Source organism: Schistocerca serialis, chromosome 9 (genome assembly GCF_023864345.2).
Source record: "Schistocerca serialis cubense isolate TAMUIC-IGC-003099 chromosome 9, iqSchSeri2.2, whole genome shotgun sequence".
Lineage (NCBI taxonomy): Eukaryota > Metazoa > Arthropoda > Insecta > Orthoptera > Acrididae > Schistocerca > Schistocerca serialis.
Window position 1 is genome coordinate 499,026,124 of NC_064646.1, and position 52,735 is coordinate 499,078,858.

At 42.0% G+C, this 52,735-nt stretch overlaps 1 protein-coding gene across 1 annotated transcript; it reads left to right on the forward strand.

The window, feature by feature from the left end:
* Positions 1-7,061: 7,061 nt before the first annotated feature.
* Positions 7,062-48,342, forward strand: LOC126419739 (putative ankyrin-containing lipoprotein Lxx09580). Its single transcript, XM_050086917.1, has 3 exons — positions 7,062-7,627; positions 13,032-13,172; positions 47,748-48,342. The coding sequence occupies exons 1-3, from the start codon at positions 7,062-7,064 to the stop codon at positions 48,340-48,342; spliced, it is 1,302 nt and encodes a 433-aa protein (XP_049942874.1).
* The last annotated feature ends 4,393 nt before the right edge of the window (positions 48,343-52,735 follow it).

Consider the following 52,735-nt stretch of genomic DNA (forward strand, 5'->3'; position numbering starts at 1 on the left):
TCCAACTGATGATATCCGCTACATAAATCAATTGTTGCAAAGTATTTACTGCTACCCAAACTGTCAATGATATCTGTAATGTTTGGAAGAGGATAAACATCTGAGATAGTTTGTTTGTTAAGGTGTCTGTAGTCACAACAAAATCTATATCGTTTTGTACCGTCGGGAGACTTCTTTGGAATAATTACAATATTTGAATTATAAGGCTAATCAGAATATTCTATAATTCCATCTTCTAGATGCTGTTCTATAAATTCATTTAGTACTGGCTGTAAGTGATGCGGAACTCTATACGGCTTCCTATAAACTGTGGGGCTGTTTCCTGTTGGGATCCTATGCTGTGTGATATCTGTTGCTGGCAGTGGACCTTCTGCATTAAATAAATCTTGGAACTCAATAAAGCTGCTTCTATCATGTCTCTATCCTTTCCTTGCAAATGCTCAATCTTCTGGCGTAATGCGGTTTTATAGGCGTCTGGTTTCTGACCATCATCAATATCTGACCAAATGAAATCTTCTTCTTCAAAAGTACTGACTGTAGCTACTAATATTCCCTTATGCAACTCTTTGTTCTCCACTCCGAAATTGTCAATATGTACTGGAACTTTTTTCTCCCTCAACGTCTTGAACGCGTACAACACTTCTACGTACAAAACAATGTGATACATCTAATTCCTTATTTTCCTCTAATGGCTCTATGAGACACACTGTATCTGTAGATACCTCGGGGTCAACGGTCATCCAGAAAAGTTTTCCTGAGCCAAATGATATCTTATCCCACGAATCAACCTTCAAGGACATTGCACGCAGTATAGTTGATTTCGCCTTCCGGTTGGGGAAATCTTGCGGCAGCGGGCCCTTTGCAGCGGTGTCACCTAGCTGAAACACTATTCCGCTATGTTCTACAGTTTGCTGTCTGAGGTCGATTTTAGCGTGATGTTCATTCAGGAAATCCAGTCCTAGGATCGCGTCGTACCCGTCAGTTACCTTTGTTACCACTTCTACATCTTCTTGAAATTGTACACCATGAACATAGAAAATCAATTATGTACATCCTAACGACTTCACTGTACCTCCTCCTACCCCACTCAGTCTATACCTTGGAGGGTCATATTTCTTTTCTCCAATGCATTCATTACTCACGTTTGCGCCTGTATCCTCCAGTATCCTTGCCTTTTTATCCTGTATGGCAGCAGATAACCAGCATTCCGCCTTCACATTCGCCTTAATGGCATGAAATTTTATTGGGAACGCCTGGCGGCGGCTCCAGCATTCCCGTTTGAGTTTAATTGCATTATATTTCCAAAAACTTTCTTAGACCTGCATTCCTTGTATGTGTGACCTATTCTTTGACAATTAGTGCACTGAGGTTGTCTGCAGTTTTTTGCTATATGTCCCTGTCGATCGCACTTAAAACATCGTACTCCTGCTGAAAATACATTTTGCTTCTCCTTTTATCTGGTGGCAATGTCTATTTCTTCGAAAGCCGTCGCCACAGATACAGCTTCCGCTACGTTTTTTAGGAAACTCTGCCCTGACACGACGGGACGTTTCGGGAGGTAACCCACGTAAAAATGTATCCAGAGCTCTATCTCCTGCCTCTTGTAAAATAATATTATTTGCTTCATCGCTAGTTGTCAACTGATAGGTGTTAATATTAACTTTTCTAATCCTATCTACAAAGCTTTCTAACGACTCGTTTTGCCTCTGAGTGATAGTGATTAATTTTTCCCTATAAAATCTGCAGCTGTTCTATTTTTGAAAAGGTTTAAGTAATCCTTTCTTCAATTCCTCAAATGTTGGAGCATTCCGTAATTCTTCATGGTATAATACGTGTGCTTTAGCCTCTCCTATCAATGTTAACTTTTTCATTTGTAAGAGCTGTTCATCTGACCATGATTCTAACTTTGCAGCTGCTACTAAATCATCAAAAAAGGCTGTCATGTCTTCCCCAGGTTTACCTGAAAAAGGAGTTACCAAGGCTGCTGCTGAGGAACTAGGGTGGGAGGGATTGAACTGGTTTGCCTAACCTCACACAAGTGTTTAAATAATGTATTATTATCATTTTTAAGGTCCGCCCCAGTAGCTGAGTGGTCAGCGTGACGGATTGCCGTCCTCTGGGCCCGGGTTCGATTCCCGGCTGGGTCGGAGATTTTCTCCGCTCAGGGACTGGGTGTTGTGTTGTGTTCATCATCATTTCATCCCCATCCGGCGTGCAGGTCGCCCAATGTGGCGCCGAATGCAATAAGACCTGCGATATGGCGGCCGGACCTGCCCCGCGAGGGGCCTCCCGGCCAATGACGCCAAACGCTCATTTCCATTTCCATCATTTTTAAGCTGTGCTATCTGATTAACTAAGCTCTGAATAGCTTCCTCAGTAGAAACCGCTTGTGGTGCTGACTCTGACTTTGTACGATTTCGTGTCATCATTTTACAAACTATTAGTTACACAATCTTACTACACTGAATGAAAGAGATATTTAAATATTTTCGACAAACTCTTAAAATTATGAGAGAGAATACACTTCTAAATGAAGAAAATTTTACGACTGCTATCCACACCCCTATCCTTTCACACATTAAACGATACTACCTGTGGACCTTTAGTGACTGTCATTCACGCCTCATATTGAGCCAAGGGTTTTTTCTCTGACACCAAATGTACTCGTAATAGTTCTGACACTAAATGTAACTGGGTTTTCTCTTTTGATGCTAGTCAATTGTCAGGATGAGCATTACTGCAATAGGCATTTAATTCTAAAGCATCGTGTCAGGGTTAAAATACTAAAATTTTTCTCTCTTAACAACATGTGGGCAGGGTGGGTCCTTCCTTGGCTCGGGTATGAGATAGAATGAAACAGCATTTTTACATAACTTTTATTGAAGATTTGTACAACTGTTTCCTTACTCGGTGTTCTGGCTCGGAGAGCGGCAGCTGTGTCGTTTGCGAAGCCTTCTGCTGCGGCAGCGGCGGCGTCTGATTACGCGTGGCGGTGTGTATCTCGTGTCGCCGTCTCGCCCAGTTGACTGGAGACGCGCATCGTGCTGTGGCCCGTTTAATTATTGATAGCGAAGTCGTGCATCGGACGGTGACATCTTGGATGTGGCGTCCCAGTGTTTCTCTTCCCCAAGCGGCCGCGTGTGTTGTGCGTCGGCAAGCGGAGCGGCGCGGCGGGGGAGGGTCAGTGTCCCGGACTCGAACAATGAACTCCCGCTTGCCAGTCTTCGGCTGTCAGATCTTCATCTCAGCTCACAGGTGACTGCTGATGTGAGGCCATCTCCTTCCCGTCCTCACGAGTCACCCGGGTACGTAAAAAATCAGACTTCAAATACCTTTTAACTTCTGTCTTCTGGCGCCGAGGCTGCTGCTTGCTATTCCATTACAGCAGCGAACTTGGTGCGTCTGTGTATGATGTAGTCTCTTCTTGCATGGCGGTCTTCAGCACCGAAACTGACTGAAAACTACTGCTACTATCTTCTCTTCTTGTCGGGCCCACTGCGTCTCGCGTATTTATTCACTTCAGTTCACTGGAGGTGAACGACTTCACGGTCATTGCCTCTTCTGTTACGTTGGAAAGCTTCTCGAAGGATCTTCTTAACGTCGGTCATTGGCTCTTGGAATGTAGTCGAGGGCCTTTGATCACATGTGACAATTGAGAAACACGTGAGCCATTCGGGCGATGCCCTGACGGATGAATCGACAGTTTCCGCTTCTCCCCTGAACATGCTATGCCGACTTCCAAGCGCCGTCCGTTGCCACTGCTGTTTTGTCCGCTGTTTCCCAGTGTGTAATTCTTCTAAACTAAACTAAGTTCTTCATTTATTTTCTAATTTATTTACCTATCTGAAGTACTACTCAACACTTTATTAAGATACTCTTTGCTGTAAGGGTTGACAATGTAAGGTGCCTTACAATACCTGTTATGTTCTTTTGTTAACAATTGTCACACGTAACTGTGTCTAACTGGGACTTTATTTCCGTTCCTCCCACTTTCAGAAGTTTCGCAGGAATATCGTTTATTCACAGGTGTTTGTTGGTTCTTAGTTTTCTCAGAGATGATATTCTTGTAAAAAGAATTAAACATCTATCAGCGTTGAATCAAGCAATATAACTGCAGTAAATGAATAATTTGACGTTATATTTAAAGCCCCTCGATGACCATATAATTTAGACATTTTCGATGTTTAGTATGAACTAGTGTGTCAATGAAAACACTCCTTCCTTGGGTAGTTGATTCCCACACATTTCGCAGTCGAAAACGCCAGGTTACTGAGCGATAAGCAGCAAAATGACACTCTTGACAGCCTTTGACGCTCTGACGCCCCCAGGTGTTTCAACCCATTCCCAAGGACATCGTTATGCTGTATCCCCATTGTACTTGATCTGACCCCTTTGAAGAGCAACACGACCTCATTTTTTTCTCTCGTGCACAGGTTGGAAGCACTAGGAAACAATCAAAATTATTTGCGGAAATTTGAACGTGATATAGTGCAGCAAAGAGTGTTTATGCACTTTAAGCCCTCCTGTTCTAACGCCTCCCATGGCGTTATCTCAGAGACTGACACAAGTGTGAATTAAAAAGCAAAGGACTGCTCTAAGAACCCTTGAGTTTGGCAACATCTTCGGTGGCGCTTGCGCACCTTCATTGAGAATCTGAATAGTGTACCTCTACAAAGACAGCCTGTGAAGTTGCCCTATGCCCCTGCAGGCAGGTATCTGGAACAGGGCGGTGTCAAGACGTTGCCTGCCTATAGGCACCTAACACTAGGTACTTCTTCACACTGTCAAAATTCTGGCTATATGAGTCACCCAAACCACAGCCCATAATAGCGACTAAGGTTGCACTGTGATGTGATCTTTTTGCATTTAGAGGCAGTTGAAAGCTTCTTTGCCCATTTATTGCTATTATGTTGACGATATTAACGCCTCTCTGACACACGATTACTGGGCGTTCTCATCGATATTTATACCGAGATATGTTTATGATGATCCTCCCCTGTTCACTGGTTGGTCATTTATTCTGATTGTTGGCTTTTAAAGTCTTGCCAACATTCTCTAATATGTAAACTGTGTTGTGTGCTGCTGTTGGAAATTTGTTTCCTATCAACGAATTACTTGGTCTTGCAAAAACGTCCCTACTAATTATCTCTAATTTAGCTCCTACTGACAGATACTATACAAGTATTTACTGTATCGTGCGTAGGTGATGCAGCCTCTACTATTTGTTATGCTCTGGAACTGGCTCATTAGTGACAACAAGCAGAAACTTGTGGGTGGCTTTTGTTGACGTTTTCACAATTTCGAGGGATTCCAGTTTCGCTGCTTCTTAGGATGTTATAGACCTTTGGGACAGCCCATCTGCTTCAGTCTCTTTAATGTGTAGGCAACCATAAATTACAGATATCCCCAGCTTTATAAGTCATTATGAAAACAACGTAATTGTCTGAGGTATTCGTGATATTCATTGCACGATTTACCGAATCCTCGATGTATTTCCTTTTCCTGACCCTATAATGCAGGAGCTCATGCCTGTTATCTGTCTACGATGGCTAAGAAGGCGGCACTTAACGTTTCTGTGTACTTCGTCTGAGTATTTAGGAAACGAATTACACACTGTGATTTAAGCCTCACAACACCAAGGTGGGATGGTGGGGAGGGGGGGGCTTATCTAGTAGGTTTATTTTTTAGTTCTTAAATTTTAGAGGGGGTTTTTGTTGTTATTAATGAATTCTGTCAAATTCCATATATGTTTTAAATATTTAAGTTCAGTTAACACAAAAATTTAAGTCAAGAGTTGTAGATGTCAGTTTTCCCAATGAAAGTCGAAGTCAATATTTCCAAGTTCTGAGCGGTACTTACTTGTAAGTACCTCTTTGAAAATTACGTTTAGAGTAAAAGTCATCAACACTGAAAGAAATGTGCGATTCTTATATTTCTTGCATTGGTTTGAAAGTCAGAAATATACATTATCGAAGGTGCTTTGATATTGCTAAGAGTGTTTTATTAGGTATTGTCCAATTCTGGACCCTAATTACACATATTTACCTCTTCAAAAGAGTGTTGTTAATATAAATTTAATTTTTTATGATGGGCACGAACTACCTTCTTGCCCCTCCCACCACCCCCACCCACACACCTTGGAAAATCACGTTATATAAAATTTCTTGGTATTGTTAGGGATAGTTGTTTGTCATCTCGCAAATGATACTAGAGATTTTCCAGATTCTGGTTGCTTCTACCTGCAAAGGAAATTACATATGATGAAATCTGCTCCACTAGCAGATGCAACACTTGTGCCATAATTATACAACCTCTGTTGATTTCTCCTTTTTTAAATTTTATTCCTGTCCAGGCCTATGCGCTTCTGGGCAAATCTAATCAAAACATCATTATTCACACGCTGGTCTGCAGTCATAATACCTCTACATTGTCTCAAGGTCAATAACACAGTGGCTCTTGTTTGGTGTGGTAGTTCTTTATACTGTTGTTTGACTGTTCAATAGAAACTCAGCTTAGAATCTCGTCACCTGCCGTGTTGTCCATTTCTGTGAGGTGAAACATCAGGGAATTTTAAAAACCTTTGGCTATCTAACAAGTATTGGGATCGCCTTCTCGTGTGCCATCTGCAAAATTTGCACAAACTTATTGTCTGTGCCTTAAACATCTGACCCGAATCGTTGCAATGATTATATCTTACTTTATGTAAATTGCATACTCACTTGGGCTGCATGTTAGTGTCTAAGTCAGTACCTATATCTGTTATTGTAAACTAATTAAGATTACAGTCATTTGTAAGTCCATCACACACCTCCCACTCTCAATGTGGTCTCTGAACTTTTAGCTTGCAAGGCTCATATTTATATTTGGTTCTGCACAAGCCCCATTTCCTAAAGTCAGAAGATAGATTGGCCTATTCATGTCGTGAAGGCCCAGTGTCCAGATATCAAAGCCTTTACTAACTTTCGGTCGACACTGTTTTGCCTGTGGCTCATACAAGTATAGAGATTGCGGTGCAGGGAGAAAGGGCTGCTGAGTGTCGCCGTGTTCCAGAGTCATCCGTGATGGAACCCACCCAGGAGGTTATGGAGACCACAGCCGTGGACCTGGGCGCCCTTCTGGACGCAGGGGACGGCGCAGTCGTCATACTGGTGGCGGGCGGCACCCGTCTCGTGGCGCACAGGGCCGTGTTGGCCGATAGAAGTCCCGTGTTTGGCGGCATGTTTCGCCACGACACACTGGAAGCCAACACCGGTGAGGTCGCAGTCCCGGACGTGGAGGGCCCGGTGCTGCGCCAGCTGGTCGCCTACCTCTACACCCTCCAGGCCCCTCAGCTGCCCAGCCTGGCCCCCCAGCTGCTGGCAGCCGCTGATAAATACGGCGTGTCGGCCCCGAAGGCTCGGTGCGAGCAGCTCGTGGCCGCTCAGCTGTCCGTCGAGACTGCGGCGGCCACAGCTGTTCTGGCGATCAGGCACTCCTGCACCAGCCTCAGGCAGGCCGCCGTTAACTTTATAAAGGCCAACGTCGCCCAGATTATGACCACGCGGGGCTGGGCTGACGCAGTGCGCACTCAGCCAGAAGAAGTGGTCACACTGAGTCACCTGCTCGCGAGTTCTCCAGCAGAAGCCAGGTAAACATGTGACAGACCACTTGTCTGTGTTGAATATTTCTAAGTACTTTTGTATTTCCGAGTCAATAATTATACTTAGTGTGCAAATTTTCTAGAACAAAGAGGAAAACAATATCACAACACCAAAAGCAAATTAATGTAGAGCAATGAAATACTGGGAACACATTTGTCTAGGTAACATATGTAACTGATTAACATCACAGGTTAATGTAAGCTGCAGATTTCTCATTGCAAATGTGACATACTGGCACACTACTAAGCGGAGTAACCATCATGATGTTGAATGCAAGCATGCAAATGTTAATGGATTCTGTTGTACAGGTACCCGATGTCAATTTGCGTGATGGTGTTCCATGCCTGTTTCACTTGGTCGGCCAATGCTGTGACAGTTAATGCTGTTTGTGGATGATGCTGCAGTTATCATCCAGTGATGTCCCATATGTGCCCGAATGGAGACACGGTGATCGAGCAGATCAAGGCAACATGTTGACACTCAGTAGAGCATGTTGTATTACAACAGCTGTTGTGTATGCGAGTGTTATCCTGTTGAAAAAGACCTCCTGCATTGCTGTTCATGAGTGGCAGCACAACAGGTCAAATCAAAAGACTGACACATTTACAGTCAGGGTCCATGGGATAACAACGATGGCGCTCCTGTTCTCACAGAAAATTGCATCAAAGACCATAACTCCGGCTGTAGGTCCAATGCGTGTAGCATGCAGACAGGTTGGCTTCAGGACCTCAATTGGCCTTCTCCTGAACACCAAACCGCCATCACTGGTACAGAGGCAGAACCAGCTCCCATCAGAAAACATGACAGACCTCAATCCTGCCCACCAATGAGCTCTTGCTTGATCCCACTGTAGTCGCAAATGGCGGTGGTCTGGGGTGAGTGGAATCACGCTACAGGGCGCCTGGCTCGGAGCTATCCTTGTTGTAAACAACTTCTAACATTTCGTTGCCTCACTGTGGTGCCAACTGTGCTCAAATTGTTGCTGAAGATGCGGTACGTTAATGGCATCTTCGTCCCAATGAACTCGCCCGTCCAATCTCAAAGGTAACTAACGCTCACGATCGTTATAGTCCCCATATAAAGCAAACCTGATTTGCATCCTTATAGTGGCGCTACTGGCGCCACTCTTATGCGACAGGCATGAAATCTGAATGGAGTAATCTTTCAGGTGTAGAAACACGCCTACTAACTTTCGTTTATGTAGCTCAGCTTGGTACTGCAATTTCCTCTCCATTAGTGTAGATGATCACTGATATCCATTTTCTGGAGTCTCTTGATGTTTTTCTCAAGTTTATGTAACAGCTTCATCTAATACTTTGCCGGCCGGAGTGGCCGAGCGGTTCTAGGCGCTACAGTCTGGCGCCGCGCGGCCGCTATGGTCGCAGGTTCGAATCCTGCCTCGGGCATGGATGTGTGTCCTGTCCTTAGGTTAGTTAGGTTTAAGTAGTTCGAAGTTCTAGGGGACTGATGACCTCAGAAGTTAAGTCCCATAGTGGTCAGAGCCATTTGAACCATTTTAATACTTTAACTGAACTGCGGTCATTAACAGGTCAGGTAGCTAACGAAAATCAAGGAAAAGACAAAATTTTCACAGCTTTATAAATTTTGTTGACCTCACCTGCAACGATCAGTTGTATTAAATTCTATGTGTGGAACAAGCAGTCATTTAGATTCCAGTATCAAGCCTCTGAACAAAACGTACATTGACTATACACAGAACAGCAACCATTGTAGTGATGGACACAGCTACGTGCAGCTCAACCCAGAAACCGACACCAGGTCATGAAAGTGTGTGTCCTGTACGGGGTCACTATTAACCCATTGATGCAAAAGAATCCTTATTGTAGTTGACTGCATCTGCTGCTGCCGACAAGGAGGTACATATAAATGGTGTCATGTGGCATATAGGGGAGATGAGGAACAAGTCTGTCACCCAATACCAGGACTATGTGCTCTGTAGCAGACTCTAGTATGGCCCAAGGAGGCCAGCAACGTGTTTACAATGTCGGATTTCTGATGTTACCATACAGTAAGTGCCAACCTTCCGGGTAGGTGTAGTAAAGCAAATGGACAGAGTAATCACTGTTCCACATCAGTACTACACATTTCCATGTATCTCTCTTTTGGTTGCTTGCTAGATGTATGTTTGGAAACTGTAGTTGTGTTACAAAGTTCCCTTAATTTCCCCAATCGATGCAGTTACGTATAAGTTCCAAGAAGTGTGTGGTTCGCAGTCACAGCACGAAAAGATGACTCCAGTACAGACGTTTACACAAGCAGATGTGGTGCAGAGCATATCTACTTACTTCCTACACATTCTGGGTCCACCTCATGATACAAAAAGCCAGTCCTAAGACGAAAACAGCAGCATTGGGGCCCTTATCCACATTACCCTACTGTTTCCGTTTAGTTGTTGATCAGGATATATGCAATAGCTAAGTACACTCCCTTGCATAACACATACTGAGAGGGGGTTCTATTGATCAAAATATCTGCTTGCTTCTTTGAGTAGCAGCCATCAAATCTCTGCTTGATTGTCCCTGTGTTGCTTGAACTTCTCAGCTGAGTTATGAAAGGCTATATCAAGAATTCGGCTCTGTTTCCTCCTGGGTGGTTCATCTGTTGTTCTTACTGACCTATCCCCAAACAAATTCAACACTGATGAAATGTTCAGATCCAGATATCATTTGTTGCATACGGTCTCACTGTAGAAATACTACCTATTAGTCTAGGTCCCCGCAATTCTAAAAATTTATAAATATTTATGCCATAGTTAATGAGCTGCTTATAAACTGTAATTCTTGTCTTTGATATAAAGTTGCCTAAGCAGCCTGACTGGTTTACAAAACGCAACTGAGTGAGAAATATCTCAGTCCCAAACTCACGTGTTCATACAGCCTAACACGAAAATAAATTTTAAAAAGGAAATGCTTAACACCACAGCTGTCTTTTCCAGGTATTCTAACACTCATTAGCTTTAAATCTAACTCTATCTCTGTTATTCAGAAGTATAGTTTGGAAACACTGTTGATTACTGAAACAGCATTCATGTTGTAATTCCTAACCAGCATCTTTCTTATTGAATCAGGTGTCATACACTACTACATCGTATTAGTCCACTTGCTTATGATAATATCAATTTTTCACACAGATTCCTAGTTATAAAAACTTGAATGTCTCCAGTAGGCTTCACAATGTGTCAATGGTGAATTAATTTCTCAGTTAATGAGTAATTGCGAACATAAACTTTGCGTCATTCACAGACTATTTATCATAGCTATTAAGAGTAGTATGTTTTTAGATTGATTTGTACTCCAATGTACATTTGGCAAGAGCAAATCATTAGGGCTTTTTTTACTCTGGGCAGCAGCATATCAGGTGTGTATGTGTGGAGATGTGGCCACGAAACAGGCAGTCTAGACAGTCTACTGACAGGCATAGTCCACCTAGTGGTGTACTTACGACTGTGCAGGTGCACAGAAAAACAGGTCATAAGGTTTCCGACGTGTTTGTGCAAAGACTTTTCGAGCCGAAGCAGAGAAGAAACAACCAGTACACTGGTGTTTGTACTTAGTATGGTACAACATTATATATATATATATACTTCACCTGTGTGGATGGGGTTATGTTGCATTTTGAAACAGGTATCCCCCATTTTATTGCACATTCTGAATCTACGCCAAAAAATACGTATAGATAATCAAACCATTGTTTTCCACATATGGTAAATGGTGCTGTAATAGTCGGATATGAAATGTTCAAGTCCGAACAATTAATAAGCGACACGTTTAATTCTTCATTTCATTTACGATGTAAATACAAACCTTAGTGTCTTAAAGGTCGATCTTTATGTTCGAAATTCGTTGTAGAGCAGCATATTTCACTGTACAACACAATGTGGTTAGCAATTTCTATGTCTGGCTAGAAATTACGTGAAGCTTGATCCAGAGACAATGATGTGGATGTAATAGCTTTCTGTTCCCATCAGGATGCTTGATTTCAGTGAGTTTCCTAGCCTCTCATCACTGGGCTCCTTGATTTTGGTATCCATGGCATGTGCGCCTGCCACTATCACGTGTGGACATTAACATCAGTCGGTACAAAACAAGAATCAACGTGTTTTATTCTATGTTGGAGTGAAGAAGCAGGTACACTTGTTTGTCGCAGAATCCTAATATGCAGAGAAGATGGGGGATACCTATTAGAAAATACAAAGTTGGCCACACCAACGCAGGAAGCATGGTTCGGAGGTGGCCAGTTGTAGCACAGACATATACCCCATTTCCTAATATTGACATTCAGCTACAAATTTTTTTTTCATATGATCCATCATTTTCGACACATTTAGTTTTGTGAAGTTAAAATAAACGCCCTGTATACAAACACACGCCAGTATATGCCCCCTTCAGTGGTTATCTTTCAGGTACCAGACATTAACTTGTGTCTTCTGCTCTGTGACACCCGTCACAGCTGATTTCCATAACTTTTTTTCTGTATTCACGATTTCAAGAGTCTTTACGGAAACTGACTTTGTCCATTGCCATATGTAAACTCATGCTCATTACTTTCGTTCAGATTGATTGCTTCATTGCCAAGGAAATCTCCTAGTCACAATCTAGTAAATATGGTTACCCTTAATACAGTAGTGAAACGGAATTTTGTATTTCATTGGAGTCACAACGTCTGATCAGTTGTCATATACAGATCGTCTCTTGTGATGTTATACATTTTCCTGCCACAAACATTCGTCTTTAAAGTCAGATAGCATTTAACGTTCACCTGTTCAGCGAGAGGCCCCATCATGAATGTGAATTACATCTGTTCAGTGAGAAATTTTTCATGAAAACTAAAGTACTGCAGGTTTAAGAATTTTGTTGGAATAACTTCTTTGCATCACAAATTCTGTGAACGTTATTTACCTGAATTTCCTTCACGAGTCTGTTCCAAAGCTGCTGCCCGGCTCACTACCATGTGAGCCTCCTACAGCCTGGACCCTAACACATGAGGTACAAGGAACATTTGGTTAAACCATACCACAATAAATACATTCAAAGGTTATTGCTATTGCAATTTCCGTGTGATTATTGTTGTGTATTTGAACTGTTCTCCTATTACTGTAGCACAACTAATGGCGTTGCATCTACCTTTCATTTGTACTTTCTTTTGTTGGTTGTTATGGTAAGCTACTGGTCTGAGAAACTCCACCTCGATCTAATCAGTTTATACACTGCTTTTCCTGTTTTAATGATCTTAGCAGACCTACTATTGTCATTGGCAGCGTGTGTTCCATTGTTTGTGTGAAGACGATACCCTAGCAGCGATGCACGTGGTAAGCTGCCATGTGGTCTCCAAGTGGACAGAGTTTGCCACGCCTTGTGTGTCTCTGCACAGCACGTCGGCCTCTGCAGACAGCAGTCTGAGCCCCGGCAGTGGGCCGCAGCGAGACCGCAGCTGGACCCCTGACACTTCTGCACCGCCCACGACTGCCTGCACCACTCCTCCGCCAGATGACTCTGCCGTCTCTCGCCTGCGGTGAGTTGTGCCACTACACAGTGCGACTTGTGGATGCTTCAACCAAGTGTTGGGTGCAAGGAAATCGAATGGTGCAGTAGTGTATATTTGGTTTATTTAATTATATATTTACATGTCAAGATCCACAGGACCTAATAGAGGAGCAAATCTCCAAGGTCATGGAATGAGTCAGTAGGTTAAACTTTGGTAATGTAGTTAGGATTTGTGTATTAAGTTAATTTAAAATACATAAAAAATATTCTGAATGCCTGCTGTATTACATATGTAAGCCTGTCCTTAAATGTATTCTCAATATGCACAATGTTATGATTAGTTGATTCTACTTTCTCTACCTTATGATTTCATCAACTAAGAATTTTGTAGGTTATTTCGAGGTATCCCCTGGGTAAGTTCGTGACATTACTTGGGTAATTTCGTGATAATGCATTAATTAAATAATGAAAGCATTGTATTTCTATAAAAGATTTTATTTTGACATTTTACGACATTGAGGCTTATTTATGATAATAATGATAAAGTACTGACGAATTAATGAGCAAAAACATTGAATTGAATTTACAGATTAAATGAAATCCTCATTTTAGTCTTCATCAGAAAGGTTTTTGCTCTTGTTACACATAAAAATGTCCTCACTCTCTTCAAAAGTATGTTGACACATCAAATGGTACAACATTAAAAGAAAACTACACTGAACCCATAGCAACCCTGATTTTTTCCCTCACGTATTTTAAATAACTGTGGCCACAGTATCCACATCTATTGTCATCCTTCGTCCTCGTCACTCCAGAGGTGCTGGGTTGTGGATATAATGTATCTTCCTTTCGTGGCCTACCTAAAAATCAATATATTTCACTAAAATACATAAACAACAACTCGAAGCAACAACTGTCAACTCTGTTAATGAAGCACGTGAGATAATATTTTAGAAAATTCATAGGTCTACCTCTCGTTCGTTTGAGAGCTGCTTCTTGAATAGGAGTCAGACATTTTTCTTGCTATCTGTCTTCCTCCTCCGCTTGCATTTGTTCCCATCCTCTGTTAAGACAGGCAGAGCAAGAAGTTCATTTACCTCTGAATGACTTTCTGAATATTGTAATGCTGGTTACAGATTGTCTTTTGCAGGTTTGTCTGTCGGCTTTGATGTTTCTATTGCCTCATTAGTCACAGTGGCAGGATTAAATGGATATATCCCAGCCTTCCTAAAAGCTGATATGATGGTTTCAGGACTGAAAGCACTGTAGTAAGCAGGTTTCAACAATTTGTGGAAATCAGATCTGTTGGGTCTGAGACCTGGATTCTTGTAAAGATTTTTCCCGTGATCTATCAAGTTGTCAATATACCCCTACATCCAATGGTTGCAGAATGTGGGTAGTGTGAGAGAGAAATCTCAGAAGAAAGGTCTGGTTCTTCTTCACCTCTGAAATATGGGATCCATGGGAATCCATTAGTAAAATTATAGGTCTTGCAGGAGGTATACATTGTATGAAGTGATTGAACCACTCCAGAAAAAGTTCTCCATTTATTCATCTTTTTGGTGATAGCTTCACATTGGTGCCAGGAATTACGTCTCTCAGAAATTCTTCTGACATTCGAACATCCTTAACTATCACCATAGGTGGCATCCAGCGGCCACTAGCATTGACACAGGCAAGCAGTGTGTGATTTTCACCTCGATCAGCAAAAGTTCTGCTATATACATACTTTTTGCCAATTGCTATAACGATCTTGGATGCTTTCACCACATATGAAAGCCGTGTCTCATCGCAATTCCATACTAGATCTGGACGATCTTGAACTCCTAGATCTGTGACTAATGCTTCTAATTTTTGATAAAAATCAGTAATTATTGACCTATTTCCCATTGAAAACCTATAAGCAGCTATATTTTCAGGCACTCTTAAGGTAAGCCCATAATGTGTTTTAAAGTCTTTCCACCACCAGTCCTCTGCAGATTGTTCTTCTTCACTGGTGGGTGTTTCCTACCAGTTGCTGTAGCTAGCTTATATGCCAGTTTTCGAATCTGAATTACAGTCAATCCGAATCCTAATTCCGGAATGGAAAATATGTAATAGCGTATTCTTTGTTCCATTTATACAGCTAAAGCAAACGGTTTCCCTAATTTAGGTAGGCTTACACATTCACTTTCACTCCTGCTAAGAAAGTCTTTCAGAGTAGACCATAGCACTTCACATTGCTTTGATGCCTTGTAAATTGAGTACTTTTCTTTTACCGACCATGCTGCTGTAATAATATTTGGGTGGGAATATTTGCGATACTTTGGAGGCATCTATAATGCAGAAGAGAAAAAAAAACTGGTTGAGTTCGTGATAGCTTGCTTAATTCGTGATATGTAAATTTAATAAATTATCTGGTTCAAAATGAAGTGCTGTAACTATACCACGTGCATGCTACTACAAATAATTAAATATCCGCTTTTAAATAAGTTTATTAGCCAGTATTTGCGAAGACTGTCTAGGGTGGTGCAAGATGGCTGCTAAAATGCTAAGATTTCTACTAGCGCAGCTAAGGCTATTACGTCTAAACTAACTAACGCAAAAACACAAACCTTAATCAGAAAAAAAATTTTATATCACATGAACAACTGTGCAAAATCAAAAATGTTACCTTGTTGATATGAGGAGTAATCAGCACTTTGAAAACACGTGGGATTCTTCAGCGCAAAAGCGAAAGATAACTACCCCCATTGGAAGAAAACAACTCACTGTGCTGCCAAGGCCACTGGTAGGGCGGCGTGAAATGCTGCAGGTAGGGGACATGTGCTGCTATCTGTGGCACAGCGACTGCACTTCTAGCGTGGTTGATAAATCCGTGAAGAGGAATCATCAAAGTATCACGAAATAAGCGATGCCAAGGTTTAACCTATATGAAATTACAACATAAAAGTAATAACAGATAAATATAAAATGTTTATGAACCCGGAAAAAGTCATTCCATGAGTTTAAGTAAATGCAATCAACAATACATCAAGAATCAGCCTACTTTTTCAAGTAACTCCCCGACAGAATAGAAGGAGTGATCCATGAGGAAACTCTTCAGTTTCGTTTTGAAAGCACGTGGATTACTGCTAAGATTTTTGAATTCGAGTCGTAGCTTATTTAAAATGGATGCAACAGTATACTGTACACCTTTCTGCACAGTAGTTAAGGAAGTCCGATCCAAACTCAGGTTTGATTTCTGCTGAGTATTAACCAAGTGAAAGCTTCTTATTCTTGACAATAAACTAATGTTGGTAACAAGAAACGACAATAAGGAATATACATATTGAGAGGCCAATGTCAAAATACCCAGACTCATGAACAGAGATCGACAAGAGGTTCGTGAACTTTACACCACTTATTGCCCGAACTGCCTGTTTCTGAGCCAAAAATATCCTTGTAGAATGGGACGAGTTACCCCAAAATGTAATACCATACGACACAGGTGAATGAAAATAAGCAAATTAGACTAATTTTCGTGTCGAAGTATCACTCACTTTTGATACCGTTCGAATAGTAAAAATGGCAGTATTAAGTCTTTGAACAATATCCCGAATGTGGTCATTCCACGACAGCTTACTATCTATCCAAACACCTAGAAATTTGAACTGTTCAGTTTCACTAATCATGTGCCCATTCTGTAAAATTAAAACGTCAGGTTTTGTTGAATTGTGTGTTAGAAACTGTAAAAACTGAGTCTTACTGTGATTTAACGTTAGTTTATTTTCTACAAGCCATGAACTTAATTCATTTACTGCACTATTTGAAACAGAGTCAGTGTTGCACACAACATCCTTTACTACCAAGCTAGTGTCAGCAGCAAACAGAAATATTTTAGAGTTACTCATAATACTAGAGGGCATGTCATTTATATAAATAAGGAACAGGAGCGGCCCCAACACTGATCCCTGTGGCACACCACACTTGACAGTACCTCACTCAGATCCCACATCACAGCTGTTATCAACATTGTGAATAATGACCTTTTGCTGCCTGTTGCTAAGGTAAGAGGTGAACTGACTGTGAGCTACTCCCCATACACCGCAATGGTCCAACTTCTGGAGGAATATTTTGTGATCAACACAATCAAATGCCTTAGTTAAATCAAAAAATAAGCCAAGCGTTCGAAACTTCTTGTTCAGCCTATCCAGAGAAAAGAGAATATAGTATTTTCAATCGTTAAAAGACTTCATAAGCCAAACTGCTCATTTGATAGCAAATTGTATGATATAAAATGACTAATTATCCTTCCATACACAGCCTTTTCAATAACTTTTGCAACCACTGATGGCATAGAAATAGGTCTAAAAGTATCTACATTATCCCTTTCTTCCTTTTTATAAAGCGGCTTTACTACTGAGTACTTTAATCGCTCAGGAAACTGACCATTTCTAAAGGAAAAATTACAAATATATCTAAATACAGGGCTAACGTGTGCAGCACAGTACTTTAATAGTCTGCTAGGCACTCCATTATAGCCATGCCAGTCTTTAGTCTTCAGTGATTTAATTCTTGACTCAATCTCCCCCTTCTCAGTATTACACAGGAGTATTTCAGACATCGATTCGGGAAAGGCATTTTCCAAGGGAGTTATATGATTCCCTGCAGATATTAAGTTTTTATTTAATATATCAGTAATGCTTCGCAAGCGATTGTTACATATTTCTGTCTTACCAGTAACAGAAATATTTTTACTTTGAACCGACTTTATATCACTGAACTTGTGCTGTTGACCAGACACCTCCTTCACAACTGACCATATGGTTTTAATTTTATCCTGTGAATTAGCTATTCTATTTGTATACCACCTACTCTTTGCCTTCCTAATAACATTTTTAAGCACCTTACAATACTGTTTGTAATGGGCTACTGCAGCTTGATTGTGACTACTTCTAACATTTTGATATAATTCCCACTTTGTTCTGCATGATATCCTTATCCCACTAGTAAGTCACCCGGGCTGCCTATTACTGCTAGTACCCTGTTTAGAACGTTCTAATGGAAAGCAACTCTCAAAGAGCATGAGAAATATGTTAAGGAAAGCATTGTATTTATCATCTACATACAGCCACTCTTGTTCCTTGACAAGGTTTAAAAAACTCTCTATTGTTGTTGGATTAACTTTCCTACATAGTTTGTGATTACATGTGATATTTGTTTCAGTACAAAAGCCTTTTAGTGTCAAAATTTGTGCATCATGGTCTGAAAGTCATTCACCTTTTTACTAACACAATGCCCATCTAGTAATGAAGAATGAATAAAAATATTGTCTGTGGCTGTGCTGCTGTTCCCTCGCATCCTAGTTGGAAAAAACACAGTCTGCATCAGATCATTTTCTTGCACCACCATACACAAAATTTATATTGAAGTCTCCACATCTAATTTCTGGTACATCCTACAAAGTGAGTCAAGAGCCCTCTCTAGCTTGAACAGAAATGCTTTGAAGTCAGAGTTGGGGGACCTATAAACAACAACAATTAGAAATATAATTTCACTAAATTCAACTGCCCCTGCACAACATTCAAATATCTGTTCAGTACAGTGCTGTGATAGGTCTATGGGCTCAAATGGAATACTGTTTTTTACGTACATTGCCTCTCCTCCACCCCATAAGAAACTCCTTGAAAAGCAGCCAGCTAATCTGTAACCTGGTACAGGAAGGCTCTGAATTGTTAAATTATTTAAATGGTACTCCGATATACCAGTAATTTCAGAGTCAACATCTATAAGCATTTCACTATCTTTATCTCTAATACCTCTTATATTTTAATGAAATATGGTAATTCCTTCTCTACTTGGAAGCGTGACATCCTCTGAAGGTGAGTCCTTAGAGGGACTTCATTTAAGCAAGTATACCTATCAGCTGACTTCAGTCTAAAAAAGGTACAGCTCTGACACCAACTGCTGCATGAATTTTTCCATGAATGATCCCACCATCACCCATTACACTGTCACCTATAAGTTTTGCCAGCCTCCCCTTCCCTTACCTACTGAGGTGCAGGCCATGCCTGGACTCAACTGGCACCTTTGAAATGTGACCCATGCCCTCTCCCATCAGCGCCCTCCCCAGCCCCATGTTAACGAACCTAACAGCAGCTTTAAGATGAGGCCGAAATGCACATTTGTGCCACCAATTTGAGTAGCTATCTTTACCAGGTCACCACCTACATCACATATCTCGTCCCTATCAAGACTATTCCGTACTCCACCCACTATCACTACCTGATCCTACTTTGTTAAATTCTTACATAACTTCCCTATGCTATCAGTCACCCGAGCCAACCCTCCACTAGGCTTTACAATGCTGATGACCCGGGACTCACTCCCCAACACTTCCGGCAACTGCTGGCCCACACCTCTACTGTGCGAACCACCAAGCAGCAGAACCTTATTCTTTCTGTTTGAATTTACAAATAACCTACGCCTCCTAACTACAGTGGACTGCTGCATGTTCCCTACATCTACAGCTGCAAGAGGCTCCTCCCCACTTAACTCTGACAGTTAGTCAAATTTATTGTATATACACAAATTGTCTGAATACCTTCTTCTCCTAACTGCCTTCTTGCCAACTGCCAGTTCCCTATACACACCACCCTTCACCCTCATCAACGCATGTAGTTTGAGCGTTGTAACTGCACCTGAAGGGCACAGATCCTAGGCTCCTGCGCCTCTGTCAACTTGTTTCTACGGCAGATTCTGCATTCCCAGAAGAGCATCTCGCTAGAATGCCCACTGGCTTCCCCACTACATTCCCCCCAATGAAAATACGTTGAACAGATCCCACACCGTAATCCACTACTCACAAACCTACGACAGAGCCCAAACTTCGCACTCTTGGTAAAATTTTACAGTTACTGAAAAAACTATGTCGACGTTACCTACGTTCAGTTACACTCGTAGAACTGTTTATAGAACTAACAATAGCGATCTCGAAATTCTCTGTCTACTAAGAAAGCAACTACTTGTATTAACACTACCACACCACAGCTAATACCAATACCAACAAAACTTAAGAAAATTATTAGCTAAAACCAAAAATTTAAGTGGTCACTGGAACACTCAACGAATTTAAAACACTGAATGAAAATTTTACTGAAATATTTCACTAGAAACCATCTACATCTACATACATACTCCCCTAGCCACCAAGCGGTGTGTGGCGAAGGGTTCACCTCATGCCAAAGTCACTCTCCCCCCACCCCACCCTCTTCCACTCGCGGATCGCGCGAGGGAAAAACAACTCTCTGAACGCCTCAGTACGAGCTCTGATTTCCCTTATCTTTGAATGGTGATCATTGAGCGATTGGTGGTAATAATATGTGCTGTACTTCCTTGGTGAAGATCAGATTTTGGAATTTAGTGAGCAGTCCCTTCCGTTTAGCGCACCGTCTATCTGCAAGTGTGTCCCACTTCAAACGTTCTATGAGAATTGTAACGCTCTCGCGATGGCTAAATGTACCAGTCACGAATCTTGCCGCTCTTCTTTGGACCTCCTCAATCTCTTGATACAGACCCAACTGGTAAGGGTCTCATACAGACGAACAATAAGACTGGACGAACTAACGTATTGTAAACTATTTCCTTTGTTGACAGACAGCATCGCTTCAGGATTCTACCAATAAACAGCAATCTAGAGTTCGTCTTACTCGTTACTTGTGTAATCTGATCATTCCATTTGAGATCATTTCGAATAGTCACACCCAGATACTTGAGGGATTTTACTGCATCTGAAGACTGGGCATTTATTTTGTACTTGTACATTAATGGGGATTTTCGCCTTGTTATACACACTAGGATACACTTAGTAATATTGATAGATAACTGCCCGTCATCAAACCACGCATTTATTTTCTGCAAGTCCTCATTGATTTGTTCACAACTTTCGTGTAGACTACAGCATCGTCGGCAGACAAGTCTAATGCCGCTGTTAACACAATCAACCAGATCGTTTATGTAAATCGTAAAAAGCAGCGGACCTGTTACACTGCCCTGAGGCACACCTGAAGTTACGCTTATTTCTGTTTAATCACCCAATTCAGGACGACATACTGTTCCCTGTCTGTTAGAAAAGTTTCTATCCAACCGCATATGTCATCGGATAGATCGTAAGTACGCACTTTTTGGAGCAAGCGACAGTGCGCAACTGAGTCGAATGCCTTTCGAAAGTCGAGAAATATGGCATCCCGTGGAACTTTCCGCTGTTCCAATGATCTCAGATAGATGATGGATAAGAATGGTGCTATGTTTGTAGCATTATCAACATATAATCTTACGGAGATACCGTCTGGGCCAGATGCCTTCCTGGCGTCAAACGATAAGAAACATCAGCTGAAAACTAAAGCACTTCAACGCACAGAAAACTCTAAAAAACACAGTTTATTAAATTTTTATTTCGCCACAAACAGCGCGAAACATCGCTGAAAACTATTAAATTTAATAACTGTATGACAGGGCACAAATAACTTTGTCAGTACTTAACTTTATACCTGCTACAGGTGCAACTGCACGCCGCAAAAAGTAAAGACACTACTGAGGCGTGAGGATTGGGCGAACGATGTAAGCACACTCACGAATAACAGACCACTCGAGTCACGGGAAGAAAGACTGAGATTAATGAAAATTCCCTAATAAATTACTTTTACAACAAATGTTAACACAAATAAACTTTAAAATACCTAACTGAAGATTAAAACTTATAAAATATTGACGAGCAACTACATCAGCAGTCTAGCACACGTGACGTCACACCAAAGATACAACACACATGGTAACTCAGGGGTTATAGGTGTCGGGCAAACTTATTCCTTTTATAAATTCTCGTGGCGACTAGCCATGGATGAAAGTGATTCCTTACATCCCTCTCTGGGTTCAGCCTATGAGTTATATTCAGCTAGGACTCAAGATGTCATACAATGCAGTTATAAGGGAAAGATGTAATAAAACAAAATTGTTTCCCCTAGGTTCTGAATGTACTAATGTGCTGGATAAATTTCTTCTTTCCGTGATGGCTCTCTATCTGAGAATGAATCATTTAGCAAATAGGTGACACAGAACGTGCTGATACATTGAAACTCCTATAAACTTCGATTTCATGTGAATAAATAATATTGAATGCAAGTCTTTGGTGATCCGCAAACAGAAATGGTGAAGGAATCGCAGGAAGGAAAAAGCAAACAAAAATAATATGCAGTAGAATAAGGATATGACGTTCTGGGTGTGTCTTCAGATTTTGTGACTTTTCGGAGAACATTGAGCACTGAAAACATGCCCTACTGGGCTTGGAATGCGTGTCTTGCTGACCTCAACACACGACCACACCTGGCTCAAACTTCCATTCTCTCCTTTGTGGTGTTCGTAAGCGTTTCTCCGCACACCAAATTAAACACAACATAACAGAGGCTTTAGTCATCACTAACGTGTTCTCTTTCACTATGTACAGCAGTCTGCCGGAAGATTTTTCGTTAGAGAGCGCAGAAGATGTAAATCTCGGGGCCCAAGATCAGGTTCGTACGACAGTCTAGCAGAATGTAGGTAGGTGTTGTCATGGAGTAGCATCACTTGCACGCAGTCTTTCTGGTCGTTGTTCTCGGATTGAGTCTCCAAGACATCTCAGTTGTCGGCAATAAATGTCAATACTGGTGGTTACACCACGAGGAAGCAATTCCTAGTACACCATATTGTCGCTATTCCACCAATGGATAACATTACCTTTTGTGAAAGCGAGCAGGTATTTGTACGACGAGTTGCTGCTTTGTTTGGGCTCAACCATTCCTTTCTTTTTCTTATATTAGCATAAAGGCAGCATCTCTCGTCACCAGTAACGATGCGGAATAGGTATGGTCGATAGCACGAGACAATTGATAACGAACAAGTGCATGTATGTCCAGCCGCTGATTTTTGTAATTTTACCTTAGAACATGCAGAAATCATACACTTGATTTTTGAACCGTCCTCATTGCATACAAATGTCGCACATTTGTGTAACGATCACAGTTCGTCGTATTTGACAGTTCTGGAGTACATTAAAGTGGATAGTTGTGAATTAATGCGCGTAATGATTATCAGCAAAAACCGGAGATCTTCGTGAAAGTCGATAGTCATTAACATCAAAACGATCTCCGTTTAAAACCAGAAAACTATTTTCTTGCCGTTCTCTTGCCAGTGTTATTATCTCCACACACAGCGCAAATGTTTCTGTCGGATCCACCTGCTTCTCCTGCTCTCGACTTTCTTTTGAACACAAACAGAAGAATATGTCGGAAATGTCCCGATTTCTTCACTTGGCGCTCCATTTCTAGCGTCAAGATCTCCACTTACTATCTCCAAATGACAAAATCACAATGAACTAAAAGTAACAATGACAGTCGATGGATAAACGCATAGTAAGCGGAGTACCATTATGAAAAACAAAAACGCTATTAACTTATGCACCAACATGATAACTCCATATTTGCTTTCGAGACATTAGAATCAGAGGTTCACCACAGGATATGTGGCAGTAACACAACTGGGGGAAAGAAGTCTTTAGGCGATGGTGAGCTACCCTACTACGAGATATATGGGTAAGAAACTCTGGTGGTAGTGTTTTGGAACCAACTGCGGAAACATCATTCTCAATGAAGAGGAGTAACATACACATGTGTGCTCAGAAGGCGTAATGGATAAAGCGACTGCTGCAAATATTGAGGGGAGTCGTGTTGTAGATGTGGTTGAGTGGAGATACGTGCAACAGACACACCTCGCCAGTTGTAAAGAATACACGGCAGCCCTGGGAACACTGCAGGTATCTTCAGTACAGTTTTGTTTAGCCTTCCAGCAAGATAGCTGTCCGTGTCACAAGGACATACTCGTGGTACAGTGATTTGACGAGTAGGATAGTGAGCTGACGATGACGTCGTGGCCGCCATATTCTCCTGGTCTGGAGCTGGTGGAGCGCATCTGGTTCACTGTCGCAATTCCCGTTATCCAGAGGCTGGTGGTTTGTGGGGGTGAAAATGGGGTGCATGCAGGGGCGGTGGCAAGGGGGGGGGCTATGGGGGCTATAGCCCCCCCTCCATTAATGGAGTACCACTTTATACTGGATAAAATGACTTCAGAAATCAGCGATTATATTACTTCAACAGATTCAATAATTTTTTTAAATAATTATGTAGCAATATGGGTTGCAATGTATTTCAAACACATTTTAACAAAAGAATAAGAGTGGCAACAGCTTACTATCTAAACCAATAAATATCATTTAACTTAAAATGGGGGTCTTATTATTTATTAATATACACTGGTTGTATATTAATATACCACTTACAATAATCAAGAAAGCTAAATGTGCCGGGTATGCCTACCAACACTTAAATTGCTAACCCCAGACAAAAACTTAGAAATCGCCCGACATATGGGTCAAATCGTATTATTTTCCCGGACACATACATTCTGTAGACGCGTTGCAGTGCTGGCAACGCCAGCGGGCGCGTGTCACCTACCGACGAGAGTTGGGAATTTGTGAAAGCGCATTATAGAGACGTTCTTGTTCAAAGGTAGTGCGCGTTTGTGGTAAGGAATATGAATGTAAATTAAGTCCGTTTTAATACAGCTCAATGAGTAGAAGGCAAATGATATTTAAATTATTCAGTTGTCTGTCGAGCGGGGCGACGTCGCGGTGTATACGATCGCCGATTGGTAGCGGCTTCTCATTATCTCAATAAAGAAGTAAGGAAAACACAGGGTGTTACAAAAGGATCTTTACAAATTTCGGAAAAGTGTTAAAAGGTGATGGTTCATTTATACATACATAAACTTAAGGGGCAGCATCTGATATTAAATTTTAAAAACCAACCAAAAATTGATATGATAACCGAAAAGTCCGACAGAGAATGTAAATAAAATAACTCAAACCCCGAAACCGAGTGTAAAATTCATTTAACGGCTGCAACCGAGTGAAGAAACCGACTAGACGAAAAAACAATCGACTGGCCAATCGATTGTTAAAAACAGTCGGTTGTCCTTCCAACTCTTCCATGTGCTGTCAGCTACAGAATTGGAAGCGTCACAGGCTTGTGCATCTGGAGTCTACAATTTCGACAACACAAAACAATTGGTAAGGGTCATATTTTCTTAATTTTAAATAACCCTTCCTTCATGGTAAGAATAGATCTGGTTGAAAACATAAAAAGTGAGGTCAATTTTTAAATGTACCATTCGCCTATAAGGTGGTAAAATATTTTCTGCACAAATCAGCATTATTTAATTAATTTTTACTGAAAAATAACACTTTATTGTTGTTTCCAGAATGAGAATTTCACTCTGCAGAGGAGTGTGCGCTGATATGAAACTTGCTGGCAGATTAAAACTGTGTGCTGGACCGAGACTCAAACTCGGGTCCCGAGTTGGAGTCTCGGTACGACACTCAGTTTTAATCTGCCAGGAAGTTTCGCTTTATTGTTGTATTTTTTTTTTTTTACTAAAGCTGGCCATACGTATTTTTGATATTAATAATATCGACAAAATTTGTAAGATGTGAGATGGTGGTTGCTTATTCTATGAATGAGGACACAACTGCGCATGCTGTAATGACATTTTCTTAATGTTGCAAACTTTTCACAGATGTACACGCTTTTACACAGTTTACAATGTGACAATGTTAAAACAACTGTGAAAATGACGCATCTTGTCCTCTGAAATTTAACTAATCCTAAACACAACAATATTAAATTTTATTATAAGTTTATTTACAAAATTAATCTTACAATTACGTTATGATGTTGGTTAGTACTACGATAAATCATCAGATTCTGGTTCAAAGTTCGGTACTATTTAGGATGACAATAATGTCTATGGAGGATGGTTAGTTTTGTGAGCAGTTGAGCAAAAGATTGCCCAAGGTCGCTCGAGTTTACAGTGGGCACCAGCTGGTGAACCAACAAGTTTATACCTCTGCACGCGGTATTTACCTTAGCTGTGATAAGCTGTCATATGTGTGGCCGCTCTCTTCCTCCGAAATTCCTATAAAAACGTATTGAACTTTTGCTGAATTTTCCAGCAGAAACTCTCCCTATGTTTCTCATTATGTGAGAAAGAAGTACTCATCCCTAAACTTGAAATATGGTGATATACACACACATGGCTGGAGCAGCATGCATATTATAATGCCCTCTCAGTTCTCTCAAGAACAATTAACTAACTGGCTGGTTCATTTCCCCCCTGTTGAAGCTTAACGTCGCTACAGCTAATTTCTACCTGGATGTCAGCCGCTGTGAATGCAGTGTTCATACAAATTTCTCCTCTGCTTCGTACAGAGCATTATGCACCCCGTTCTGCACTTGACGCCTGTTCATACAAGAGTCTTCGAAAATTTCCGTCTTCTCTTTCTCGTAGCCGAACTGTCTCCCCACCTGGGTTCTTTCGTTCTCCATGTCGCGGCTTTTTCCGACCAATAGGGTCTGAGTCACCTGGTCGGTCGGTCGTCGACTCCCGCCTTGGGACGCGCCCTAAGTGCTTTCCGTGGTTCCCCCTATGGTGTGGCCTTCAACTCTCGTCGCAATTGCTTCCAAACCAAAACGTTTCCTCTCGCTGCTTGTCTCACCTTCTGCTCATAGACATGCATTATATGATCGGTGTGTTAATACCGTCGATTGAGTGTCATCCCTTTTGCCTTGCATACTTACAGGCAAAATTGCTCATTACTGCCGAATTAAGTTAGGTGTCATATTCACCTTCCCGTTACGATATATAAAACTCTTATGTAAGGTGCGAAATTGACCGTCATTTATTCCGTCACAAATTATTCAAAGCTGTCTTTCTCAACAATATCTACCAATTTTTAGTAATAGTCTATAAACATGTGAGAGCATTTCAGAAGTTTCTAAAAGCTTTTCAGACTACTAGAAGGAAGCTTATAGGCCTGCAGTAAGTAATGTGATGTGGAATCTTTCCTGGTTTTGCTGTGATTAATCTGACTGCGACCGACTGATGGCACAGAGTGGAACCAACCAACGACCTTCACTGACATAGATGGCTAATGTCATGTTAAGTTTTGAAGCGTTTCTGTGGGAACATTTGAAAACAAAACTTCCAGGCAGAGACCACTAAATTAAGAGTAACTTAGATTTTATGTACCTTTGGGCTCCTAAATACCGTTCACGGACTGATTTCACAAACAAATAAGAGTTGCAGTGTTTAAACTATATCTTGACAGTACTGAATTGGTAGAAGGCAGGTGACGGCAGTCACTTTTTCCGGGCTGCCGGTAACATTAGGTAGCTGAATCACTGTCTGCAGTAACCATTGTTGTCTGCTTTCTTACTCTTTACTGCTTCACTGTTCTGAGTGTTTTTTTCCTTGTAATTACTGTACGGAATTGCTGCAGTTAGGACCTTCATTAAGTATGTCAATACACAAGATCATTTCAATACTGTTTACTGAGGACACCCATACGAATGTTTGTAGGGGGAGGGGACAAGACCAAGGGATATGAGGTAATGTTAATGTTTTGGAAGACAAATGTTGCCTTTTTAGTGGTCAAAATAAATTAAAATCATTTATATTTGTCAATAACGCTATTTACTTTTGTGTTGAGACACTTGTACGTAATACTGACATTTAAAGCATATTTAACTCACAGGAAGAAAGACCAGAAACATACACTCCTGGAAATTGAAATAAGAACACCGTGAATTCATTGTCCCAGGAAGGGGAAACTTTATTGACACATTCCTGGGGTCAGATACATCACATGATCACACTGACAGAACCACAGGCACATAGACACAGGCAACAGACCATGCACAATGTCGGCACTAGTACAGTGTATATCCACCTTTCGCAGCAATGCAGGCTGCTATTCTCCCATGGAGACGATCGTAGAGATGCTGGATGTAGTCCTGTGGAACGGCTTGCCATGCCATTTCCACCTGGCGCCTCAGTTGGACCAGCGTTCGTGCTGGACGTGCAGACCGCGTGAGACGACGCTTCATCCAGTCCCAAACATGCTCAATGGGGGACAGATCCGGAGATCTTGCTGGCCAGGGTAGTTGACTTACACCTTCTAGAGCACGTTGGGTGGCACGGGATACATGCGGACGTGCATTGTCCTGTTGGAACAGCAAGTTCCCTTGCCGGTCTAGGAATGGTAGAACGATGGGTTCGATGACGGTTTGGATGTACCGTGCACTATTCAGTGTCCCCTCGACGATCACCAGTGGTGTACGGCCAGTGTAGGAGATCGCTCCCCACACCATGATGCCGGGTGTTGGCCCTGTGTGCCTCGGTCGTATGCAGTCCTGATTGTGGCGCTCACCTGCACGGCGCCAAACACGCATACGACCATCATTGGCACCAAGGCAGAAGCGACTCTCATCGCTGAAGACGACACGTCTCCATTCGTCCCTCCATTCACGCCTGTCGCGACACCACTGGAGGCGGGCTGCACGATGTTGGGGCGTGAGCGGAAGACGGCCTAACGGTGTGCGGAACCGTAGCCCAGCTTCATGAAGACGGTTGCGAATGGTCCTCGCCGATACCCCAGGAGCAACAGTGTCCCTAATTTGCTGGGAAGTGGCGGTGCGGTCCCCTACGGCACTGCGTAGGATCCTACGGTCTTGGCGTGCATCCGTGCGTCGCTGCGGTCCGGTCCCAGGTTGACGGGCACGTGCACCTTCCGCCGACCACTGGCGACAACATCGATGTACTGTGGAGACCTCACGCCCCACGTGTTGAGCAATTCGGCGGTACGTCCACCCGGCCTCCCGCATGCCCACTATACGCCCTCGCTCAAAGTCCGTCAACTGCACATACGGTTCACGTCCACGCTGTCGCGGCATGCTACCAGTGTTAAAGACTGCGATGGAGCTCCGTATGCCACGGCAAACTGGCTGACACTGACGGCGGTGGTGCACAAATGCTGCGCAGCTAGCGCCATTCGACGGCCAACACCGCGGTTCCTGGTGTGTCCGCTGTGCCGTGCGTGTGATCATTGCTTTTACAGCTCTCTCGCAGTGTCCGGAGCAAGTATGGTGGGTCTGACACACCGGTGTCAATGTGTTCTTTTTTCCATTTGCAGGATTGTATTATGACCTATATGATATAGGAAGAGCTGTTAATGTTGCCTTACATGATGATGAGAAGCTTAAGTTTTTAAAGAATACTTGGAAGCCTCCTGCAAAGTTTTCTTTTCCTACTCAATTATAAGGGAAGCAAAACCCAAGATTTAAGTATGAATGGATGAGGCAGTACAACTGGCTTTCATACAATGAAATGTTACTTGGTGGATGTTGTACTGCATGTGTTCTGTTTTCTCCTTCAGTTGCCAGAATCATCTCCCAGATACTTATTACAGCTTTCCATTATTCTAAATAATTGAAACCATTAACTGGCTTGGTAAAAAAACATAAATAACTTGTAGGTAACGTTTTTAATCGGAGACACTTCAGATACACAAACATAATTATTCAAATTAGTCAGTTAGATCGTCAGAGAGAGCGCATCGCTGGTTCCTGCTACTACTAAGGAGAGTACACCGTTTGCTTTTTACATATTTTTACGAGCTTCAAACAGGAGCGACTTATTTTCAGTTATCTGTGTAGTTACTAGTTTATTTTTGTAATTTCTTGCGTGTTCGAGTGCTTACTAGGTACAACCTTTTATTTCAATAACAGTGTAGTGTACAGTACCACCATTGCTATCGACCGTTGTATCGACTCTCGTATCGTGCAGGCTTGTATGTTTGGTTAGAGCAGCTCAGTCAGAGTCAGTTAGACCGTCAGCGAGAGCGCACCGCTAGTTCCCGCTACTACTAAGGCGTGTACACCTTTCGCTTGTTACGTATTTTTAAGAGCTTCAAACAGGAGGAGTGCAGTAATGGATAGGAACTGTGATTGTTCTGTACAGATGCGCACTGAGCTGGCGACCCTTCGCCCACAGCTTCACGCTGCGTTGGCTTCCATCATACAGCTTGAGGTTGCTGCCAAGGGGCGTCACAGTGGGGGATCGGAGGCGGGGATGCGAGGGACGTCGAGCACGTCCCACGTGTCCTCTGGTAGGTCCACTGCTGTGACCTCCCCGGGTACTGCCTGCACTGAGGTTGACCCCTCATCCGTGGTCGAGTGGGAGACCATTCCAAAGTCTCGCAGGCAGCGAAAAACTTTCCGTGGGGCCGATCGTAGGGCCTCCACGGTTCGTTTGACGAACAGGTTTCGGGCTTTTTCTGTGGCTGACGAAGTCTCTGAGCCGGATGCAGTCGTCCACCCTGTTCCAGAGGAAGCTTCTCGACGCGAAAGATCTGGGCATTCACAGAGGGTGGGTTTGCTGGTAGTTCGGAGCTCCAACGTTAGGCGCGTAATGAGGCCCCTTAGGAACATGGCAGCCAAGGAGGAGAAAGGAAGCCACTATGCACTTTGTGTGCATTCCGTGGGGAGTCATTCTGAGTGTGGAAAGGGTGCTTCCGGATGCCATGAAGAGTACAGGGTGCAGCCAACTGGAGGTGGGGTGGTGGGTTTTCCGGGTTCCGCTTAATAGGTCAGGAGTTCACTACACACAGGAGGCGGCTACATAGGTAGCGGGGGCTGTGTGGAAGGGGTGGGCGGTTTTTTTAGGTTAGAGGGTCTCAGGGAACCACAGAAGGGGCGTCCGTCAGAAAGTGGACAGGTAAAACACAGTAAGGTGCTTGTAGAAACGACTGGTATTGTAGTTGTAAATTGTCGTAGCTGTGTTGGGAAAGAACCAGAGCTCCAAGCCCCAACAGAAAGCACTGAAGCTCAAATAGTTGTAGGTACAGAGAGGTGACTAAAGCTGGAAATACGTTCAGTCGACATTTTTTCAAACGATCTAACAGTTTTCAGAAAGGAGAGATTAAATACAGTTGGTGGTGAAGTATTTGTTGTTGTTAGAGGTAGTTTGCATTGTAGCGAAATTGAAGTAGATAGTTCATGTGAAATAGTATGGGTAGAGGCTATACTTGACAATCGGACTAAACTATTAATTGGATCGTTTTACCGACTCCCTGACTCAGAAGACATAATTGCTGAACAGTTCAAAGAATACTTGAGTCTCATTTCAAATACGTACCCCGCTCATACAGTTATAGTCGGTGGAGACTTCAATCTACCCTCGATATGCTGGAAAAATTATACGTTTAAAGCCGGCGGCAGGCATAAAACATCATCCGAAATTGTACTGAGTGCTTTCTCAGAAAATTATTTTGAACAATTAGTTCATGAACCCACTCTAAGCGTAAATGGTTGCGAAAGCAAACTTGACCTTTTAGCAACAAATAATCCCGGACAAATAGTGAGTGTTGTGACGAATACAGGTATTAGCGACCACAAGACAGTTGCTGCTAAACTGAATACCGTAACACCTACAACCATCAAAAAGAAACGCAAAGTATATCTATTTAATAAAGCTGATAAAATGCTCTTAACGCCTTTCTAGGAGACAGTCTTCACTCCTTCCGATCTGATCATGTAAGTGTAGAAAAGTTGTGGAATGTTTTCAGAGAGATAGTATTAACACGAATTGAGAGATATATACAACATAAATTAATAAGTCATGGTGCTGATTCCCCATGGTACACAAAACAGGTCAGATCGTTGTTGCAGAAGCAACGAAAAAAGCATGCCTAATTTAAAAGAACGAAAAATCCCCAAGATTGGCAAAGTTTTACAGAAGTTAGAAATATGGCGCGTACTTCAATGCGAGTTGCTTTTAATAATTTCCACAACTAAATTCTGTCTCGAAATCTGGCAAAAACCCAAAGAGATTCTGGTCAAACATAAAGCACACCAGTGGCAAGAACAATCAATACCTTCACTGCGCGATAACAACGGTGAAGTCACTGATGACAGTGCCACTAAAGCAGAGTTATTAAACATGGTTTTCCGAAACTCCTTCACGAAAGAAGACGAAGTAAATATTCGTGAATTCCAATAAAGAGCAACTGCCAAGATGAGAAACATAGAAGTAGATATCCTAGGTGTAACAAAGCAGCTTAAATCACTTAACAAAGGCAAGGCCTCCGGTCCAGCTTGTATACCAGTTAGGTTCCTCTCACAGTATTCCTGATAAAAGAGTTCCATATTTAGCAATTATATACAACCACTCACTCACAGAAAGATACGTACCTAAAGACTGAAAAATTGCCCAAGTCACACCAATACCCAAAAAGGGAAGTAGGAGTAATCCGCTGAATTACAGGCCTATATCACTAACGTCGATTTGCAGTAGGGTTTTAGAACATATTCTGTATTCAAACATTATGAAGTACCTCGAAGAAAACGATTTATTCACATATAGTCAGCACGGATTCAGAAAGTATCGTTCTTGTGAAACACAACTAGCTCTTTATACTCATGAAGTAATAAGTGCTATCGACAGGGGATGTCTAATTGATTCCATATTTTTAGATTTCCAGAAGGCTTTCGACACCGTTCCTCACAAGCGTCTTCTAATCAAACTGCGTGCCTATCGAGTATCGCCACAGTTGTGCGACTGGATTCGTGATTTCCTATTAGAAATGTCACAGTTCGTAGTAATAGACGGAAAGTCATCGAGTAAAACAGAAGTAATATCCAGCGTTCCTGATCTATATTAACGACATAGGAGACAATCTGAGTAGCCGTCTTGTTTGCAGATTATACTGTCATTTACCGTCTTGTAAAGTCATCAGATGATCAAAACGACTTGCAAAATGATTTAGATAAGATATATGTATGGTGCTAAAAGTGGCAATTGACCCTGAATAAAGAAAAGTGCGAAGTCATTCACATGAGTACTAAAAGGAATCAGCTAAATTTCGATTACGCGATAAGTCACACAAATCTGAAGGCTGTAAATTCAACTAAATACTTAGGGATTACAATTACTAATAACCTAAATTGGAACGATGCCATAGATAATGTTGTGGGTAGAGCAAACCAAAGACTGCGATTCATTGGCAGAACACTTAGAAGGTGCAACAGGTCTACCAAAGAGACTGCTTACGCTACACTTGTCAGCCCAGTTCTCGAGTACTGCTGTGTGGTGTGGGATCCGCATCGGGTGGGACTGATGGATGACATCGAAAAAGTAAAAAAAAAAAAAGGGCAGCTCGTTTTGTATTATCGCGAAATAGGCGAGATAGTGTCACAGACATGATACGTGAATTGGAGTGGCAATCATTAAAACAATGGCATTTTTCGTTGCGGCGGGATCTTCTCATGAAATTTCAATCACCAGTTTTCTCCTCCGATTGAGAAAACATTCTGTTGACACCCACCTACATAGAGAGAAATGATCATCACGATACAGTAAGAGAAATCATGGCTCGCACGGAAAAATTTACGTGCTCGTTTTTGCCGCATGCCGTTCGAGAGTGGAACGATAGAGAGACAGCATGAAGGTGGTTCATTGAACCCTCTGCCAGGCATTTTATTGTGAATAGCAGAGTAATCACGTAGATGTAGATGTAGATGAAATAGTTTTCAGGCTTGGTTTTTCAGCAAAAATTTCTATGTTGCTAACATTTCGAGTGCTTACAAGATTTGGTGTTTGCACTAATTTTTATTCGCCTAATTCTTTACCTAAGACCTTTTTAATTTATTTTTGTAGGTATCGAAAACACTGGTAAAAGAACCATTGGTCAAATACAAAAAGGGTACAGAAGATCTTCATCATCATGCAAACACAAAATATCACAAATTTTCCATGTAGAAGGCCACAGAATTCACCAAGTCTATGGAATCAAGTAAAAATGTATTGCTGTTGTCCTTGATGCCAAGAAATCTTCAGTTATTGAAGAAAACCGGAAACGCTTGAGGCCTACTATAAAGACTATAGACCTGTGTGCAAGAAATAACCTACCTTTACGAGGACATCCTGATCATGGTTTAATTCCTCAGCTAAAGGAAGAAAAAACTGATGATCTTCTAGAGGGAAAAATTGAGTATTTCAGAGTCTTTTGGCTTTTCGTGTGGATACTGGAGATAAAGATTTAAGACATTTCAGTACATGTGGTCAAAACAGTTCTATGAGAAGTAACACAGTCCAAAACGTAGTCATACATTGCATTGGTGACGCTGTTCGCTCCTCAATATCGAGAGATGTGAAAAAGGCTAAATTTTTTAGCATTATATGAGATGAAACAACTGATGTCACCACTGAGGAACAGATGACATTTTGTGTTAGGTACATTGACATAGAGACCTTTGTTACGAGACTTTCTGTCTTTTACTGAGCTTTAATCAACTCCTGGCACTTCGATTGCAGAAACCATCGATGAAGAACTCAAGACACTGGGGCTGAGCTATCAATATATGGACAGGACTATGATGGCGGCTCAAACTTGGCTGGGAGATTTAAAGGAGTACAAGCTCTTATTTTAAGTAAGCAGCCGTTGGCTATTTACACTCACTGTTTTAGCCACTCTTTGAACTTGTGCATTTCTAAGTCTTGTGATACTCCAATAGTTAGAAATATGATGGGAATTGTAGGATCAGTTTGAGCATTCTTGTCTGCCTCTGCAAACAGAAAAAGTTCCCTAGAGGAAGCTATATCACGACTACCGTTCACAGGGTCAAAGAAAACAAAGTTGAAGGCAGTGTGTCCAACAAGATGGGTAGAAAGAAACGATAGCCTTATTAGTTTCAAGGAGCTATTTGTCCCGGAAGTGACCTTGCTTGACGAACTTTCAAGTAGTCGTGAAACCAATGCAGAAACGGTTAGTAACGCTTGCATGTTTAGTTCCGCTTTCCGAAGAGGAGACATCGTAGTAGCGTTAGCAACTGCAGCATATTGGTTCTCTTTAACTCTAAGATTAAGCGAACAGCTCCAAAGTCCTAAAATGGATTTAACAACTGCCTTAAATAATGCCAATGATGTGCTTGAGGTGTTCAACAATATAAGGATGGATTCTGAAACAGAATTCGGAAGTATTTTTGAAGACGCTGTTAAACTAGCAGAAGATATTGGAAGTGTAATAGCAATGGCAAGAACTATTTCATCACAAACCAAAAGAGACAACGTTCCTGCTTCAAACGCCGAGGAATACTTTAGGCGAACAGTATTTTTACCTGTTGTGGATCGTTTTATTGCCGAGCTAGAAACAAGATTTCCCCAAGATTTTCGCGCCATATTACAACATGAAGGTCTTATTCCTGCATACTGTTTAAAATATAGTGGGTATGAAGTGATCATGGCATCCGAGAAATATGAACAGTTTTTGGAGAGTTCTTCCCATTTAATGAAAGGAGAGTTGAAACTATGGAAGAAAAAGTGGGTTGATGAAAGTAAAAGACCTGAAACAGTAACTGAAGCATTAAAGAAATGCGACAATCAGTTTTTCCCAAATGTATATGTTTTACTCCAAATACTTGAGACTATTCTTGTCACCCCAGGCACTCCTGAACGAAGCTTCTCTACTTTGAGACGAATAAAGATTATTTGCGTAACGCAATGGGGCAGGTGAGGCTAAATGAATTAGCTCTTGCAAATATCCATAAAGAAAGAGATATGGAGACTGAAAATATCTTTGACATATTCAGTAAAAAGAAACAGAGGCGAAAGAGCACCCCGAACTCCAAAACAGTTACGAAAAACTACTTTAAGCAACACCAAATTTTACCAATTTGTCGGAGGAGGACCCCCAACTCTCCTTTTGTTAAGCGATATTCCACTCCGCCAACCACCCCCCCCCTCCCCCAATTAGCCCCCCCCCCCTAGACCGACTTCTAGAACCGCCCCTGGGTGCATCACGTATGCGTGATAGTCAGTGTCAAAACTGGACCGACGACCCACTACAAGAAAAGATACCATGGTAGAAAAGCCCATAACAATCAAACTAAAACAACTAAATTTTACAAGAGCGGCACGTACGTAATGGAAGGAACTACATTGGAGGTCAGACATCAATTTTACGCATTACACGGCAGGATCGACATGTACATGATTACTTTGCAAATCACAATTAAATGCCTGGCAGAGAGTTCACCGAACCACCTTCATGCTACTTCTCTAAAGTTTCACTCTCGAACAACATACAGGACGTGCGAACGCTTAAAATAAGAGAAATCAGAGCTCACGCGGATGATTTATTATGATGATCGTTTGTCCCTATTTAGGTGGGCGCCAATAAAATAGTTTCACAGTTTGAGGATAAAGGGGCAAATCAGGCACCGACAGAACAGATAATGGGCGAGGACAGACCAAAATGTCACACTGAGTAAACAACTACACAACACGTTTTCAGAAATTCAAATAAACACTCTAGAGTCAACTAGTGCATCTGGAGACCACCTGTAAAGACCAATTTACTGGGGACTGTGATGGCAGCATAGTATTCGCTATAACCAAACAATAAGTGTCTGAGATGGACGTCTTAAAAAGTAAAGCAGAGAGCGTCGAAGGAATGCCTGTGCGATTTTTTGAGTACCCATTGGCGACAAGTGGCAATTAGTTTACTTCTTATGTATTGTGAAAATTTAGTCGAACTAATACTTCCAAGAGATTTTATTGGCGGGCTAGCGGCATTAATCTCTAGGAAGAGAATGGTATCATCACAGTAAGACTGTAGACTGATAATATTATTCACTGCCGGTTTCCAGTATTAGCAGGCTTATTAAATAGCAGATTGAAATCACCTCAGGAGATAATCTACATCATACCACGTCAATGCAGCTACAATTGGAACCACATCCGATCTATTGGTCGACTAAACAGATATATTTTATCTCTCACCTCAATCTACAAATCTCAACTAACCATAATGTTCGTAGACTTTGACATCATGTTTTTGAGTCATGAGTTTATGACTAGTTTGATGCGACCCGTTCAAAAAATGGTTCAAATGGCTCTGAGCACTATGGGACTTAATATCTACGGTCATCAGTCCCCTAGAACTTAGAACTACTTAAACCTAACTAACCTAAGGACATCACACAACACCCAGTCTTCACGAGACAGAGAAAATCCCTGACCCCGCAGGGAATCGAACCCGGGAACCCTACCGCACGACCACGAGCTGCGGACGATGCGACCCGTCATGAATTACTCTTGTACCAATGTTATTACCTCACAGTAGCATTTGCTACCTACATCTTCAATTATATGCATTCCGATCTCTGTCTACCTCTGCAGTCTTCCCCTAGTTCCATGGAAGTTATTCTCTGATGTGTCTTAATAAATAATGTCCTATTAACCTGTCCCTTTTTCTTGTCAGTCCTTTCCATATATTACTTTCCTCTCCGAATCTGAACCTTTCATTCCTTACCTTAAGATAACATTATCAATTAAAAAAAAACCTGATTCGGTGGGGATGGCTGCTGACAGTAAAATTATACGCCACTGACTTGGAAACATTTCTATACGTAGATAATATCTAAGGAAGATACTCATGAAATCAGTTTGCTGATGAACAAGAATGGAGACCTGCAAAAAATCAAATTTTAACGTTAAAGTGACAAGGGTGAAAATTATCTTTAATAAAATTCCTGACTGATGGAACCATGCTAGACACGAACTTCTTAAACGTAGCTGAGAGAAGTGTGCCACTGGATCTTAAATACTTTCCCAGACTTGAAAGCGTGCTTTCAGTTAATTGGGGATGTACACTTGAGTGAATGCTTGAAACTATGTAGTCTTACAATACTAGAATTTGTGGTTATCTATTGGAGACATAAAGTCTGTAAAGGAATGTCATGTCTGGCCGGTTATTCATAAACGCCCGTGTTTCTCATGCATTGCAGTGCGATTCACAATGGCTAATTACATCTACTGCCATCATCAGACGAGTTACAAAATAGAAAAAATGTAACAGTGACAGGTTAAATTGGCTGAAAGATACATAAAAAGAATAACTCGGCAAACAACCACAACATACCGCTGGAAATTTTCTCATATGAATCCAGTCAGGCACAATTTTTTCACGAAGGTTTATGAGCAAGGCTTACGACAGCCTGAGGTCGCCCTATATTTGTACAAACAAAAGCTACAGCTGGTAGAGGGCCCTAGCACTGAAGTACGTTAAGAGACCAGCATCACAGATTCAGTACCTTAAAATAGAATATTCACAAACTTTAAAGAAAATGGTTTCCACTTGGCTAAAGTTAGTGTCTAACAGTAACAAAACCCAAAATTTAGGAGAAAAATCCACTCAAAAATGGAGGGAGGGAAAACGATTTTGTATACGCTTCCGTAAGGGCGCTTATTTCTCTTACATCATCTTTGCGATCCTTACGCGAAATGCACGTTGGCGTCACCAGCTTCGAATGCCGCTTCTATTAATTTTCTCAATAGTGTACCGCAAAAAGAACTTCGTCTTCTCTCCGTGGATTTCAACTTTAGATCAGTACACAAATAGGAAACATCTGTTAGCCGGCCGGTGTGACCGAGCGGTTATAGGCGCTTCAGCCTGAAACCGTGCGACCGCTACGGTCGCAGGTTCGAATCCTGCCTCGGGCGTGGATGTGTGTGACGTCCTTAGGTTAGTTAGGTTTAAGTAGTTCTAAGTTCTAGGGGACTGATGGCATCAGATTTTAAGTCCCATAGAGCTCAGAGCCATTTGAACCATTTTTTTGAACATCTGTTATAAAACTGTAGGGGAACTACACACTTCTGTGCCTTCTGTTGCTAGAAGGATCGTAATATTTGCAGGCAAAGCATCTCCAGAGGACATCAGATACTGTAATAGTTTCGCAAATTCTGGATACCTTCTGTGTCACCTGAAGACGATGTGCTTAACACCTTCTTCACTTCCGCATTCACATGAAGAAGATTTGATTATGTTCAGGTAGTAGAGATTTGGCGGAATGTCCCGTGATTGAAGCGAATTCGCGCCAATGTTATTATAAACTAAGGTGACAAAGGTCGCGGGATAGCGATATGCACATATACAGATGGCGATAGTATCGCGTACACGAGGTATAAAAGGGCAGTGCAATGGCGATGCTTTTATTTGTACTTAGTGATTCATGTGGAAAGGTTTCCGACGTGATTGTGGCCTCACGACGCGAATTAACAGACTTTGAATGCAGAAGGGTCTTTGGAGCTAGACGCATGGGACATTCCTTTTCGGAAATCTTTAGGGAATTCAGTATTCCGAGATCCATAGTGTCAAGAGTGTGCGGAGAATGCCACATTTCACACATTACCTCTCACCACGGACAACGCAGTGGCCGACGGACTTGGCTTAAAGACCGAGAGCAGCGTCATTTGCGTAGAGTTGTCAGTACTAACAGACAAGCAACACAGCGTAAAATAACCGCAGATGTGGGACGTACGACGAACGTATTCGTGGGACAGTGCATTTAATTTCGGCATTAGTGGATTATTGCAGCAGACAACTGGCGCAAGTGCCTCTGAAAACAGCACGACGCAGCCTGCAGCGCTTCTCCTAGAGTCATGACCATACCGATGAGATCCTAGACGACTGGAAACCATGGAATGGTCAGACGAGTCCCGACTGCACATGAGTCCCGATTTCAGCTGGTAACAGACAATGGTAGGATTTGAGTGTGGCGGAGGCCCAACGAAACCATGGACCCAAGTTGTCAACAAGACATTGTGCAAGCTGGTGAAGGCTCCATACCCGGCCACCGTGGCCGAGCGGTTCTAGGCGATTCAATCCGGATCCGCGCGACTGCTACGGGCGCGGGTTCGAATCCTGCCTCGGGCGTGGATGTGTGTGGTGTCCTTAGGGTAGTTAGGTTTAAGTAGTTCTAAGATCTAGGGCACTGATGACCTCAGATATTAAGCCCCATAGTGCCCAGAGCCATTTGAAGGCTCCATAATGGTGTGAGCTATGAAATGGAATAGGTCCTCTGATCCTACTGAACAGATCATTGACTGGAAATTATGTCCGGCTACTTGGCGCATCATCACCTATACAAATTCCATCGTTTCCTGGGAATATAAAGTCCATGAATGGCTGCAGATGCTCTCCATGTCACTGGGCCCCTGTTGTTGATAGGTTGGAGAATTCGAGCACCCGACATGAATAGTCGAAAATTTATGAGACATACTCAAGAGGTCAGTTCGTTCACAAAATCCTGCACTGGCAACACTCTCGCAGTTACGGACGGCTTTAGAGGTAGAATGCTACAGTATTTCTGCTGGCGTCTTCCAAATACTTGTTGAGTCCTCGCCACGCCGAGTCGCTGCACTGTGCAGGGCAAAAGGACATGGTATTAGGGGGCTCCCCACGACTTTCAACACCTCAGTGCAAAGTTTCCGCTGTACCTGCGATTTTGGTACTTGGGACGTGATGGGTCATTAGCTACCACTGGGGCATAGTGTCTCTCCTCAATGTCGCCAAACCGTTGTAGATTTTCATTCCTTCTGGCACTGAATATAATTTATACGATGTGAAGATTGTTGTGTGACACTTTATCGTATTTCGCTGCAGCGGTGTAAAGAGCTTCCTTGGCCAGCTTGTCTACATTTTCATTTCCTTTCATTCCATTGTGCATCTTGAGCCGTAATATGATAGTCGTACTCTTTATGCGGGAAATCTACTGCCTTGCCTCTAAAATGCGGGATAATAGATAATTTTCGTTATGTTGGCGTAGTAGCCTTTTATGAGCATCATTGCTGAACGTGAGTCTGGTAAAATTGACTTTTTTTCTTCTTGCACTTCTTTTGCGTATTTAAGTCCGTCTAAAAGCGCTATGAGTTCTGCTGTGAATATGGACACAACTTCAGGGAGCTTGAATTTGCCTCCGCGATTAGCATTGCATTCTACAAATGGATTTCCTGGTTTTATTTAGACCTATCCTCGTAGATCTGAGGTGAGAATGGTCCAGGTGCTAGTTTGCTAAGTAAACATTTCTCACTCAGTGTACCTTGGATAAAAAGAGGTTGCGTCTTGATATGCAGCTACACTAAGGTGTTAGCGTAGGGCGTGATGAAGCAGTTTATATTTTAGGAAGTGGCGACGTATTTGCAGAAGGACGGAGCATCGAAGTAAATATCTTCTTAATTCAATACATGCCTGCATAGCACTTTAATCCCTGTTATCAGATTTTCATTTAAGAAGTGAATACGTTTCAGGAAGATTCTGATGATGAAACGTTATTTGATCTACGTCGGGAAACCCTATGTTGGGTGCAAAGCAACCTTTTATGGCTGCGACAGCCTTTATAGTAGATCGTAGACACCTGGATGGTATCACTGCGTGGAAGGTCATAAAGGAGAGGCTGTCGTATGTGACAGTGAAAATAGGAAACAAAACCTATACTGTAGTGAATGCACATGCACCAAAAAATGATAAGAACAGAAAAGACAAAGTAGGAACAGAACATTTTTGGTCCACGTTGGATGAGGTAGTGACAAATGGGACAAAAGAGGTGTCACTATTTTGCTAGGCGATTTTAACGTGCAAATAGTCACGGAAAGGAAGTTTAGAGATCCTGTGGGAGATTACCCAGCTCACAAGAGAACAAACAAGAATTGTGAGAGATTGGGAGACACAAGATGAGAATAATGATCATCCATTAAAAAGCTAAGGCAAGCAAGAAAACAACGTGGATCAGCCCTGGAAACAGGATAGGGGAAAAACAGTTAGACTATGTAGCAATCCGTGCCAAGAATCACAGAAAGATTATGAACACGAAAGTGAGGAAAAATAGCAGCATGGAATCAGATCGCTACCTTGTCGAAATGAAATGCAGACGGATAGCCAACAGAGCAAGGAAACGTAGGACCATAAACACGGAATCGACCTAGATCTTTTGAAAAAACACAGAGCAGAGTATGCAAAGAGAATGGTAGTTCAGAGTGATTGGAAGAGAGTGAGAGATATGATGGAATAAGAGGCAGTCCTGCTGGCTGCTAACAACAAGAAACGGAACTATGAGTGGTGGACGGATGAAAGTGAGAATGCAGTCGAGATCAGGAGGAAAGCATGGATGAAATGGCAATCCTGTAAAAAGCAAGAAGACTGGTCGAACTTCCAGAATGCGAGAAAAATTGCTAGTAAAACCATCAGAAATGCAAAGTGAAGTTGATGGAATGAGAAACTTGAAGAAGCGAATAAAGGCTTCAAGAAATACAAATAACGTGTATTTTTCAGAGAAATGAAGAGCAGAATTAAAGGCTTCGAGGCAAAAGACCCTCCGTAATAGGACAAGATGGCACAACAAAAATTGGCGAGAAAGAGGTGTGCGAGGAAATGGTTAGGTATTTTAGGAATTTTCTGAATGCAGAAGCACTGACAGTAAAGTGGACACACTAATGCTCTAGAGACAAAAGTCAGGATATTCTAGACAATGGACCCACCAGGGCAGAAGTGGCAGAGGTGATTAAAAACCTCAAAAACAACAAGGCATCGGGCACTGATGGTATCTGTATCAGTGTGGCTTTAAAAAAGGGAAGGACTGTACAGAACAGATATTTGGAATAAAACGGATAATAGAACACAACAATAGTGACATTTGTGGACGTCCGAAAGGCCAACGATTCAGCTGACACAAGTACTCTGCTTGCCGTGTTAGAGGACTGGATGCTGCAACACAGGCAGTAATAGAGGAAACGTTAAGCGACACTGTTGCCAGGATCAGGCATCGCAGTACGCTGTCAGACAGCCTCGTAATAAAAAAGGAATCTGGCAAGGGAACAGACTGTCAACAATTTTATTTTACCTGGTTTTGGACGAAGCAGTGAGACAGTGGAGACAACTAAAAAGTAACATGAAGATCAAGGTGTGAAAATAGGGTACAAGGGCAAAAATAATGCAACAATGGACTGTCTAAAATTCTCAGATGACATTGCACTCTAAAGTGAGACAGAAGAAGAGGCAAAGACAGCACTAAAATATTTAGCCGAAACAGCAGGAAAGGTCGGACTGAAGATTGCACGTAAGAAGACCAAGACAGTGAACACTGAGTCTGAATCGGAGATTTATGGCCAAGTGGTTGAAAAAGAAACAGTTTTCGTTATTTGGGGGAGAAGATAACTGGTGGAATACAGAGCAACAGTAGCGCAGTAGATAGGAACAGCTTTTGGAGAACCTATGGTACGCGGTGAAAGCAACATACGGCAAGAAAAATCTGTAACGGAATGCAAAATTGCGAAATTACACAGCAACTGTAAGAAACGCTGCTCTGTTTGCATCAGAAACGATCACATTCGACAAGAGAGCTTGCGTACAGTCGGAGAAGGAGGAGCGGAAAATTTTAAGAGACATATGGGGCACCAAAAAACATAGAGATATCTGGATACACAGAGCAGAACAGGACAGGAATTGTATGAAAATACTGAACCCATATCGAGCGAGATGCGAGAGAGGAAGTTATGATTTGTTGGGCACATCATGGGGATGGACGAGGAGAGGTTGACTAAGAAGATATGGAATGCAACATGTCATACGGGAAACAACTGCGTGAAGGAAGTCAGAGATGACTCGAAGGCTGTAGAAATAAAAGAAAGGAATTTGCAGGCAGTAGCACAGGACAGGGAGAAGTATAAAGGATTGGTGGATGGTCACAGGTGGCCGGACACCAACATCAAAGTGGACATAACAGAAAAAGAAAAAAAAAGCCACAAGTGATCCTGAAGGGTCCTAACAAAGCAGAAGAAGAAGAAGACGTGCGTCGGGAATACATTTTATTCCATTACCGAGGCTTTAGTTGGAGTCGATTTCAGTGCTGTGATAACTTCACAGTAATACATAATTTATGTAGTCAACTCTGCGTTGCTTAACTGTAACGGATGCATCCGTAATACATGTAAGGTATTATCAGTGCGCTGTATATGCTAATGAAGATCCTTGAGTGTGCTTCTCAACGAACTCCTGTCACAGGGGGGGGGGGGGGGGGGGGGGGGGGGGGTACTCCTGGCACCTTCAGATTTGTTAATTATCTGATTAATGTAATGTGATGATGTTAACTTATGATAGATACAAAGCCCTGAGAACTTGACCACTCTTTAGACTGGGAATATAAAGGGTCCTAACATTACAATTTTTGTTAGGTTAAGCCTATGTCTCGTATATAGCCACACAGCTGATTTATCAGGCAATACGTCGAGGCAGTTCTCATTGAGCCATTAACTGAACAATATCACAGCCTTATCCATATGCTCTGAAACTCAGGAAAACTTGCGATACGAGTATAAATATATAAATCATGTGCATACTACATGCATCTACATCCCACACTTAGGTGAATCATTGAATGTAAGTCTGATGTAAACAGACTGAACAGCAATAGTGAGCCTAACGATAACCCCCTCCTTGTTCTCCTTGGCCCCGCTCTTTCTTGTGATAATCAGGCTTCTATCGACCAACAATCGGTTGAGCTTGCGCATGAATGACTGGGGGACATCATGATTCTTCAACTCATTTATTAATGGGGGCATACGAATATAATCATAATCGGTTGTCAAATCCGTATACACTGCTGGAAAATATTGATTGTCACTGAACGCAAGTGATGTATCCGTAATAATGATACTAGCGTTCAGTCGTGCCGATACACTTTTTAAAACCTCTATGTCGAAGGCGCAGTGCTTTTCAATTCTCAGACTACCTTTCTAATTTGTATTCCATCATTTTTCTATCGTGTGTTAACAAGACTTTGGAATGGATGGTGGAACAGTATGACGGAGTGCACTGAGGCGCCTATCCCATTTTACTATCCGAGGAGTCTGCATTTCCGGGCTGTAGATTTGGCTGGTCCATATTTCATTTAAGATATTCAATAAATGAATTAATCCCTTCTCTGACATATTTTGGAGAAATGAATAGTGAATGTTACTCAGTCCTGGTCCCATAATCTTGCTACGTACTATTGCTAGAGTCGTCTCCAACAGGGAGAAATTCCCATTTGACAGGTGTTCCATCTGACTCTGTACCATTAAATCGTTTTTTCCTGTTCTCATCTGCTTGGATTCAAGTTGCATAAAATGTTTTCTAAAAGGATTTTAGATGTTGCCTGTAGTTTTTCCATTGCTGTGTTAATACGTCTTATTCTCTCAATTCTATTCCAAATGATAGTCATGGAGCATTGAAGAGGCTAGCTATTACGTCAGTGTCGGCAGCTCCCCTTTTTTTTATTTTGTATATACGCTGTGCACTTCCTTGGAGGTGATTAAAGTACAGAAAATTCTCTTCTGGAGCTTGTCGCTTGTAGGTTTCGAAAAAGACGGTCGTGTGAAACCCAGCTCGCGCTATTCGTCCACGAGACTCAGAGGGCCATAGACACGGGTTCACAGGTAGAGCCGTGTTTCTTGACTTCCGCAAGGCGTTCGATACAGTTCCCCACAGTCGTTTAATGAACAAAGTAAGAGCATATGGACTATCAGACCAATTGTGTGATTGGATTGAAGAGTTCCTAGATAACAGAACGCAGCATGTCATTCTCAACGGAGAGAAGTCTTCCGAAGTAAGAGTGATTTCAGGTGTGCCGCAGGGGTGTCATAGGACCGTTGCTGTTCACAATATACATAAATGACCTTGTGGATGACATCGGAAGTTCACTGAGGCTTTTTGCGGATGATGCTGTGGTATATCGAGAGGTTGTAACAATGTAAAATTGTAGTGAAATGCAGGAGGATCTGCAGCGAATTGACGCATGGTGCAGGGAATGGCAATTGAATCTCAATGTAGACAAGTGTAATGTGCTGCGAATACATAGAAAGATAGATCCCTTATCATTTAGCCACAAAATAGCAGGTCAGCAACTGGAAGCAGTTAATTCCATATATTATCTGGGAGTACGCATTAGGAGTGATTTAAAATGGAATGATAATATAAAGTTGATCGTCGGTAAAGCAGATGCCAGACTGAGATTCATTGGAAGAATCCTAAGGAAATGCAATCCGAAAACAAAGGAAGTAGGTTACAGTACGCTTGTTCGCCCACTGGTTGAATACTGCTCAGCAGTGTGGGATCCGTACCAGATAGGGTTGATAGAAACTCCAGTGGAAGACGCTGCAGGAGAGACGCTCCGTAGCGCGGTACGGGCTTTTGTTAAAGTTTCGAGAACATACCTTCACCGAAGAGTCAAGCAGTATATTGCTCCCTCCTACGTATATCTCGCGAAGAGACCATGAGGATAAAATCAGAGAGATTAGTCCCACACAGAAGCATACCGACAATCCTTCTTTCCACGAACAATACGAGACTGGAATAGAAGGGAGAACTGATAGAGGTACTCAGGGTACCCTCCGCCACACACCGTCAGGTGGCTTGCGGAGTATGGATGTAGATGTAGATGTAGGTTTTGAGTGTTTCTCTCCTGTCGTTAGCTGCCGCATCACGTTCTTGGACCCCATTATACCGGAGGTATCTTGGCAGAGCCCTAGAAGGGCATGTTTTCTGGGATTGAGTCTTCTGCTGCCCTTTCAGTCTTATGTACTAGGATGGCATAATCCACACACTCAGATCCTCACTCTCTTCATTGTCTCTAATATCTCACTAGGCAGAATAATAGAAAGAATTTGATGTTCAGTAGCTCTAGGGTATAATGAATTATTTTATTCCTGATGACATGGAACGCACGTAGGTGGTAGGTACCTATGGGACCGAACTGCTGAGGTCATTGGCTCCTAGACTTACACACTACTTGATTTAACTTAAATTAATTTACACTAAGGACAACACACAGACCCATGCCTGAGGGAGGACTCTAATCTTGGAGGGCATAGAATGCAGTTTATAGTGCCATAATGTAGGTATTGTGTATTAGACATATTGTAGTGAGGCTGTCACACACAAAGCACATGACGTATGTATCAATCAATACATGAGCAGTGTCAGGTCTACAGTGTGTTCAGGAGCTGTATTGCGAATCGTAATCCAGGCAAGCACATGAATCATCTATTTACTCTCCAAACTGAGGATTTGCTTTTGCCTTTAGACACCCACAAGAACTATGGACGAGGGTGTGTGTGTTTTTTATGTGTGTGTGGGGGGGGGGTGGTGGTCGTTGTGTGATACTGTGTATATGTATATGTGTATGTGTGTGCACATGAGAGTGTGTAAGACTGCATGTGGATATGCTTGTGTATGTGTGTGCACATGAGAGTGTGTAAGACTGCATGTGGATATGCTTGTTATACAGACTTGCTGAGAACTGCTTGCAAGATATGTGTATATGCCAACAAATATGTTTGTGTGTATGGATAAAGGAGTAATCCACAGCTATTCCTATATCTGAAGTATTTCGATTTAATTTTTTCGAGTCAAACATTAGCTGACTCTGTTGACGTTGATGTTTCGACAAATTTGCACATAATGCACACAGAGGACTATTATAACTTCATAACGCATCTGTTTCAGTGGAGGGCAACGGCTGCTTAACAGCAGCATTATGACAGCAAAACACGAAATGTCTCAGGAATCAATGTGACAAAATATGATGACTAAAGGTCTGGAGAGACAGAATGTATGAGTTTTTAATTGATGAAGACTTTGGGAGAACGATGTCACTGTGCATGCATACTTCAATAAATACAGGCTGTCCCACTGTTTCGTATCACAAATGAAGAAAATTGTAGATTAGTTGGTGTTCGTTGGATAGATCTACTTTTAGAACTGGTGTCATATCAGGTTTTTTTGCAGTATTCTTAATCAGAAGCATGTACTTGGAGAAATATGTGACGATTTGCCATTTTTGCACAGGAGCCTGCCTGAAAAGGAGAAGAACAGCAGACTGATTCAGGCAGCGAAGGAGGATTCAGTCAGTGAGCTGCAGACGCTGCTGGCAGCTGGTGCGGACGTGGGGGCGAGAGATGAGAGCGAGGACAGGTACACCGCCCTCCACTGGACAGCAAAAAAGGGGCATGTGAAGGCAGCGAGGTGCCTGGTGGAGGGTGGAGCAGAGGTGGAAGCCAGGAGCAGCGACTGGCAGAGCACACCCCTGCACAAGGCTGCAGGTAATGGCCACGAGGCTGTGGGGCGGCTGCTGCTGGAGGCAGGGGCGGAGGCTGATGCCAGGAACAAAATGCAGAGCACGCCCCTGCTGATGGCTGCATATCATGGCCACGAGGCTGTGGTGCGACTGCTGCTGGCGGCCACTCCTTACCACAACACCAGGAATCAGTGGGGGCGAACGCCGCTGCACTATGCGGCTCTGAACGGCCACGCAGAAGTGGCAGCTGCACTGCTCGAGGCAGGGGCTGACCGCTGGGCAAGGAATAACGAGGGGAAAACACCACTGGACCTTGCCAGACAGAACAACCACCAGCAGCTGATAGACATACTAAAGTTAAGCTAGCAGTCCGACAAACACCTTTGGAGTAAAGCGGAAACAGATCCACTTAAGGGCGTTTCTTCATTATTAAAATAAAGAATATGATAAATTAAAACCTGTGGTCATTCACTGTTTTCGTACTCCCACTACAAGGGGAATGTTGTATCTCGGCAAACCTTTATCGCCGCTTCTAGTGAACCCTTCAAAAGCTGTTTAGTACATAATCTTATTCCAATTTCAAATCATGGTACACACCATTGATTTTTGCAGGATTTTTCTGAAATTATAAAAAATACAGCAACATTAAACTTTTCTCTCATGTAAAAACATGTACGAAGATTCAGCACTGTCAAGAAGCTAGGAACAAATGTTCAATTGAAATTCAAAAGTGCTTCAGTCGTGCAAATCTCTTCAGTACTGAACTCAATAGTCTACCTGTTATATTATTACTATACTACACGCCAATAATTAGCATATTAAATGAAATTAAGAATGTTGTTGTTGTTGTTGTGGTCTTCAGTCCTGAGACTGGTTTGATGCAGCTCTCCATGCTACTCTATCCTGTGCAAGCTTCTTCATCTCCCTGTACCTACTGCAACCTACATCCTTCTGAATCTGCTTAGTGTATTCATCTCTTGGTCTCCCCCTATGATTTTTACCCTCCACGCTGCCCTCCAATACTAAATTGGTGATCCCTTGATGCCTCAGAACATGTCCTACCAACCGATCCCTTCTTCTGGTCAAGTTGTGCCACAAACTTCTCTTCTCCCCAATCCTATTCAATACTTCCTCATTAGTTATGTGATCTACCCATCTAATCTTCAGCATTCTTCTGTAGCACCACACTTCAAAAGCTTCTATTCTCTTCTTGTCCAAACTATTTACCGTCCATGTTTCACTTCCATACATGGCTACACTCCATACAAATACTTTCAGAAATAACTTCCTGACACTTAAATCTATACTCGATGTTAACAAATTTCTCTTCTTCAGAAACGCTTTCCTTGCCATTGCCAGTCTACATTTTATATCCTCTCTACTGCGTCCATCATCAGTTATTTTGCTCCCCAAATAGCAAAACTCCTTTACTACTTTAAGTGTCTCATTTCCTAATCTAATACCCTCAGCATCACCCGACTTAACTCGACTACATTCCATTATCCTCGTTTTGCTTTTGTTGATGTTCATCTTATATCCTCCCTTCAAGACACCATCCATTCCGTTCAACTGCTCTTCCAAGTCCTTTGCTGTCTCTGACAGAATTACAATGTCATCGGCGAACCTCAAAGTTTTTATTTCTTCTCCATGGATATTAATACCTACTCCAAATTTTTCTTTTGTTTCCTTTACTGCTTGCTCAATATAGAGATTGAATAACATCGGGGAGAGGCTACAACCCTGTCTTACTCCCTTCCCAACCACTGCTTCCCTTTCATGTCCCTCAACTCTTACAACTGCCATCTGGTTTCTGTACAAGTTGTAAATAGCCTTTCGCTCCCTGTATTTTACCCCTGCCACCTTTAGTATTTGAAAGAGAGTATTCCAGTCAACATTGTCAAAAGCTTTCTCTAAGTCTACAAATGCTAGAAACGTAGGTTTGCCTTTCCTTAATCTTTCTTCTAAGATAAGTCGTAAGGTCAGTATTGCCTCACGTGTTCCAGTATTTCTACGGAATCCAAACTGATCTTCCCCGAGGTCGGCTTCTACTAGTTTTTCCATTCGTCTGTAAAGAATTCGTGTTAGTACTTTGCAGCTGTGGCTTATTAAACTGATTGTTCGGTAATTTTCACATCTGTCAACACCTGCTTTCTTTGTGATGTGAAATTAAGAACAAGGTTTATAATAAAACAGTTGAAAATTAAAAATATGTTGAAATAGGAGCTATTGGCAACTAACACAATGTCCAGTTCTCAAAGTGGGTAAAATGCTTAACAGATTAAAGAAACTCAGTTAATTAAAAAGTAACATGTGTTCCACTGTAGAACACTTTCTTTGCACCACTGACAAGGCATGACTTAACTGCTGACTATAACTAGTTTGAAAAATATACACAATTTTGCTGACAATAAAACTCTCTAACTTAAGCTCTAACAATATGTCCGAAATAGGCTCAATGTGCTACGCAGTATTTAAATATGTAGAACACAAAATTTGTTAAATGCTGCACATTTCGTACCCTCATCTAAAATGGATTTTTGGTCAGTAGCTCTGTCGAGTGACTCATGTTTTCCTGGTTACATTATGCTGTAGGAACAACACATCCCCTACTTGTAAGTATGCAAAAATCATCATAGCAAGAGGGACAATGAGAGATATCTGCGAGCTCATACTGAAAAATAATGCTTGAGAAATTTTTATGCTGTTCTAAAAATTGGTTGACGTGTTACATGACATGCATATTACTTAGCTGAATTTCCCACTCTGCTGACACAAGCCGCTGCTCGCTGCCACTAAGCTGCAGCATGCAACATGGCAGCGTGTAACAGAACTATCTCAGCTTACAGCAAGACTCTCAGAAAACTGTCGACACATAGATCATTCTCTCCTCCTGTCCTTCTACACAATGCTATACCACACAAGAGCACTGCATGTCTGCAACTATCCGATGCCACGACTTCACTGACTTCGACCATTCTCCATACAATTCCGATTTGGCCCCGTCCTGCTTTCATGTGTACCTAATACTTATAGATCGCATTGGAGGACTTAACTGTGGCTTTGTCGAAGAAGCCACAATCTGCAGCTTTCCATCAATATCAAACATTCTATAGTAACAGTATAAAAATACTGGTCTCTCGTTGTCAGAAAGCTGTTCGTCACCAGGGTGACTACGTTGCAAAATAAATATGCATACATGAAGAGTAAAGATTTACAATGGTAACAAAATTTGCTTTATTTAAAAGCTATGAGAGTTTTCAAATAAAAAAATTGGACATATTATTTTTCATCACACCCTCGTAAAAACAAATCCAACATGATGCAAGCTTCCATTTGTGAAAACAACAAAAATAGGATGATCCTCTATCACTGAGAAACACCAGTTATTGCAGTATCTGATTACAAAAAAGTAATTGATAGGATCGTGGTTTGTGCCAAGTGAAACTTTTACAGATTTCACCCTACCCAGACAATAGTCACGTACTGATCTGTAGCTTGAATGGATCTTCATGTCAAACCCAGCACTGAAATTGCTTCTGTGTCTCCTGTGCTGAAATCTGTGTCTGTACTTACAGGGTGACACCATTAGCAATAGTCACATGACACTAGTTCTGAACACAAACTGAATAACTCACGTGTCTGCAGTGCAGATGGTTTGATAGCTATCGTGTTTAATTACATCATCGTGTCATTTGCAATATTCATACCAAGCTATTTGTTTATCTGAAGTTGCATTATTTGTTAATCACTATTTAAAAACAATCTTAGAAATACCTCAAATCGGACAGTTCCCGCACAGCTGTAATGATGCAGTTATAAGACGTTCCTCCATGTATCAGGTGATGTGGATCTCCAGTCACATTCCACAAAGTACTGCAGTGGATTTTTCCTTCTTTCTCATTTCCCTTCTGTGGATCTTTAGTGCATTTCCCTCAGGCTGGAGTCATGCCATTGGAGTTTTCGCAGTGGCTGCCATGCAACCCACAGCTTAGAATTTCTGCCGACAGCGCCTTCACTGACCAAGGTGGCAGCCTGCTGAACTATTGCTCTCAATAACTGTGAAAAATGACTGACGAATTAGTGTAGGTAATCCAGCCAGAAATCTAAACACTTAACTTGAGGTCTATTCCTCTTTGAAACGGTAAAAATTAGTGATACTTATATTTTCAAATATTAAGACACAAAGGAAATAATTATATAGCTGCTGAGGAACATTGATTAAATCAATGAGAAAAGTTAAAAAATTGTGCTATACTGGAATATGAACCCCAGCCTTCTGCTTCCTAGGCAGGTCTCCTGAACACTGCACCATCCAGCCACAGTGGTTATAGCAACTGCACAGACTATTCTAGCACATCTCCTGTTTGATTTAAATTCTCAACATGTATTACACACTAATACTGTAATGCGAATTGCCCATTATCCCAATTAGTAGCGGCATTTCGCCGATTCCCATAAGAGTTAGAGGGTGGTCTGCACCTGCATTAATGGGATCATCGGCCATCTTCACATTAATTATATATGTGGTGTGTCGTTTTCGATGGTAATGAGGATAAGAGGCAAGGGGCACTACATAGGTAGTGTGTGGATATGTTGAGAACTTTGGTCTGACAGGAGGCGTACTAGGGTAGTTTCTGCAGCTGTGAAGACCACTGTGTCCAGATGGAGCAATCTACAGCACATCGGCCACGTAAGCAGGAGTTTCAATCCAGGTCTAGCATACATTTTCATCTTTCCCCACTTAATGTTGTTGGTTGAA

Coding starts and splice junctions, on each gene's coding strand:
- LOC126419739 (XM_050086917.1), top strand. CDS start 7,062: ATGGAACCCACCCAGGAGGTTATGGAGACCACAGCCGTGGACCTGGGC. Junction 7,628..13,031: donor AGTTCTCCAGCAGAAGCCAG/GTAAACATGTGA, acceptor GTCTCTGCACAG/CACGTCGGCCTCTGCAGACA. Junction 13,173..47,747: donor TCTGCCGTCTCTCGCCTGCG/GTGAGTTGTGCC, acceptor ATTTTTGCACAG/GAGCCTGCCTGAAAAGGAGA.